The sequence below is a fragment of the Camellia sinensis genome, chromosome 15, assembly GCF_055761805.1.
Source record: "Camellia sinensis isolate YWXY chromosome 15, ASM5576180v1, whole genome shotgun sequence".
NCBI lineage: Eukaryota > Viridiplantae > Streptophyta > Magnoliopsida > Ericales > Theaceae > Camellia > Camellia sinensis.
In genome coordinates this window covers 91,605,387-91,677,475 of record NC_138975.1, presented here as the reverse complement: position 1 = coordinate 91,677,475, position 72,089 = coordinate 91,605,387, and the positions used below count along the sequence as shown (strand labels likewise).

At 40.6% G+C, this 72,089-nt stretch overlaps 1 protein-coding gene and 1 pseudogene across 2 annotated transcripts; both read left to right on the top strand.

Moving 5' to 3' along the window:
• Positions 1–28,604: 28,604 nt before the first annotated feature.
• LOC114316512 (glyoxylase I 4-like) lies at positions 28,605–30,589 on the top strand (annotated as a pseudogene). The gene is made up of 3 exons (XR_014356142.1): positions 28,605–28,895; positions 29,007–29,111; positions 30,152–30,589. The product of XR_014356142.1 is annotated as a glyoxylase I 4-like (transcript).
• Positions 30,590–36,973: 6,384 nt separating this feature from the next.
• LOC145813126 (uncharacterized) lies at positions 36,974–38,582 on the top strand. Its single transcript, XM_082908398.1, has 2 exons — positions 36,974–37,151; positions 38,176–38,582. The coding sequence occupies exons 1-2, from the start codon at positions 36,974–36,976 to the stop codon at positions 38,580–38,582; spliced, it is 585 nt and encodes a 194-aa protein (XP_082764524.1).
• The last annotated feature ends 33,507 nt before the right edge of the window (positions 38,583–72,089 follow it).

Here is a 72,089-nt window from a genome sequence, read left to right as displayed (position 1 = left end):
ATATAGCTTTATTTTGGTCCCTTGAAAATCTATGACCCCTCCAAAATTTATATAAGTTTACCTTGCATCCTAAACCAAACCAAACCAAACCAAGCCTTAAGTCCCATCAAATGGGGTCAGCTACATGAATCATTCTTCTCCACGCGGCCCTATCAAAAGCCATTTCATTAGTCAAATTAAGTAGATTCATATCTCTATTTAAAACGCTAGTCAACGTTAATCTAGGCCTATCCCGTCCCCTAACACTTCCATCTACCGTTACAGCATCGCATCTCTTCACTATTGCCTCTGTTGGTCTCCGTTGAATATGACCAAACCATCTCAAACGATTCTCTCTCAACTTATCTTCTATCAGTGCTACTCCTACCCATTCCCGAATACACTCATTCCTAATCCTGTCTTGTCTAGTCTTACCACACATCCACCTTAGCATCATCATCTTAGCCACACTCATCTTATCTACATGTTGTTTCTTGGTTGCCCAACACTCCGTCCCATACAACATAGCTGGTCTAATAGCCGTTCTATAAAACTTACCTTTTAGTCTAGTGGGTATTCGTTTATCGCACAATACCCCAGACTCACTTCTCCACTTGCACCATCCCGCCTTAATCCTAGGGCCACATCTGCATCAATCTCTCCCGCTGTTGTGATAATCGATCCTAAATAACGAAAATGTTCACTCTTAGGCAATTCTTGGTTCTCAATCTTCACTTCTCCTATGCTTTCATTGTTACTGTTACTAAATTTACACTTCATGTATTCTGTCTTAGTTCTGCTTATCCGGAATCCTTTAGATTCAAGAGCTTTTCTCCAAATCTCTAACTTTGTGTTAACTCCTTCTCTAGTCTCATCCACTAGCACAATATCCTGTGCAAAAAGTATGCACCTTGGCACGTCATCTTGAATATTTATCGTCAACTCGTCCATAACTAAAGCAAAAAGATAAGAACTTAAGATAGATCCTTGGTGTAACCCTACAGTGATAGAAAATTCATTTGTTTCTCCAGCTGGCGATCTAATAGTGGTCACCACCCCTTCATACATGTCCCTAATCACGTTAATGTAACCTTTGGTCACCCCTTTCTTCTCTAACACCCACCATATTATATCCCGGGGCACTTTGTCATATGCTTTCTCAAGGTCGATAAACACCATATGAATGTCTCTTTTTTTTTTCTTTATACTTTTTTATTACTCTCCTCAAAAGATAGATCGCTTCCATTGTTGACCTACCAGGCATAAACACAAATTGATTCTCTGACACCTCTGTTATATCTCGCAATCGGCGTTCCATCACCCTCTCCCACACTTTCATTATATGACACATTAGCTTGATTCCTCTATAGTTGTTACAATTCTGGACATCACCTTTATTCTTATAGATTGGCACTAAAATACTCTTCCTCCACTCATCTGGCATGTTCCTAGTTAACAAAATTTTGCTAAACAACCTAGTCAACCAACCAACTCCCTTTTTACCCAAACACTTCCAAGCTTCAATAGGGATATCATTGGGTCCTAAAGCCTTATTTGATTCATCTTCTTAAGTGCAATTTCCACTTCAAAGTTCCTAATCCTGCGATAGAACCTATAGTCTTGGTTTATCGTATTACTGGCTATTTCTTACCTTATTGTCGTACTTCCATGTTTCTCATTCAATAGTTTCTCAAAATAATTCTTCCATCTTTCCTTAATCTCATCATCCTTCACCAATACCTTAGAATCCTCACTCTTGATGCACTTTACTTGATTAAAATCTCTTGTTTTCCTCTCCCGTATCTTAGCAAGTTTGTATACCCTCTTCTCCCCCTCATTACTATCTAGTCTAGTGTATAGGTCATCATATACTTTCAACTTGGTCTCTCTCACTACTTTCTTGACCTCTTTATTAGCCAATCTATAACTCTTAAGGTTTTCCTCAGTTCTATCCTTCTGCCACTTTTTAAAGCACTCTTTTTTTTCCTTAACTACTGCTTGAACCTCTTCCCTCCACCACCAAGTTTCCCTAGAGCTGGGTCCCGTTCCTTTCGACTCTCCAAGCACTTCCCTTGAGATTCTCCTCATACAATTGGCCATCGAGTTCCACATAGTGTTAGCATCACCTTCTAAGTCCTAAGTACCTTCGTTATCCATTCGATTCTTAAATATTTCTAGTTTATCCCCTTTTAGGTCCCACCATCTCGTCCTACGACGCCCACCATCCTTCTTAGCTTGGTATTGCCCTCTAAAACATAAATCTAGTACCAAAATCCAATGTTGAGAGACCAGACTCTCTCTAGGAATCACCTTACAATCATTGCATTTTAGGCGGTCCACTTTTCTCACTAAGAAGTAATCTATTTGACTCTTAACTAATCCATTCTTAAAGGTTATCAAATGCTCCTCCCTCTTCTTATACATAGTATTGGCCACCACCAGGTCAGAAGCCAACGCAAAATCTAAGATACTCTCTCCAGCCTTATTTCTGTCACCAAAACCGTATTCACCATGCACCCTTTCATAACCTAGTTTATCTATGCCCACATGGCCATTAAAATCTCCACCTATAACCAGGTTCTCTCCTACGGGTATCTCCTGTAAGATCTCATCCATTTGCTCCCAAAAATCCCTCTTAGTCTGATCATCTAACCCTGCTTGAGGGGCGTATGCGCTAATAATGTTCACTATATTCCCTCCAATAACTAGTTTAACTAGCATAATCCTATCTCCTTTCCTAGTGACCGCCACTACACTTTCCACAAGACCTTTGGCAATTATGATTCCTAGCCTCTTCCTGCGTCTATCCTTACCACTATAATATAGTTTAAAACCGGTATCCTCAATTTCCCTAGCTTTCTCTCCTGTCCACTTAGTTTCTTGTATGCAAGCTATACTAACTCTCCTCCTAATCATAACATCTACCAATTCCATTGTCTTACTAGTTAAGGTTCCTATGTTCCAAGTGGCTATCCTAAACCTATAGTCTTGGACTAGCTTCTTTACCTGCGCTCGTCTAGAAAAGCGAGGAAACCTTTGCCCATTTTACACCACACCCAAGCGTCGATGCGGCGCTTCTTGCTCACTTTTCGAAACACCCGGAGGCAGGCGCAACGCGTCACTTGAGGGGAACGACCTAGCATTTAAACGATTCAAAGTAGGATTCATTTTCATAAGGGATCCGAGCGGCTTTTTTACGTGTTGGCTGTCGACTACCTAACATACAACCCTCCTCCTTAACCCGGGCTTGGGACTGGAGGAGTTGTTAACAACCCCGGCGGAGTTATAAGTTTACCTTGCATCCTAAACTTCAAAAAATCTCATTTTGCCTATGATATATTTTGACTATTTATAATAGAAATTAATATTTTTGCCCCCTGAAAATCTTTATAATTTTATTTTAATCCCTAAAATTCAAAATGATTTTTTCCTAGAGCACAACTATATGGGATTAAACCCTACCTGTACTTAAGGAATTAATTAATATTAATTAATTGGGGTGGAAACCACCTCATCACTATTTTAAGGTTACATATTGTTTTGACTTGATAATTAATTAGTGTATATAATGTAAGGCCCTGAAATTTTCCCACAAGAATATGCCCAAACAAATACAACAATATACCCAAAAAGTCCACTTTCCCACTGAACTAAGAGACAAGAGGTTACAATTTACTATACACATTCCCATAATGTTCAGAATTCGTGTTCCAGTTCAATGAACTAGGTGGTCTTACAAAATATAAGCCTCTAGGGCGTACAATTACAACAAAATAAGTTAATAGTCTTGTCACAAAAATCTTAATTCGAAATGACAAAATACACATGGATCAACTTTTCCAAAAGGGCTATTGTTAGACCAATCCTTCAAGGAGGTGGAACTCCATCATTTCTTGAAAAAAAAAAAAAAAAAAGATAGGGTTGAGCTATATACCCAATAGGAACGCATTTAACCAAGTATTTAATCCTTTGAGTAAGATTATAGTATCTTTGCGACCAAACATTACATGGAAATTTATCTTTACATGTAATCCTTAACAAACATACATATCCATGACAATCAAATAATAACAGCGACTATTCAGGTCATTTAGCACAACAATCAAACATGCACAACAATAGAACGCAAACCATGTGTCCACCTGTAAGAGTCCAATTAAAAACACCCTTTACTTTTGTTTTTAAAACCACCCCCACATTTGCCGGCTATTATACGACAGGGAGTGGGCACCCGAAAGAAAACCATCCGTTTTTCCACTTTTGCCGACTATCATACGGCAGGACTGTGTGGACACCCAAAAACATTTTTCCCACATTTGTCTAGCGATAAGCCTAGACAGGGTATTTGGGCACCTTTTTAAACTCCCCGCGTGGGTACCAACACAACACCACTCTTGGAAAACCGACTCTTACCCAGACTCATGCACGATTAACAATTCATTCATATTTTATTCCATCAACAACCATCTAACATTACCCAAGAGTTGAATACAACACAAGATTTAAGGAAAACAAATAACATCCAAACCACAATTCTTTTAGTATATCAACATCCACATCCTTCATCTATTTATTTTTCACAATATTTTATGAACCAAGGAAATTCCCCATTCAATGTGGTGTTTTTAACTCAAATAGAGAATCTAGGGTTTTTACCAATTTGGGGGTTTTTCTCCTCTATTATAGATATGGCTTGTAATAACATTTATATACATGTTTTGAAAAGAGGGAGTAAAGAAATCTCAAGCAAGAGTCAAGTAAAATGGTTTATTTATGTAAAACATGAGATTGATCCAACAATACTCTCCAATTAACTCATAAATCCCAATCATACCATGAAATCCCTTCATAACAAAGAAATATTAAGGTAAAAGTGTCCCTACCTCAAGTCGTGAGGAAGAAAACCCGAAATACTCAAGGTTGACGAAGCCACGAACTTCTCGGACCAATAGAAAGCCCTTGACAAGATCTTCAAGTTATCTCAAAGGATCAAGGTGAGAAAACACCTCTAAGAGTGTAGATCTAAGGATTGAAGTGGAAAAAGTGAGTTTTTGAGAGAAAGAGAGAGAGACTCTCGGTTTTGAGAGGAAAAAGAGGAGAAAAATTATGGGAAAGGTGGGGCTTGGGTCTATTTATAGTATTAGATGATAGCCCTAGGGTCAATGAAAATGATAAGTCCAAAAACCCCCCAAAAATAGGGCCCATTCGAAGTCCAAAATTATGAAAAAAACTCGCAGGGGTTAACCCTTCGGGCAAGGAGGTCGACCCTTTAGGTAGAAAGACAATCTGGAAACAAGCAAGGGGGTCAACCCTTAGATTGGAGAGGGTCGACCCTATTTTCCAGCAACCATCACATAAATTCTGCAACATAAGAGGGTCGACCCTCCATAGACTGGTGTCTACCCTATTTTTCAACAACACCTCCAGAAACTTCACCAACAGGTAAGGGTCGACCTTTAGGAAGGCTGGCGTCTACCCTATTTTCCAACAACACTTCTTGAAACATTACAACATGCAAGGGTCGACCCTTAGGAAGGCTTGTATCGACCCCAAGGCAAAATTTCTAAGTTTCCAAGGAACTTTTGACAAGAACAAACGCGAACTAACAAACCCAACGAGTTTAAATCAGATTGTACTCCTTCAAAACCAATAGAAAACAACTCCAAAGACTTCCAAGATAAAAATAAGGATATTAAACACACCTTCCAATATATTAAAACACCCAAGTGTTACAACTTCTCCACCTTGGGAAATTTCGCCCTCGAAATAATATCCATCCTCACCATGATAACATGGTTTGGCTACAACATCATATTTGTTCAATCTTTAACCAACTCATAACCAAGCAAAACATGTATATCAATTTGACTCCAAGACAAGGAAATAATAGAAGGTTTTGGCTCATGCCCAATTCATCATGTACAAAAAAGAACAACAAAACAAATACATCACAGTTTAGAAAACAAGTCGGGGTATTTCTCGCGAATCTTCGCTTTACGTTCCCATGTAGCTTCCTCCACACCGTGATAGCGCCCCTAACACTTTAACTAAGGGAATTGTTTTACCCCTCAAAACTTGTTCTCTAGTATCTAAGATTTGGGGTGGTTTTTCTTCATAAGACACATCTTCGTCTATCTAAATCTCCGTCCAATCTAACACATGAGAGGGATCGGGTTCGTACTTGCGAAGCATAGATACGTGAAACACATTGTGGACTCAGGAGAGTTGTGGCGGCAATGCAAGGCGATATGTAACTTCTCCAATCCACTCAATGATATCAAAGGGGTCGATGAATCTAGGTGATAGCTTTCTGCTTTGGCCAAATCTCATCAACCCTTTTCTAGGAGATATCTTCACGAAGACATGGTCACCAACTTCAAAGGATAAGGGTCGTCTTCTTCTATCTGCGTAGCACTTTTGACGGCTTTGAGCGGTAACTAACCTTTTCCAAATGAGGGCCATTTTCTCGGTAGTTCCACGAACTAGATCTGAGCCTAGCAAGGGTGAATCTCCCACTTCAGTCTAACATACCGGTGATCTACACGGACACCCATACAATGCCTCGAAAGGTGCCATCTCGATGCTTTCTTGGTAGCTATTGTTATAAGCAAATTCAACTAAGGGTAGGTGTTTCTCCCAAGAACCTTTAAAATCTAGTACACATGCCCTCAACATGTCTTCCAAAATCTGAATAGTACGTTCAGATTGCCCGTCGGTTTGGGGGTGGTAAGCAATACTAAAATTCAGTTGAGTACCTAAGGCACTTTGAAGGCTCTGCCATAGCCTGGCTGTAAAGAGAGGGTCTCTATCAGACACTATACTCACTGGCACCCCAAGGAGGCGAACAATCTCACGGATGTAAAGTTCAGTTAGAAACTCTATGGAATCTCCCATGCTCATGGCGAGGAAGTGATAGGACTTTGTAAGTCTACCCACAATCACCCATATTGCATCATTACTTCTTTGAGTTCTGGGAAGGCCAAAAACAAAGTCTATGTTGATGTGTTCCCACTTCCATTCAGCAATCGGAAGAGGTTGTAGCAATCCTGCCGGTCTTTGGTGTTCAGCCTTAACTTGTTGACATGTCAAACACTTGGACACAAACGAGGCTACATCCTTTTTCATACCCCTCCACCAAAATTGACGACTCAGGTTATGGTACATTTTAGTGCCTCCGGGATGCAGAGCTAGGCGGGAATGATAAAAGTCCCTCAAAACTTCATTTCTCATAGATTCAGGTACAAACAATCGGTCGAGGTAACGAACACTAGAATCTACATGAATATTTGAACCTCTCTCTTCATTCCCTTGAAGAATTCTCCCTTTAATTGCATCCACTTCTGGATCACCTAGTTGTGCTTCAACTACTCTTGCAACAAGGGTAGGTTGGGCGATGGTGGTGAAGAGGATAGCCTTTTCTGGAGATTCACTGAGCTGTTATGAAAATTCATTGGCATCCTCTATCATCTTCCATTCCCTTATCGCTAGACTAGCCATCGTACTTACCGATTTTCTACTCAAAGCATCCGCTACTACATTGGCTTTACCGGGGTGGTAGTGTATTTCAAAATCATAGTCCTCTAGAAACTCCGTCTATCTCCGTTGGCGAAGATTCAAGTCTTTCTGGGAGAATAGGTATTTGAGGCTTTTATGGTCGGAGAAGACTTCAAACTTTTCACCATACAACTAGTGTCTCCACAACTTCAAGGAAAAAACAACAGCGGCTAGTTCTAAGTCATGTGTCGGGTAGTTCCTTTCATGCGTCTTCAGTTGACGCGAGCCATATGCTACCACTTTACCCTCATGCATTAGAACACATCCCAACCCCTCTCTTGAAGCATCACAATAGACCGTATAACTTAAGCCTTATTCCGGAATGATGAGAATTGGAGCGGTGGTCAATCTAAGCTTTAGTTCTCGGAAAGCATTCTCGCAAGTTTCGCTCCAAACAAACCTTACTCCCTTACGGGTCAATCTTGTTAATGGTGATGCTTTGGAAGAGAGATTCTTTACAAATCGACGGTAGTAACCGGCTAAGCCCAGAAAGCTACAAACTTCTGAGGCGTTCTTAGGCTGTTCCCACTTCTGCACAGCTTCTATTTTTGAAAAATCCACCATAACTCTATCTCCCAAAACTAAGTGACCCAAGAACTTCATTTCGGAAAGCTAGAATTGAAACTTCTCATGTTTTCGTACAAACGATGCTCCCTAAGAAGTTGCAAGATAGTACGAAGATGCCCTTCATGCTCCTATTCGGAAGGTGAATAGATAAGAATATCATCTACAAAGAAGACCACAAATTTATCAAGAAACTCCCGAAAGACCCTATTCATTAAATTCATGAATGTGGCTGGAGCGTTAGTCAACCCAAAGGGCATAACCAAGAGCTCATAATGACCATATCGGGTACGAAAGGCAGTTTTGGGAATGTCCTTCTCTCTAACTCAAATTTGGTGATAACCCGACCTTAAATCTATCTTGGAGAAACAACGAGAGCCTTTAAGTTGATCGAAGAGATCATCTATCCTGGGCAATGGGTATTTATTCTTGACTGTGGCTTGATTCAATTTATGATAATCTATACACAATCTTAGGGATCCATCCTTCTTCTCTGCAAACAACGCCGAGGCTCCCCAAGGTGAGGTGCTAGGGCGTATAAAGCCCTTACTAAGTAACTCTTGCAACTGTTCCTTCAGAACCACCAATTCAACTGGGGCAAATCTGTATGGTGACAAGGAGATAGGTTCCGTACCCAGAAGCAAGTCTATAGTGAACTATACTTCCTTATGAGGAGGTAATTCTATAAGATCGTCAGGAAAGACATCGACGTATTCACATACTACCTTTGGAAATTCGCCCCGAACTACACCACTTCCATCATCCAAAAAGGCAGTTAAAAGAGAATTAAACTGGCCCGGCCACGTGGATAGTATGAGGAGGGTAAGGATCTACCGTACTTGTCTTTTAGAAACGTAGAATGATCACTACTTGTAGTGCACACCGTAACTCTCTCTCGATAACAATCTATGGTCGCCTGGTACGTAAATAACCAGTCCATACCGAGGATAACGTCAAAACTTGACATTTCTAGTAGGACAAAATTAAACGGACGTTGTTGACCCGCCACCTCAATTACACACCCCTGACATCCCTAGGTTAGAAGGACCTTACCCCCAACCAGTGACTCCACTGTAAGTGAAGATTACAGTTGCCCATTCTTTAACCCCAACAATGATACAAAAGATGTGGCAATAAATGAATGTGATGCTCCAGTGTCAATCAACACATTAGCCCAAGTATTGAAAATGAAAAATGTACCTCACACAATTGATGGCCCCGACATTTATTCAGAAGCGGTGACAGCATACACTCTTCCCTGTGACCTCTGCTTCCCTACATCACCTTTTTGAACATAAGCTTGTTGTGCAGATTGAGCAGATGTGGCTCCCTGAACTGTCCTGGATGCTTGTCCTGATTGAGCCAGCTGATAAGATTGACTCTGTCCCTGACCCATCTGTAAACCTCCTGACTGTCTAGACCCTGCTACACTAGGAGTCCCCACTTTCTGCGGGCAGAACTTCTTCAAATGTCTCGGCTGACCACATAGATAACAAGATTGGGGCTGGCTTTTATTCTGAGATTGACCCTGTGGACGCATAGGTTGGGACCATGCTTCACTTTTCTGTCCGCACTCTACAACCTTGTGACCCATTTGGCCACATCTATAACAGGCACCAACAACTCGGGTCATGCTTCCCGAACTTCCATTCATCACAGAACTAGAGGATTTAGCTTGTGGTGGAGGCGATTGAAAGGATGATGATAAACCCCTCGACCTCTTTGAAGAACTCGTGTCACCCCTAGCATCAGAATGTCCTACTCTCTTCAATCTCTGCCTTGCCTCTTTGGCCTCTACAATAATCTCCACATGAGCTACCGCTTCAACTAAACGGTCATAATCACATATCATATTGCCAACCACCTTCATCAGGATTTTCGGTCTCAACCTTTTCTCAAATTCAAGGTGCCTTCGTTCTTCCGTTGCCACTAATTTAACTGCAAAACGTGAGAGGCTAGTAAATTTGGCTTCAAACTCTGCCACTAGTGCATCTAATTGTGATAACTCCTCAAACTGCTTCCTCGACCGCTCCCTAGCTGTGGGAGGGAGGAATTTATCTTGGAAGGCTTGCACAAATGCTTCTCAAGTATGTTCAACCCTATTCTTTATGGATTTCCACCGTTGCCTGGCCTCCCCCTTCAACTGGTAGCCGCTAATGCCACCCGCAATTCATTTTCTCGAATGTCTAAGATCTCAAAGGACTTGACCAATTGCTCCAACCACTCATCAGCTTTCATTGGATCAGGCTTGCCGTTATACTCGACGGGATTGGATTGAAAGAACTCCTTTTTCAAAAAGGAAGCTCTTGTTTCTCCCTCCATTGTTCTAGCCCCTTGCTCGGCTCTTAATATCTCCATGGACTCCCGTAGAGCCCCTGTCATTTCCCTAGCCAAGGTCCCCATTGCTTCTTGGGTTGGTGGAACGGGTATATTATTTTGACCCACTCCTTCTTCTTGCGGAGGGATCTTAGGTTCGGTTGGAATATTCCTGCCTCCTCGACGAGGTCTACCGCGAGCTCTAACACATTCAGACATCTATAAGAAGTAGAGACAATATTAAATTCAAGACCAACTTGCCGCACTCATGTGCTCCATTCTTAATCCGTACACTTATACACCCAGTAAACACACAAACTTCCACATAGAATAATCCAAACAATCACACATACAATCAAATAAAAGCACGCGTGAGTTGTTATCCTAAGATATTAGCTAGTTCCATGGCAATCAAGGACCTCCAAGTGGAAAGAACAGTGATCAAGTGCCTTTCCAAAAGGATTTTGATGAATGTAACGGACAAAAGCCATATCATAGGATTCTCACCCGATATCCACATCATCACATGAAAAAAAATAACACACAAGACATCCAAAGCATTTTGTCCTAGCCTAGGGACCATATTGTGACTCACGTCACTTCCTACGAGCCCGAGATATTCTAACCTATGGTTCTGATACCAGTTGTAAGGCCCTGAAATTTTCCCACAAGAATATGCCCAAACAAATACAACAATATACCCAAAAAGTCCACCTTCCCATTGAACTAAAGGATAAGAGGTTACAGTTTACTATATACATTCCCATAATGTTCAGAATTCATGTTCCAGTTCAATGAACTAGGTGGTCTTACAAAATATAAGTCTCTAGGGCGTACAATTACAACAAAATAAGTTAATAGTCTTGTCACAAAAATATCAATTCGAAATAACAAAATACACATGGATCAACTTTTCCAAAAGGGCTATTGTTAGACCAATCCTTCAGGGAGGTGGAACTCCATCATTTCCTGAAAAAAAAAAAAAAAAGATAGGGTTGAGCTATATACCCAATAGGAACGCATTTAACCAAGTATTTAATCCTTTGAATAAGATTATAGTATCTTTGCGACCAAACATTACATGGAAATTTATCTTTACATGTAATCCTTAACAAACATACATATCCATGACAACCAAACAATAACAGTGACTATTCATGTCATCTAGCACAACAATCAAACATGCACAACCATAGAACGCAAACCATGTGTCCATCTGTAAGAATCCAATTAAAAACACCCTTTACTTTTGTTTTTAAAACCACCCCCACATTTGCCGGCTATTATACGACAGGGAGTGGGCACCCTAAAGAAAACCATCCATTTTTCCACTTTTGCCGGCTATCATACGGCAGGACTGTGTGGACACCCAAAAACATTTTTCCCACATTTGTCCAGCGATAAACCTAGACAGGGCAGTTGGGCACCTTTTTAAACTCCCCGCGTGGGTACCAACACAACACCACACTTGGAAAACCGACTCTTACCCAGACTCATGCACGATTAACAATTCATTCATATTTTATTCCATCAACAACCATCTAACATTACCCAAGAGTTGAATACAACACAAGATTTAAGGAAAACAAATAACATCCAAGCCACAATTCTTTTAGTATATCAATATCCACGTCCTTCACCTATTTATTTTTCACAATATTTTATGAACCAAGGAAATTCCCCATTTAATGTGGTGTTTTTAACTTAAATAGAGAATCTAGGGTTTTTACCAATTTGGGGGTTTTTCTCCTCTACTATAGATATGGCTTGTAATAACATTTACATACATGTTTTGAAAAGAGGGAGTAAAGAAATCTCAAGCAAGAGTCAAGTAAAATGGTTTATTTATGTAAAACATGAGATTGATCCAACAATACCTCCAATTAACTCATAAATCATAATCATACCATGAAATCCCTTCAAAACAAAGAAATACTAAGGTAAAAGCGTCCCTACCTCAAGCCGTGAGGAAGAAAACCCGAAATACTCAAGGTTGACGAAGCCACGAACTTCTCGGACCAATAGAAAGCCCTTGACAAGATCTTCAAGTTATCTCAAAGGATCAAGGTGAGAAAACACCTCTAAGAGTGTCGATCTAAGGATTGAAGTGGAAAAAGTGAGTTTTGAGAGAAAGAGAGAGAGAGAGGCTCTCGGTTTTGAGAGGAAAAAGAGGAGAAAAATTATGAGAAAGGTGGGGTTTGGGTCTATTTATAGTATGCGATGATAGCACTATGGTCAATGAAACATATAAGTCCAAAAACCCCCAAAAATAGGGCCCATTCGAAGCCCAAAATTCTGAAAAAAAACTCGCAGGGGTCGACCCTTCGGGCAAGGGGTTCGACCCTTTAGGTAGAAAGACAATCTGGCAACAAGCAAGGGGGTTGACCCTTAGACAAGAGGGGTCGACCTTATTTTCCAGCAACTAACATCGAAATTCTGCAACGTAAGAGGGTCGACCCTCCCCAGACTGGTGTTTACCCTATTTTCCAGCAACACCTCCAGAAACTTCACCAACAAGTAAGGGTCAACCCTTAGGAAGGCTGGTGTCTACCTTATTTTCCAGCAACACTTCTTGAAACACTACAACATGAAAGGGTCGACCCTTAGGAAGGCTAGTGTTGACCCCAAGGCAAAATTTCTAACTTTCCAAGGAACTTTTGACGAGAATAAACGCGAATGAACAAACCCAACGAGTTTAAATCAGATTGTACTCCATCAAAACCAATAGACAACAACTCCAAAGACTCCCAAGATAAAAATAAGGATATTAAATACACCCTCCAATATATTAAAACACCCAAGTGTTACATATAAAACCGAGAAATTATATATAATCGAAAAATTAGTCGGGGTGGAGTGCCAAACGCCCACTGGCAAAAACAAAAATCCACTACAAATGCTTAAAACAAATTTCATTCCTAAAGAATGTTAATCCACTATCCCAATTTTATATTAGGTTTTAAAAGGGACATTTAGACTACAATTTTAAATTTTGTAGCTAAAAGAACATCAATTTGTCCAAATGATACATATATGTCTAAATTTTGTTTATTTATTTATTTATACATGTCTTTTTTTTGTCCACATTATTACCATCAGCTGCCACCGCCAATCACCACGAACAATTTTCCAACAATTTTTTTGACACCGATGACTTTTTCTAATGTGTCCTTATCACCAAAATTGTTCTTTAAAAAAGTAAATATTTATTTTCTCCTTAAAAATGTATTTATTAGGAACATTTTAAAAATATTATCATTAAAAGGTCTATTTTTTTACTTTGATCCGCCATTTTATTAACTCATTGTCTGATAATATAAGAATTGATCTACTGAAATTTATTTCTTAGAACTATTATATGTTGTAGTGTAAAGAAGTTAATGCTGGTTAATGTCACTCACATTTAGTAACTATCACATCCAATAATAACATAACAAAATTTTTGACCAAAAATATTAAATGATTTTTGTTTATTCATTAAACTGCCTTTAATCATCAAATCAGGTAAAAGGTTAAATCTAAAATTACAAACCTACGACATTTACACTCACCGCTTTAGAAGTTCGCTCTAATCAACATTTCATGAGGAGTCAACATTGGGTGTTGCTTAGCACCATGGTTTTTGGGTTGTCTCATGCAAAAGATGCTTCTTCGTATAATCCAATTAATCTAAAAAATATTTGGAGATTGGTTCTTACAATAATGAAAAATGATTTGTAGCTCGAAATTAAGAGCTTGAATGGCCCGAATAAAAAGCAAAGGTGTTTTCTCTCTCCTCAGACTCCGAAACCATCTGTTTGTCCTCACTCTCTCCTCAGACTCCAAAATACTCTCTCTATTCACTCCAAAAGCATTCAAGCCCTTAACTTAATTTCTCTTTGAAATCCTCTCATCCGATCCTCTCATCCTTCATCCCTCTGTGAAACATCCGACTCTGTGAATGCATAGAGACAGATCTTGAGCTACGGGTGTCGAATCACAGATGGAAAGTCGTTTACCTAGCAGAACAAAAGGTAAACTCGAAATCGCAAAAAACATAGGGTTTATGTGTTCGCTTCAATTTTCAAACAACTTCATTGCACCAGACTGTTTGTGATATGATTCTACTTGCAATTTGTGCTAGGGTTTTGGTTTTGAGTTGAATTTTTAGAACATGTTTTTCGGCCTTATGAATGAATGATTGTTAAGGTTCATAAAAACCCGGGTTTAGGCATTATGGGTTTTGCCTTAATTTTTTTTTTTGGTTATGTTGATTTTGATTGTAAACCAATATTCTAACTTCTGAATGTGGTTAACTTAATTTTTCTAACTTAATGTTCAAATGTAAATGAACATCTCTGACTCAATTTTTGTAACTTAATTTGCTTCACAAGGTTCAATTAGAAAAAGCATGGACAACACAATGCTTAAAACTGTGCATTTGAAAGTTTATTATCTGTTGATGAAATCTGTTATTTACCCAAAATAAGGATTACTCTTGGATATCTGTCTATGGAATATGGATTACTCTTTGGATATCTGTGTAAGAAGGGTATGAAATCTGTCTATGGAATATGGATTACTTTTGGATATCTGTGTAAGAGGGGTATGAAATCTGTCGATGGAATATGGATTACTCTTGGATATCTGTCTAAGAAGGGTATGAAATCTGTCTATGGAATGTGGATTACTCTTGGATATCTGTCTAAGAAGGGTATGAAATCTGTCTATGGAATACGGATTACTCTTAGGTATCTGTTTTTCCAAAATAAGGATTACTACTTGCACCTATCATATCAGGTCTCCCACATGTGATCACTATGCAATCCTACCATAGCAAGAAAACTACACATGTTCATACCCTTCTTAGCAATTATGCACTGAAAAACATTAATCCTGAACCTGTATGGAATTTTCTCCTTGAAAGGTTTCCAAGTTCCTATGTTAAGCTACTGGCCTTATTAATTTGCCACTGCTTGCCCTATGTATCATGTATGTTTTGTATATTGTATGCAGATTAAAAAATGGCTTGTTCCTCTACTAACAACAGCAACATAAGATTAAAACCAAGAATGTGTTATTGTATTTTGTATTGTTTTCTATTCTATAATGTAAATTTTTCAGTTGTTAGCTTTTTGGAATTTGATGGATGTACTTATGGATTGAATGGACTTGATGGATTGTGGGTATGTGTTGTGATGACTTGAATGTGGGAATGAAAACTGTTCTATTTTCTATTGTTGTTGATTTACATGTTCTTGAACGTGAGCAACAAATTAATAAGGCCAAAATACATGTTCTAAATCTGATCTGCTGTTGATTTACATGTTCTTTTTAATTAATTATTTTTTTTTATTCAAACATGTTCTTGAATGTGAGCAACAAATTAATAAGGCCAAAACACACGTTCTAAAGTTGATCTGCTTGTCGATTTACATGTTCTTATTTATTTATTTATTTATTTTTTGATTCAAACATGTTCTTGAATGTAAGCAACAAATTAATAAGGCCAAAATACATGTTCTAAACCTTATTTGCTTGTGGATTTACATGTTCTTTTTTTTTTTCTTTTTTTTTTTTTGTGAGCAACAAATTAACAAGGCCAAAATACATGTTCTAAACCCGATCTGTTCTGTTTATGAACCAAAACCTAATCTGTTCATGAACAAAAACCTGATATGTCCATGCTTTTACCTGATCTGTCCATGAACCAAAACCAAATCTTTCCATGCTTTTACCCAATCTGTCTATGAACTAAAACCTAATCTGTCCATCAACCAAAACCTGGTCTGTCCATGCTTTTACCTGATCTGTCCATGAACCAAAACTTGATCTGTGCATCAACCAAAACCTGATCTGTCTATGCTTTTACCTAATTTGTCCATGCTTTTACCTGTTTTGTCCATCAACCAAAACCTACTCTATTTGTGTTTAATATGTTGTTACAAAACCTGTTTTGTTTTCACCCACAACAAAAACCTATTCTGTTTTCACCCAAAAATTAATCAAAACTCTGTTTTCAGTAAAAACTGCTGTGTCCATGAAAACCTGCTTTGTCCATGAAAAAACTATTGTATTTGGATTGAACAGAATATAACAAAAAAATGGAATTAAAAGAAAGCGTAATAATTAAAAGAAAAGAGAACAAAATAAAGAAAAATTATAGGTGAAACAAGATAACACACTGATATAGAGCTTAGCATGTAACAAAAGCTCATTCATGATAACACCAATAGAAAAACTCTTATTTCTCAAAATTTTCCATAGAAGACAAACCAACACGACTTCAAAAGTATGTCAAGTGGAGGCTCCCAGTTTCATACAATTTCATACACATCCCACCAATTCAACTTTCAGTCATAATTAACCAAAACTTGCTTCATTTACAAATGAAGCAAAACAGAATCTACAAATTGTAGCCAACATAAATGAAACCAAACTATCCAAATTGTCATTTGGTTACAAATAATTGTCATCAAATCACTGATTCGACACTAAAAATGAAATGGGGCATTTGGATCCACATCTATATTGAAGTCAATAAATTTTGAAGCTAGTGTCGAACTTTGACTGCTTATATTCATTCCTGCTTGACTATGAGATGTGCTTCAAATATTGTCCACCATTTGCATTGGGGTAACCCATACCTATAAAAACAAAGTACGTGTTACAAATATTGTCCAGAAACATATTGACTAAAATGAAATTTAATGGATATAAAAAAGATTTGTACTCATATCTTCAACACATACTGGTACATACATACTCTCTTGCGTGCCATCCAGGCAAGGATAGTTGTAAGATTGAGATTGTAGCACCTTATGATGAAATAGTACCAACATGTGATTAATAATTTGACAGATTAAAATAAAAACAATCAAAATCAATATAATTATGAGAATACATACTGGATGGTACATAGTGTGTTGCATGCCTTCTGTAGAATCAAGGTTTAAGTTACGAGGTTCACCTTTGCGCACCTTATGGCCCTATAGTAACAGACATTGGTTAATAATTTAGGTTAAAAAAATTAGAAATTCACATATCAAACGAAATTTACATATCAAACTTTACGTGTGCATTCGTAGCCTTCTTATCCTTTCCCTTCAACTGATTCACGATTTCATCGACTTTGCTAACCTTCCCTTCTCAAGGCATTGTCATTGTAATAACCCGAAAATTTAAGTTATTCCTTGAATTTTATATTTGTATTATTTAATTATAAATGATTTCAAAAAAATAATTTTAACTTTATATTGTTATTCGATAGTATTTTCTAAGTATTATGGTATTTTTATTATATTTTTCCTAGATTATAATATATTGAAATATAACATTTTCTGTACAACAAACTTACGTGCCTCCTAAGTCTCTTGTTGCTCAAGACTCTTGTCGTCCATTCCACGATTCACTATATATATATATATATATGTCAATCACCTATGCATCTCCCAAGCTCTCTAATCCTCTCTCTGGTTTCTAGTTTTTTATATATAAAAAACTATAAGTTTAGTTTGGAGTGTTTAGTGGGTGGCAATGAACGAAAGGTAAAAATTGGAATTAACATTTAGGTGAGTTATATTATACCTTGAGTCACCATCATATATTTTACGTATGTTTTGAGTTACCATAATTTATTTTACGCAATTTGTGTTTTATAAATTATATTAGCATTTTTAATTTATAAACCTTATTTTATATAATAAGGAAAACCCGTTGATATAATTGTTTATTAAAATGTGTTTTGAGTAATTATTTTATAAGTACCACCATGGAGGTTCGATGCCTTGGGAGACTTAAATAACCATTGGCCCTCTGATTAGTCACTTTGTGACCCTCTTTCTGTCATGGGTCCACCGACACTTTGATTTTTGGTGTGGAGCAAAGTGCTGTACGGAGCTAAGTGCTACATTACCGTGAAAACCACCTCTAGAGTTCGTATGAGCCACCTCTTGAGTCCATACATCTGTTTCGTTTTGTACCGTGGTTATGATTTCCGGTGTGGAGCAAAGTGTTGTACGGAGCTAAGTGCTACACTATGGTGGGAGCCACCTCTTGAGTCCATACATCTATTCTGTTCTGTTATGTACCATGGTTATGATTATTTTGTTTATATGATTTATGTATTATATGTCAAATGATCTCTATATTATATACTCTGTATTTTAATATCAAGCTTTGTTTAGCCAATAATTATCCATGTGAATTTTATGCCCTTATGCTCTTAGTATAATATTTCTTACTTTGCCATGTGCTTATAGTTGTTTACCAATTTTCAGGAAACGATGCAATTCAGAACTAGCTTTTGGAAAGTCCTAGGAGCAGTGATGTGAAATAGACACACAGAGTACTTTTATAGTGTTTATAATTCTATTCTTTATATGTAAATATCGGCCTTTTGGTCAATAAGTTTTTGTTATAAAAGTAAAAGCTCCAATGATTATTTTAGTACCCCCACTTAAATATTTTTCCGCTCGCGTTTAGTAATAGTTTAAGAATTGGCCAGTGGTAACTTCAGTTACTGACCATCACGATGCTTAACCTTTAGATACAGGAAGCGGGTCGTGACAGTCATACTGCTCAATAAATTTCTTTAAAGTAGTCTTCAAGTTCACATATCCATCAAAAAAATGCATTCATGCTTTCACTTCGCTGTGTAGTTGACATGCTAGCCCAAAAAATGTCTTTCATATAGGCAGGAATCCACCTATGTCGCTGATCATATAATACCCCTAACCATTCATTATCATAAAGACTGAACTCTGCAAGCATTGCTTGCCGTTCTTCATCAAATTTAGTTCTTGTGAAACTATCATAAATTGCATTTTGCAAAGCGAACTTGATAGATTCATATTGGGAATATCTTCTAAATTTCTTCGGAATTTTCTTCACTATATGCCATAAACACCATCGATGTCGAGACTGTGGGAATATAATTAATATGGCATTTTGCATTGCTTTGCACTGGCCAGTTATTATGGCTTTTGGGTGAGCATCTGACATGCAACCTAACCATTATCTAAATAACCAAACAAATGTCTCCGTGTTTTCATTACATAACATCCCACAACCAAATAAAATTGATTGTCCATGGTGATTAACTCCTACAAACGGAGCAAACAACATATCATATTTGTTTATCAGATAGGTGTAGACACCCCATTTTGGACCGCCCTTAAGACTAAGAAGTCATCGTCTATGCACTCGATGATTGCGCATGTTTGTGCTAGTTTTGAGTGGCCGAAGGTCTTGGCCAAGTGCCTTGTCTTTGAGCCTTTAAACCCTCTGTGTTTTGGCCTTGTTGTTAGACCAAACCTTGGTGCCTCTTAGCTAAAGGAGAGTGGGGCCCTGCCGGCTAGTTTTGGTGTTTGCCAGCCACTTTTTATCCTTGCCAGCCAGTTGGGGTGGTAGGTCAGCTAGTTTAAGTGGTCGGTCGGCCACTTAACTGGCTGGCAGCCTTTTTTTCTCATTTTTCTATTTTTTTCAGATATTTTGAGCCAGCTGTTGGGCATTGAAGCCATCCTCCATACACGTGTATGAAGGGATTGAAACAAGCTTTAAGCTTGTCAAGCAAGCTTTTGCTTGCATTGCCTATATAAGGGGAGGTCCCTCCCCCTTGTTAGAGGTTCTGAAATTTTAGCGTTGAAAATTCCTTCTCTCTCTAGAATTCCCTCTCTCTCTCTCTCTCTCTCTCTCTCTCTTTCTCTCTCTCTCTCTCTCTATATATATATTGTGCTTGACGTTGATTTTTCTTCACATTTTTGCACACAACCCTTAGCTAAAAACCTTAACCTTAGGCTTGAGGTTCTTGGAGACCTTGTTTGGAGCTCCTTGGAGTGATTTTGGCTCAGAAGTTGGCTGTTTGCTTGCTATTTTAGAGTTGTGCTTCAAATGTGAGAATCTACCTCTTTAAGCTTTGTTTTTGTACATTAGTTTAACCACCTTTGCATGCCATTTTAGGCTTGGTTGTTAACTACAAAAAGCTCTATTTTTAAGTGTTAAAAATGGTGGTTTGAGGTCTCCTTAGAGTTGGGGGTGATCCACTCTTGTTTGTTGCTTATTTGCTAAGCTTCTTGCCATCTTTTAAAGCCTTTAAAGAAATATTTTCTTGGCCTTTAAACCACTGAATTCCAGAGGAATTTTAGTGGTGGAAAGGTGGTTTTGAGGTCCCAAATAGGAGGGGGTGGTCCCCTCTCCTCTTGTCTTGTTTGCATGTGTTGATGGCCCACCAAATGAGCATGTGTTTCTACTTCTTTGTGGCTTTGTTCAAGCATGTTTTTGTGACTTTTTAGACCTGCCATAACTCTATTTTTGGCTTGTTTGATCATTGGTTGCTTGCTCTTTGCACTTGTAGTGTAATCTTGCTCACTAGCCTTGCATGCCTAATGAGTTAGTTTGTTATTCTAGCATGTGTTGGCTTAATCTCAGTCCATTTTTGGTCTTATTTCAGCATGTTGTAACTCTGTTTTGGCTTGGTTGAGTCACCTGTTGCATGCTTCTGACACTTGTAGTGTAACCTTGCTCACTAGCTTTGCATGCTTGCCACTTTAGCCCATCATTCTAGCTTATTTTGGCTATACTCCAGCATGTTTTTAATCATGTTTTAGCATGCTTGAACTCTATTTTGAGTGGTTTTGGCTCTATGAGGCTTGTTTTGTATGGCTATAGCATGATAGGCTTTAATAGCTTTGTGTTTTGAGTTCTCTAGCATGCTTTGTTTGGGCTGTTTGCATGATTTAGCATCATTTAATATGTGATTTCAGAGCATGTACCGCTGTCACACTTCCACATGTATCACTCTTTCAATGCTTTTGAGAAGTTGAGCCTCATGCCTTATTTGTGAGCCAATACATGAGCTTATCTTTCTTGCCATCTATGCTGCAAGTCTAGCATGTTTTTGCTACTGTTTCAACCTACCTTAGGTCTATTTTGAATGGTCAAGGTCATTTGAGCATTGCTTAGTATGGTTGTAGTGTAACGGGCCTTGATTAGCTTTGAGTTTTGAGGCCTTTAACATGTTGTGCATGTGATGTTTGCATGGTATGGCACCATTTAGCATGTAATTTCAGTGAATATAATGTAGTCACACTTTCATATGCATCACTTCTTCATAGCTTTTGAGGGTGGTGTATTATGTCTTGCTTATATGCCAACATGTGTGCATGTTCTTCTAGCATTTTGAGCTCTCATTTCAACATGTTTAGACCATTATTTTGGCATGTTTGAGGTCTGTCTAGGGCTGGTTTGGTCTTTTGTGATTGATTTTTCATAGTCCTAGTGTAAAGCTCTTCACTAGTTTTAATGCTTAAGCCTTCTAACATGTCGTACATGAAGTGCTTGCATGTTAGAGTCTTGTTTTTCATGCCACTTTAGCACTGAAAAATCTGCCATCTCCCTCATTTCTTCACTTTTGATTTGTTTTGGGGATTGGTTAATCTTGAGTTTGAGTTTAATGCATGGGATTGAGGCTAGTGCTTAAATGGCTTTAACCCTCTTTTGAGAGTTCCTCCTAGTCAAAGGCATGGTTTCTCCTATGCCTTAGAACCATTCTCTTGGTTGACCTCCTCCGCTTAGAGGACTTGCACATTGGACTTAACCAATTAAAGAATGGATTGGTAATGTAAAATGTGTAAACAAGAATTGAGTCAACTAAAACATGCCAAGATAACATATATGTGTTGCATTGCATGTGTTTGGATCAGACGTTAATCCAAACACAAGAAATATGGGACGTTTCATACTTGAAGTGATGAAACGTGTCATGTTTCTTGGTCGCTAACACCCTTGATCAAGCATGATAGGGTGGAAGCTCTTTGTGTGTTGTTTGTGTATTCATAAACATGGTATAAACTTGGTTCTCAGCCACCATGCATCAAGGTGCTTGGTTGGTGGCTTGAGGGTCGAGTGCCACACTCCTTTGAGCTTGAGACATGATTGGGAGAGTGGCAGTGCCTACATTGTCTTGCAAATACATTGTTGTGCTTCTATTGTTCTCTGTTGCAGCAAAACTAGAAGCTTGGAGGAGCAACTAGCCGACCGGCCAGTAGCACTAGCCGACTGGCTAGTTTTAGTGGCTGGCAGCCACTTTTTCTCGCTGGCAGCCCACCAGCAGATCCCTGTGTTAAAGTAAAGGCATTCTGGAGGTTGACACAATTTTCAGAGATCAAGGCAAGTGCAAACAGAGACAATTGACAGCACGATAATGGATTTCCGAGCGAACGCCAACCGAGCATACATCTTCAACCTCTTAGAATAGAGCTGAGGTAGTGTACTTTGTAATTAGCTTTACTTGTTAGTTAGCTTAATTTGTAGTTTAATTAATTAGTTTGTTAATTAATTAAGTGTTGTAATAATTAGTAAGTAGTTTACTAGTTATTCGTTTTGTTGTGTAATAATTAGTCTAAATAGCTTAATTAGATTAGTTAGTTAGATTAGCTTAGTTAATTCATTCGGACCCTCCGTCGAGAGGGAAAATGTTGTAATAAGTGTGCGTGTGTGTGTGAATGTCTTCCAACCTCATGTCTTTCTCTTTTTTACTTAACCGCTTTCGATGGTTAGTTTAGGGTCATTTTCAATTAGCATACCTTATGCCTAGCATGTTTGCATTCATTCATCTGTATTGCATGCACCTAGCTCGGCGCATCATTCAAACTGCATTGTATTTCAATACACTTATTTGAATACGTGTTTCAAAGCATGTTATCAAATTGTTGCATTTCATATACCATCTTAGATAGCCGAGCCTATTTAGTTGCATTTTTTCATGTGTTGCATTAGTCATCTTGAGCATAGTTAGGATCATGCATTGATTTCTAACTAGTTCTCTATTTTGGCTTGGAGTACACTGTGAGTATTTATGCTTTAGCATACTTGTATGAGTGTGAGTGTTGCCATGTTTCGCATGCTTGCCATGAGGCTATTTGCTTAAGTGATTTAACTGCATGAATGCCTGTGGATGAAGGCTTCATTATTTGAATTGGAACAATTCATCAAAATGTGAGTTTTAAGCCCACTTAGAGTGGCAAATCATCATATTTTAAGCCCACCTTGTTTGGTGGCAAATCCGCATTTCTAAGTCCACTTGAGAGTGGCAAATTCAAACCATTTTTGAAAATAAACATGAGATGTTTTGTTCCAAATTGAGTGATTCAGTCTATACTTGTATGCTGTGCGCATCATGTAGTAAGTTAGATAATAACCGGAATAAGAACACATGTGTTTATAAAACAACATATCATGCTTAGTAGAGGCCGATCCTTTGATCGGTCGAGCGGAGGTGCTCATTTCATGACCTTCCCCTCTCATACCCGAGTTCCCGAGCCGAGGCAACTTTGGTGATGACAGACACGTGGCCTTTGGCACGAGTCAGGGCTTCCTAAATTTTCCCAAAATAAAATATTTAGGTGGTGACTCTATAATCTGGCAAAGCAGTTCATGTTTGGCGCTTTTTGATTAAAATCAGTTTTCCAAAACGATTTGCCGAATTTGAACTCTTTGGTGATTTATCAGTCGTACATTGCACTTTGTGAGATTAGATTCAGAACCGTGATAAGAGTCTGAACTGTAGTAGCTAAGAACCCAAGTGATTCGCGCCCTCCCCGAAAGGGGGGCGTGCGGAGGAAGTTCGGGCGATCTACAATAGGTTGTGTCAAATGAGACAACATCTCCAAATGCTTTCCAAGCCGCCCTACTCCTTGCATCCATCCAAAACAAGTTTCGCATGCAACCATCATCATCTAAGTCAATTGTAGAATAGAAGTTCGAATTTTGTTGTTGCATGTTATGAAAATAAAGTGTAAGAGAATCAGTATCTTCTACCCCAAGTCTCAATTTCTTATCATTCTGAATGTGATTCCTTGCATCTTGTTCGTCAAATATTAATGCCTCATATCCCCGAGCTTCAACAACTATAGAATGGAAATTCCTAGCCACCCATATCTCTGCTGCATCATTTATTTCTAGCCTCCTTTTCACAGGAGTTATTCATTGCAAAATGCCATGAGTCACTAGTAGGAATGGCAACGGGGCGGGGCGGGGCGGGGCCGGGGATCACTCCCCGTCCCTGATCCCCGATGGGGAAGCTATCACCGCCCCCGCCCTCTAACGGGGATCGGGTTTCGCCGGTCCCGAACATTCCCCGGCCAAAAAAAAAAAACCTTTAGAAAATACAACAATTCATCATCAAGAACAACAACATCATCATCATCATCAAGAATAACAAATGTGTAAATCATATATGAAATTTGTATATAATGAGACAAATCTAAAACAAATCTGAAATTTGTGAAACAAATCTGAACCAGATCTGAAAAAAAAAAAAAATCTGTTTCAGGTGGACGGCGGTGGTGGTCGATGACGTCAAGAAGAGAGGGAGTGGATGAGAGACGCGGTGGTGGTAGTGGTGGTGGTGCGAGGTGGACGGCGGTGGTGGTCGGTGACGTCGAGAAGAGAGAGAGTAGATGAGAGACGCGGTGGTGGTAGTGCTGGTGCGAGCTGGACGGCGGTGGTGGTCAACGACGTCGAGAAGAGAGGGAGTGGATGAGAGACGCAGCGGTGGTGGTGGTGGTGGTGGTGGTGGTGGCGGGAGCTGGACGGCGGCGGTGGATCTGAGAGAGAGAGATAAGGTAGTGAGTGAGGTAGAGAGACATGGTTGTGAGAGAGAGAAGTGAGTGAGACCTGCTTAGTTTGGAAATGGTTTTTATGCTTTGATTATATATATATAGGGATAAAATAGTAATTTCACATCGGGGATAAACTGGGCCGAGGAACAGGGACGGGGACGGGCCGGGTACGGGACTGGGACACTTATCCCCGTCCCCGACCCGAATATGTTTGGGGATTGATTTTTGAATACCATTCCCGTCCCGTCGGGTGTATTTTTCAGGGAAATCCCGCTCAATTCGGGGTCGAGGGGTCGGGTCCCCTTCAAGCCGGGTTCAAATTGCCATCCCTAGTCACTAGGAATCAAGTCATGAGTATGCTCAAGCATAACTGTGGTTAACTTATATATTCCATCCTTTTATAGACTAGCTCTTACCCTTGCTTTACATTCAATCTTTGATGACAAAGATGGTTCCAAAGGATTTACTTCTTGTCTTTTTGTTCTCGTCCGCCCCCGAGCATATTCAATTTCAAAGTATTTTACCTCCCCATCATCTCCAATATTCGGTGTTCTATAAGCTATAGCAAATTCTAGGTGTTTTGCATATTTCGCATAAAACGTGTACACTTCTTGCTTTGAGCTAAAATGCATACCCTTCTTTGGTTTTTCAACTTCACCACTCTCATTTAATGAAAGATTGTTGTCCGGTTCTTCAACTTCCTCAATCCCATTGAATGAAGTATTATTTGAATCTATGTCCATTGTAGCTTAAAACTGAAATATAGATTCACAATGAGAAAGAGTATACAATCCTAAATAATTCCAAAGCTTTACATACTCAAGTAGTAGCTTAAAACTTAAAATAACATTCCTTGTCCAAAAGCCCAATAAAGAACAAAATTTTCTTGTCTACACATAATGATTTAAAAATTTAAAAAGCAAAAAGAAAAACTCTCTTTTTCCAAAAACTTGTAATAGTATCCAAAAACTTGTAATAGTAAAGGCTATGAATAGCCCCAAATTTAATTATCAAAATAAAAGAAAACACGTATTATTTAACCCCAAAATTATCAGAATAAAACATTGCTATTAATAGCCCCAAAATAATCAGAATAAAACATGTAGTATTTAATTAGAATAAAATATTGCTATAAAACATGTGTTATTAAATTATCAAAATAAATGGTCAAGAAGGCCTCTTATTAAGATTTTTCCTTAAGCCCCATTGAGGGTTGGGCCATCCTTACATGCATTTTACTTGTATATGCAACCTTACATGCATTCTACTTATATCTACTGAATAGTTTTTCACAACTATTATTAGGAAAATTTTCTAAAAACAAACTATCTTATAGGAAAACACAAACAAACAAAGCAAAATATGTTCAAGAAGGCCTCAAATATTTTCCAACATTTAATATGAGGTTCTGATATTAAACTCCACATGATTTGTTTCAAACACTAAATTTGTTTCAAGATTTCTGCCACAAATTTCAGATCATTAATCAATATGTTTGTAAACCTTAACTATCCCAGATCATTACTCCACCATTTCAACACAAGCAAATCATCGAACACCTTGACAGCAGAAAATCCAGGTACCCGTGAGTTGCAGATTACACAAGCAAATTATTCCAACATTTCATAGGCATATATATATATATATATATATATACAGATTACACAAGAGGGAGTGAAGGAGTTGAAGTTGAAGACACAAATACCCGTGAGTTGCCTTTACTAACAGTCGAAATGCGATTCACGAACAGGTCGATGGTGTTGGCGGCAAAAGGATAATTTTGGTGGTTGTCGATGGTCACCCAGGTTGATCATGAGCAGCACCAACTAGGCCGGTGATCAGTAGTGGCACACAACTCGGTCAGTAGGTCACGAGCTACGTTTTCGTCCTCCTCTCTCTCTACTCCCGCTTCGTCTTTGTTTTCCTCTCTATTCTCACTTTATCTCTGTTTTTGGAAATCAAACACGTGCTTGCATGAAGGTGTACGATTGGGCGAAGGAGAAGACAACCCCTTGCCAACTCATTCGGACCATTCAAGCCGAGTGAAATTCGGGCTACGTAGCTGCACTGTACAATAATTATCATGTAGTTTATTAATAACGAAAATGACTGGTAGCTCGAAATTTGTGGCTCGACAGCCCAAAACGACACTTTTTTTTTCCGTCATGCTGGTCTGAAACAGAGGAAGAGGAGAGGGAGAGAGAGAAAGAGAGAGAAGGCAGGTCATCCGTCGCAACCCTCCGCCCGCCGTCGCAGCCCTCCGCCGTCACCTCTGCCCGATCGTCGCAGCCCCGCATCCGCCGATCGTCGTCGCAGCCTCTGCCTCGCAGCCCCCACCCCTCACCCCCGCCCCTCCTCCCCCTTCGCCCCCCGCCTCCGCCTCCACCCCAATATGTTGGCCCCCTCTAGTCCCTCCTCCGCCTCTTCCTCCTCCGCCCCTCCTCCAACCTCTCCCTCCTCCTCCTCCTCCTCCTTCTCTCTCACTTTTTCGAGCCAATTTCGAGCCAAAAATCTCGAGCTACCAATCGCGATCGTATTAATAAAGCAAATTTAACTTACATTTGAATTTATAAAGAAACACCATTGACACCTCATAATAGATTATAATATATATATCAATTTTTTTTTGTTTGTTTTGAATATAATATTATTTATTTTTATTAATTCTATATTAATTATTTTTAAAATTCTTAATGATAAAAAACTGAGGACGTGTAATAATTTTTATTAAAAAAAATTATATGTACAAAATTCAATCTTAAAATTGGACATAACCGCCTCAAATGAAATGGTTCCTACCAAATGTGTAAACCCAACCTCATAAGAGAAAGTTGTGATTGAATTTTGTGAACGGAGAAGAAGAACAGCTTACGTGTCAAGCATGGAAGTGGTAAATAAGCACACACAAAAAAAATGTTTTTACCTCAATTTTGACTACTAATCCAAGTGATATGCCATAAGATCTTATCATGTTATTAGAGGTTGGTTTTAGAATTTTAAATTAGTGAGATATAATATTACTATAAGCAAAAATTATTATACAAATCAAGAAGATCACGTAATTATATTTGTTTATATAACAATATCATTTTATTTTATTTTATTTTATTTTATCATTTTTTAGTTTGTAGATGATATAATTCTTTGGATTCTTTAGAGCCACGGCACGTTAAGACTAGTCAAGTCACACATAAATTAATACAAGCCCCTCATCATAAAAAAAGAAAAACAATTATTATTAATGACTGCCCAAACTAACATGAAAGAGTTATTTTAAGAATTTCAAATAATTTATCAAATTTTTACTAAATTATATGAATATAAGACCCACACATATAAATTTATATAAGTCACGTGCCCATCTAAAAGGTTTGTTAAATTATTCAAGATCATAATATTTTCCAATATGAAATTCGCACCCATGACAATTACTCAGTCGGGGGTAAGTCTCATGATCTGAGTCAGCAACATGTCAAATGTCTGACACGTGTACATGAAAGCATGCATACGTGGTGGACACGAAGGCCTTTCACGTCGTCTATAAACCAGGCTCTTCCCTTTCAATTTCATAGAATTCTGTGGCTATCTTAGCAACTTTTCTCAGTCTCTCTGTTCTCTCTGTGTTTTTTAGTCTCTGCTTCTCTCTTCTTCTCTGTTCCGGCAATCTTTATTTTCTGAATTTTGAACTTTCTTGAGAGAATCTTGAATTTTGAACTTTCTTGAGAAAATGAAGGAAAATCTGGAAAACCCTTTGCGGCTCACCTCTCTGAATCACGTCTCATTTGTTTGTAGATCACTCGATAAATCCATCGATTTCTACACGAATGTTCTTGGGTTCGTCCCAGTGAGAAGACCCAACTCGTTTAATTTTGATGGAGCTTGGTAAGAAAACACCCACTTAGAATAATGGCGTTCCTACTTTCTTTTTAATTTTCTCGGGAAAATATTTTTGTTGCTGATTTGATTGATTTGGGTTTCTGGGTTTTAATGTAGGTTGTTCAGTTATAAAATGGATTACATCTTTTGCAATTAGAAGACCCAGAACATATGACGAAGAAAAGCAAAATCAATCCCAAGGACAATCATATTTCATTCCAGGTACTTTCAAGTTTCAATCTGATCAATTGTAATATGTTTTTATTATTTTCATTATGTTTATATGTAATTTGTCACTTTCTTGAACTAACTTGGGATGATGACAATAATCAGTATCTGAATAGTTACAGAAGGAACCCAACATGAAGACAAGGATGATTCTCTCCAACTTTTTTTGGCTCTATTAGTTTGCATGCCAAAAACACAGAAAAAAATTTGATTTCCAATTTTGTTTTGGTTTTTGTTTTTGTTTTTTTATTTTTATTTTTAAATTTAACTTGTGAATCAACATAACAAGACGTGTACATTATGCTGTTCTGATAGGTTTAAAAATAATCATTTTGTTTGACTTTGTGATTAAAGTAGATGTTTAAATTTTTTATTTTTCATATTAGTTTGGTATTTTTTTAATATTTTAATTAATTTTTTTACTTTCAAGATTCAATAGGTACCCAAAAAATAACCTATTTAATGATTTTTTTACTTTCTGGTTTATTTTCGGAGTTTTAAATTTTTTTTAATTAAAACAGGTTGAAATAAGAATTTGATTAAAAATTTGGAAAACAAAAAATTTATAAGCAGTTTTTAAAAACTAAATCAAACAGAATGAATGGAATTTTGATGCATGACAATTTCCTATTTTGATTTGAGAATTACAACTTGTACAGAATTTGAAGGAGTATAGGCTGTCCATGGGTTGACATCTGGGTATGAAAAATGGTTGAGACATCTAATTTATTACCCATAAAATCTATCCTATTATTAGGTCGAACAATGCCACATCGTTATTTAGAGATGATAAATTAGAGGAGGTAGAATTGTTGATCTTGGTATACCGAATGGTGTTACATCCTTCTAATTTTGTATCCTTAAATTCCATGTTTGTGGTGCAATTGGGGATGATGAATTAGGGGATGGAGTATTTCTCTTTGATTAGTTATGTTGTATACAGTATATGAGATTAAGCAACTTAGTGATCAGAATGTGGAACTGGCTGTCAGATTAGTTAAACGATACGCGGTTTGTTTTCTGTGTCATTGCAGTGTGAGATCATGGTAATGGTGGAGAAGAAGCTGAAGGAAATGGGAATCGAATGCATGAGGCAGATGGTGGAGGAAGGTGGGATTCACATCGATCAACTGTTCTTCCATGACCCGGATGGCTTCATAATCGAGATATGCAACTACGATAACATCCCCATTGTCCCACTATCTGGAGAAGTGGTTCGATCATGTTCCCAGGTGAATCTGAAGAAGAAAATGCAGCAACAAATACAAGTAGTCCAACCATAGGAGAGCTATAGCTAGCATGCCTCAGCTCTCTCCTTTTGTTTTTCTTGTTTAATTCTTTTATTAATTTGGGGTTTATGTATTAAGAACTTGGTGATCTCATGATTACATTCCATCAACAAAATGATAATGGTCATTTATGCCCATCTTGGAATCTTATTATGAGCTTGTATGCAAATTGTGATTCTCTCCTCCATGGCTTTAACTGGGGTTTGGTTGTAAATATTTTGGAGTGCTTGGCCATGTTATAGCCTGAACTTTTTACTCTTTTGGTTTGGCAATTATTTCAAAAGTGGGGCGTAAGGCTACACTTGAATATGATAAGAGTAATTTTTTGGATATTTTGGTGGGTGTTTATGTTATAGGATAAAAATACAGAAGTGACTTTCTGCTTACATTGTGATTAGAAGTGAAAAATCTAAAATCTCAGAGATATTAATTTATAATTATGTATCAATTTTAAGCAACAAATAACAATCTCAATCAAACAATTAAGACAAATCAACGTAACGATTTTAACGTGGAAAAATTACAATTAGAGCATCTCCAATTGTGATAAAAAAATTACGGACAAAAATCACAAAACAATCCACTAAGAAGACATAAAGGAATTACACAAATGTACTCAATTACCTAGCGAATCCACTCCCAAATCGAACCGACCCGTATGTATCTATTCCAGCTTCGTCTTTACCTTGGAATTGTCTTGCCCAAAGTTGAATCCACAACGTTGATGTCAAATGCACAACGATGAGCCACTCCGGAATCCACCAAAGCTTCACGCCCGAATTCCCCAGAATCCACCAAAGAACAACTCTCTCTCTTGTATTGAATGAAACAAACAATCCTTTGATGTATACTTCTCAAACCATGAGTTAAACTCAAACAAATATAAAAAAAACTAACAAAAAAGCTCCAGAAGAAAACCGTAATATCCAAGAAGAAGATCTGGAAGCCGTACCTTAAAACCTAACTGAACTGCACCTTTTATAGCAAACAGATCTGCGATCTCCACTCGAGCACAGGAATTGCAGCTCGAGTGGACTGACTAAAACGCATGGACTAAACAGGGTCTACGCTCCAGTGCAAGAATGGCCGCTTGAGCGGAAAAAAACAACTCCCAGTACTTTTGCAGGCGAGTGAAACTTCTAAAAGGTCGCGATCTCCACTCGAGCGCAGGAATGGCAGCTCGTACGGAAAAACAACTTCGACTGCAATTTTGCTTTTCCCCGACATAGTCAGTGAAGTGGCAAACATGAAAGAATTAACTCTTGAAACATCTCTGCAAGGCACAATTCGAGTTGGATTCGCATCAAAAAACTCATAGCCTCACTGTTGAACAAAATTACAACTGAAAGGAGTTTTGTCAAACGGGATTGCTAATAACAAAAACCTAACAAGAAGGATTGTATTGAATGACTATGATAAAAGTAATTTTCTAGATATTTTTGTGGGTGTTTATGTTATTGGATAAAAATACAAAATTGACTTTCTTCTTACATTGTGATTAGAAGGAATGTTACAAGTCTCTTAGTTACTAAGGATGAGTTTTACTCGTGGTGTATGTATTATTGTGTGGTATCAAAGTCAATTACTACGTTGAGTATGGAATCAGATGCACTTGCATTGAGTATGAGATCTGATGCATATATGTAAGTTTGGGAGTATGGAATCATGTGCACTTGCATTGAGTATGAGATCGGATGCATTTATGTAAGTTTGGGTTCAAATGAGTGCGGCTTTGCAGTTCAAGTCTTGAAGGGAGCGACTTATAAGTTGGTTACACCCAAAAAAATATCGACCCTTCGGCCTATAAGTGCGTTACACCTAAAAAATATTAAACATTGATAGTTGAGTAAAGAAAAGAAAGACCATGACTTGAATAAGATTGGTGTACTCCCTTATAAAATATTGGATGCAAGAATGTAAGACTTTTTTTTATCAACTTGATCAAATATAGGGATGGAATCGGTCCTTTAAGTTTAAAATAGAATATTTTTTCATAACTCATGGTAGACCGTATAGTTAAAAAAATGTTGAACACTGATAGTTGAAAAAAGCCGTTAAAAGAGAAAGGGCTGTCGTTGTGATGACCAATTACGTTGTGCGTCTCTTCCCTCCTTGTTTACATTGGGTTTGCCCTTATTAGAGTGTCGGGTCTTACTTGGAGCCTTGTTAATTGTTTGGGTTTGTTGTGTCCGGAAGTTTTTCTCAAAATTCTTGCTCTTGTTTATTCCGGTGTTGATTTTCACTTGTTCCGGAGAGTGTGAGGTTAGATCCGAAGTGTCTAGAGTTGAGTTGGAAATTTTCTGGGTTGGAGAGCAAGGGCCGCATGTGCGGAGAGGTGCCGTACGTGTGGGAGGTGAGGCCGCACGTACGGGGAACAATGGAAATTTCTGGGTTGCATTCTGCATAAAAGGCACGTGAAGAGGAAGGTACGGAAGAAGGAGCAGGAAAGGCACCGCACGTGCGGGGGTGAAGGCCGCACGTGCGGTGGTAGGTGGAGTCCGAAAATCTCTAATTTTCTTCCCTTTTGGCTGCTTGTATCTCACTTTGGATATCTCTCTCTCTCTCTAAAAAACTCTTTTCTCTCCCTTCTCTCTACATTTCTCACCGAAAACATCACAAGATCTTTGATTTCTCCAAATCCATACACATTTTGACCCAAGTTCCTTCATCAAAGTTGGAGAGCCAAGCAAGAGCTACATTGTGTGCAGTGGAGATTGGGTTTTGGCACCGTCGATTTTTGGGGTTTCATCTCTTTTTCTTCTCCAAACTTGAGGTAGGGACTTCTTTGAGTTATATATACATGTTTTTGCAAGGTTGATGTTGATTTTAAGGTTTTCTTGAAGATATTATGAAAGTTTTGACTTTTGCTCAAGAATGTAGGGATTTTCAAAAGTGGGTTTAAATTTCAAATCTTTCTAAGTTAATCCTTGAGGGTTTCACCTTCATTGTGTGAGAAAGGATGTTTTGTGCGTGTGTGTGTGTCCTTTAAATAGGTGAAGAGATACCTAATCTTAGCTAAAGACCCAAATTTATGGATTTTTGAAATGGGTTGAGTGTCTATAAAATTAATCAATTTGTTGTTATGCCACAATGGAAGAATGAAATGGAAAATATCTTTTTCCATTGTAGAAATGATAAATTTCATGGAATGTGGGAAATATGGAGATGGGAATTTGTAGTTGAAATTGTAGATACGGTTATGAAGTAACAAATTGTTGGTCTAATGTGAAATGTGAAAAATATCCATTTGTTGATGAATTTAAACGAAATTATGGGTATCATGCTAGATAATGTTGAAAGAGGAGTGGAAAGTTTGATTATGATGAATCATCGTTGAGAAATTTGATGATGTAGAAATGTTATGTACTGATGACGATTATTACAATGCATATTCATTCAGTTGATTATTACAAGGTTATTATTTAGCTTTGACATATGTTGTGTTGGCATTTCTAACATTGCATTGTCGCAAGTGTCAAATTGAGATTTGAAAACATTTACATTGAGAAAGAAATGTTATGAAATGAATTTATTGAAATGTTTTGGGGTAAATACGTTGGTAAGTCTGGGTAAGAGGTGTAGATGAAATTGATTAAGTTAACCTGAGTGTCCGGGGTGAAAGACCGAAAAACACGCGCGGAGGAGGTACCACTTCCTTTTCGGTTAGCAACCGACAAAATAGAGTTTTGGTAGTGCTAGTTGAGCCTACTTGCAGACAACAACCTAGAGATTACCTGAGTCATATTTACTACCCCATTGAATTAAATTGTAAATTTACTTATTGTTGAGACTTCAAATTATCATTGAGCATGGTGGTTTGCATAAGATGAAAAATGTAATCTTGTTTTAAATGGCATAGCATGACAATGCATTCCACATTGGGAATCTTGCATAAATGTTTATACTTTGTTGAGAATTCTCTACTGGACTTTATGCTCACCCCTATGGGATTTTGGTACAAGAAAAGATGAGGTGAATCCACCAAATTAGGGTGTGGATGTGTGTATCAAGAGCACGAGGCTCTATTTTGTTGCGATCATATTTTTGTAAAGCCAAGGGCCATATTTGTGTGGGTTTCGAGACACCATTTTTGTGTAATCGGGCTGAAGCCTTGGAATTTGTAAGTTCTTGAGGGCATTTTATTTACTTTTGAATTTGACGTTCTACATGCTATAGATTGTTGTATGTAATATCATTGAATGTATAAATCGCATGTGGGACTATTTTGTACAAACTTCTATGATCAATGTTATGATGATTGGGGAGTTGTTATTATTCTTTAATGAATGTCAGTTGATGTACCGAGATTATGTTGGGTAAATTTTGGGGCGTTACAACTTGGTATCAGAGCTACCGGGTTTGAAACTTGGGACTCGCAGGGAGTGGTTGTTATACCACAGTGGGTTCATTGTGCATGATTAGGAGGTGTCCTGTATTTTGTGAATTATGTGATAACATGTTTATGTTACTATTTGGATATGGGATTGGACTTTTGGGATGTTGTTTGCACCTATTAAATTCTTTGAGGTCTTATTAAAAAGGTACTTGATCAATACTCATTCTACTAAGAATTCTTGGTTTTTCGTGGCACAAATTTCATCATAAAAGGATAATCCATATGTGCTTATGTGACTAAGTGCTTATGTGGAGTGGGATTGAATTGTTTGTATGGAAGAAAATGTATAGAATTGTGGTGGTCAAACGTGTGAGAGAAGTTGCGAGCACATTTGAGATTTATGTGCTAAATTGTTTACCTTGTTCCTTAATTAGGATGTCAGGAAGGGGTCAAGCCCATGGTGGTAGAGGTGGATGGTGTGGTAGGGTTCGCCGGAGTGTGCATGAAGTACCGGTCCATGAGGTTTTGGTGCAAGCGGAGGGGTTGGGCCAAGCTAATGTGGCCGAGCAGGTGGGCCAAGCAAAAATTTCGAGGCAAGCGGGTCAAGCCGCAGTGGGGGCCTTAGCCTGAGAAATGACGGGGGCCTTGAGGGAGTTGATGAATATACTAAGGGCAGAGAACCAAGCTAGAGAGAATGCCTTAGAGACGAGGGTGAGCTTTCTCACTAGGGAATTTTTTCGGGCTAAGCCGGATGAGTTCCATGGTGGCCCCGAGCATGCGGGCCACTGGTGGAAATACGCCAATGGTCGAATAAAACCAACATAAGAAGTATTTGTGGTGGCCTTCCAAGACAAATACCTACCTCCCACTGCTAGGGAGAGGTTGAGGCAAGAATTTCAGGACCTCAAGCAACTCAATATGTCTGTGGCCGAGTTTGAGGCGGCCTTCTCTAGTTTGTCCCGGTATGCACCGGAGTTGGTGGCAACGGAAGAGTGCCATTGCATTGAGTTCGAGAAGAAGTTGAGAACTAAGATCTTGTTCAAGGTTGCTGGGAGCATGATTCGGAACTATGACCGTCTGGTGGAGGCGGCAGCACACGTAGAGATTACCGTGGAGGAGAGAATCCGGGGTTCAAGGTCGAGGGGTCAAGGGTCTCAGGAGTACCTTTTCATCACAGTCTCAACCGCAGCAGTCCAGATCCACCTTCCTTTTGCCTAGTACGGGCCTGGGAAAAAGTGCACCGAGTGGTTTTTCTTGTTTTAAGCGTGGTCAACTGGGTCACAATGCCTTTGTATGTCCACAAAAGGGAGGAGGAGAACAAATGTTGCCACCACCACCACCTAACCGATCTTAGAGTCAATCTCAGAGTATGGGGCCGGGGTCTACTTGCTATCAGTGCGGTCAGTCAGGGCACATGAAGAGAGCATGCCCGCAGTTGGGAGGCGCATTTGGCGCATCAAGGTCAAGGCAGACTTAGAGCCACCAGCAGGCTCACTCAGTTCAAACTCCGCAAGCTAATCAGAGAGCCGTTTCAGCTCAGTCAGTACAACAGGCCTATACTCCGAGAGATGAGTAGGTTAATCAGAGGCCACTGGGGCGCGTGTATGCTGTTACTGCGCTAAAGCAGTTGCCGGGATCCTCAGTTGTGAGAGGTATTTTTGTTGTCTATAATTCTTTGGCTAATGTATTGATAGATACGGGTGCGTCTCATTTATTCATATCTACTGCATTCGCATCTGCATTAGGGTTAGAGGTGGCACAGTTAGCGTCTCTGCTCAGAGTAGAGTCACCGATTGGGGGTACAATTGATTTAGACCGGGGGTGTCGTGGTTGTGAGATAGAAGTTGCCGGGAGTCAGCTCCCGTTTACTTTTGTGTTGCTAGATATATTGAGTTTTGATGTCATTTTAGGCATGGATTGGTTGTCTTCGTACCAAGTAGTGATCGATTGTTTTTGTCAGAGAGTTACAGTGTGCACCTTGAGTGGTGATTGTTTTTACTTTCTAGGAGACCAGGTCGACAGGGTCTTGTCGCTAGTTTTTGACCCTCGTAGTATAAACAAGCTTAGCGGGCTTCTTGCTACTCTCTTGGATAGAGAGAGAGAGAGAGAGTGACGGGACTCATGTTGAGCTGCCAATAGTAGTTTGTGAATACCCGAACATATTTGCCGAGGATCTTACTAGTTTGCCACCCCACCGGGAGAATGAGTTCACCATTGACTTAGTGCCTGGAATGGCACCAATTTCCATGGCGCCGTATAGATTTACACTCGCGGAGTTGCATGAGTTGAAGATTCAACTCCAAGAGCTTTTAGACAAGGGTTTCATTCGCCCTAGCACATTGTCTTGGGAAGCACCGGCTCTCTTTGCGAAGAAGAATAATGGGTCATTGCGGTTCTATATTGATTACCGTAAGTTGAATCAGGTTACCGTCAAGAACAAGTATCCTTTACCTAGAATAAATGACTGGTTTGACCAACTTAGAGGGTCTTGTTGCTTTTCGAAAATATATTTGAGGTCAAGATACCACCAGTTGAGAGTCCAGGAGGAGGACATCCAGAAAACGGCCTTTCGTACGTGTTATGGCCACTATGAATTCCTTGTGATGCTTTTGGGTTGACTAATGCACAGGCTTCCTTTATGGATTTAATGAACCAAATTTTTAGAGAATACTTGGATCATTTTGTGATCCTTTTTGTGGATGACATCTTAATTTATTCAACCTCCAAGGAAGAACACGAGGCTCACTTGAGGTAGTGCTTGACTTGCTTAGGGAGTACCAGTTTTATGCCAAATTTGAGAAATGCGAGTTTTGGCTCATCGAGGTGAAGTTTTTGGGTCATGTAGTGTCAAGAGAGGAGGTAACTGTAGATTCTTCGAAGATAGAAGCCGTGTAGGATTGGGAATAACCCAAAAATATTTTTGAGATCTGGAGTTTCTTGAGATTGGCAGGGTATTATCGGCGTTTTGTAAGGGACTTTTCTAGACTAGCCGCGCCTTTGACTAAATTGACTAGAAAAGGGGTTAAGTTTGTGTGGAGTGAGGCTTGTGAAAAGTCATTCCAAGAGCTTAAGACTAGACTGACTACCGCACCAGTGTTGATAATTCCGAAAAGAGGTTTGGGTTGCACCGTTTATTGTGATGCATCTCGGGATGGGCTTGGTTGTGTCTTGATGCAATGGGGAAAGGTTGTAGCTTATGGTTCACGGCAATTGAAAACTCATAGGAAGAATTACCCCACCCACGACTTGGAGTTAGCAGCAATAGTGTTTGCCTTAAAAATTTGGAGGCATTATTTATATGGCGAGAAGTTTGAGGTTTTCTCCGATTATTAGAGTCTAAAGTATTTGTTTTCCCAAAAAGACTTGAATCTACGCCAACGAAGGTGGATGAAATTTTTGGAGGACTATGATTTCGAGTTACGCTATCATCCAGGAAAGGCCAATGTAGTGGCCGACGCCTTAAGTCGGAAATCCGTAAGTCGTTTGGCGAGTGTGGCCATTCGAGAAAGGGTTATGTTGGGTGACATCGACAAGTTTGAATTGCACTTGGGTGAGTCCGATGAGGGTGCAACTTTGTTTACTTTGAGTGCTCAACTTACCATGATTAGTAAAGTTATAGAGGCACAACAAGGAGACTGTGAAGTAGAGTCAATTCGTGATAAAATCTCCAACGAGAAGGAAGAGAAGGGTTTGAACATCCACTTGGATCTGAGTGTACGATTCCTAGACCGTTTGTTTGTACCAGAATCTTGTAGAGAGGAAATGCTTCAGGAGTTCCATCACTCACGCTTTGCGATACATCTGGGAGGCACCAAAATGTATCGTGATCTTAGCCGTTAGTTTTGGTGGAGGGCTATGAAGTGGGATATCGTTTCCTTTGTGTCGAAGTGCCTTACCTACCAACAAGTGAAGGCTGAACACCAAAAACCAGCGGGTTTGTTACAACCCTTACCGATAGCCGAGTGGATATGGAAGCATGTTACCATGGATTTTGTAGTTGGACTTCCTAGAACACAGCGGGGCAATGCCGTTTGGGTGATTGCTGATAGGTTGATTAAGTCTACACATTTCATCCCAATGCATACCAGCGACTCAGTTGAGCACTTGGCAGAGTTGTACATTAAAGAGATAGTTCGACTTCACGGAATTCCTATAACCATTGTATCAGATAGAGATCCTCATTTTACTGCCCGGTTGTGGCAAAGCCTTCAAGAGGCATTGGGAACTAAGTTGACCTTTAGCACCTCTTACCACCCTTAAATCAACGGACAGTCGGAGCGTACCATCCAGATTTTGGGGGACATGCTTAGAGCTTGCGTTGTCAATTTCAAAAGGTTTTAGGAGAGACACTTACCGTTGATTGAGTTTGCCTATAATAATAGTTACCAAGCTAACATCGAGATGGCGCTGTTTGAGGCCTTGTATGGCCGATCTTATAGATCACCAGTTTGTTGGGCTGAGGTGGGCGATGCACCGTTGGGTTTGAAGATAGTTAGGGAGACAACCGAGAAAGTTGCTCTCATTCGGAAGTGGTTAGCTACGACCCAAAGCCGACAGAAAAGTTTTGTCGATAAGAGGAGACGACCTTTGTCTTTCAAAGTGGGTGACCTTGTATTCCTTAAGATCTAACTAGACGGGGTTTGATGAGATTCGGTAAGTGTGATAAGTTGTCTCCGAGGTTTATTGGGTATTTCGAGATATTAGAGAGAATTGGGGAAGTGGGGTATCAGTTGGCCTTACCGACACAACTATCGGGGGTTCACAATGTGTTTCATGTGTCTATGCTTAGGAAGTATGAGCCTGATCCTTCTTGTGTGCTTGATTGGGTCAATTTGGAGGTAGATGAATATAGCGACCCCGGTCTTTTCCCATTTGATTATTGTATCCGGACTTAGGTTCCGTAGATTCTGTCATTGTATAATTGTTGTTGTTGTCCTTTATTTTCTCTTTTGGAATTATAGGATGTGTTGGGCAGGTTTGTTTCAGGTTGGTTGGGTTTAGAAACCAAGTGTTGCTGTCCAGGTTTTTGGTGTTTCGCTCGAGCGAGGTGTTGGTCGCTCGAGCGAGATGTCGTTTTTGTTCTTCGCTCGAGCTGGGGTTTGGTCGCTCGAGCGAGAGTTGGCATCCTGTATGGACCTGTAGCTTTGCATTCTTGGCTCGAGCGAGCTTTTCTTCGCTCGAGCGAGTTAGTTCATCCTTCGCTCGAGCTATAGTTCCTTCGCTCGAGCGTGTGTCTAGGTTCAGACCTGAGGGTTTGAGTTCTTCGCTCGATCGAGTTTTCTTTCGCTCGAGCGAGCGTTTGGGTTGCTGGCTCGAGCAAGGCTTCCTTGGCTCGAGCGTAGTTTCTTGTGTCTGGTCGCTCGAGCGACCAAGTCTTCGCTCGAGCGAGCCTGTCCAGTTTATATACACAGCAGCGGGTTTTGATCAGTCTTTTACATCTTCTTTTGATTCCAAACCCTAGGTCCGACTTCTCCTTCTCCCTACTCACCTTTTTTTTTAGATTTGATCTATTTAGAGGGTGTTTCTACCCTAGTTGCTTTATTAAATATATAGAGGGAGTCGAGGGCTTTCATTTAATCTGAGCATTTGGCGATTTGGAGCACATTGGTATTTGGGCACTCATCTCTGTCTTCACCATTTGAGTTATTTTCTTCAAGGTAGGGATTTCCTACTCCATTTTATAGGTTTTGTTCTAAGTTTTGGGATTTTAACATGTTGGGGTTACGTTGGTAAATTTTGGGAAAAACCCTAGTTTTATTAATAAATTAAATTGTATAGTTAATTCATGAAATTGGGGAAATCATTGATTAAATGGCGTAGTTGGATCATTAGAATTATTTGTCTTTTGAATTGTTGACATGGTTATTTTCAGTTTAGAAATAACTGTTTTGGGCTATCGGTGGAGGATAGTCGTGATTGTTGTAGACATTGCATGTGGATTAGGAATAACTGAAACTAATCACATTGGTTAAGTCATTAATTTTGACTATTGCATTGATACAGAATATACGTGTATTGATTGAGCATTGCATATGCATACATTGTTTTGTGTGGGAGGAGATAGGGGATATACTCCACGGATTAGGGGAAGATAGGGGATGGACCTCTAAACCGGATTTTGTTTGGGAGGAGATAGGGGATGGACTCCATTAGCATCACTTTTATGTGTGCTTATTTATATAGAAGTGTTTTATTGATACAGCACCAAAATGTGTATCAATCTGGAAGTATGAAGTGTTTTGAATTGAGCTTGAGTCTCATTTGTTATTGATATTGGGAGAATGTGAAATTGATATATATAATTCACTGTTGTAAGTTTGGCCAGGTTCTGAGCCATGTTGATAAAATTGGAAAGTAAACATGTGTTAGACAATAGTGTCATGAGACTGTAAAATGAAGTAATTGATTATCTTGATTAACCATCTGTTGAATGCTATTGCTTTATTCATTGCTTATATGTGGTTTAGTATTTTTCTACTGGGCTGTGGCTCACCCTATATGGGAACATCATTTTCAGGTTCAGGTGATAAGCTACCTCCAAGGACTTAGCTTGGAAGGGACTTGCATTTCGAAGACTATCTTTAGTTCATTGTCTTTATTTATTAGTACATGTAAACATTCAAGCCCAGGGCTTTTCTTGTGTTGAGATTAGAACTCATATTTTTGAATCCAAGTGTTGGCTTGGAAAGATGTAAGCCTGTTGGGCATTTTATTCGATGTTACATGTAATGCTTTATTTAGTAATACTCTGATGAGTGAATTAATAAATTGTCTTCTTTAAATAATGCATGTCAATGATATATTATGGGTTAATTTTGAGGGCGTTACAACTTGGTATCAGAGCGTACCGGGTTTGAATACTTTGGGTACGTGGGAAGTGATTAGTATCACATTGGGTTCGTCTCGTTTCATAGAGACTTAGTGTAATGTTATATGCTTATGTGATAACATGTTTATGTGATTATGTGGGTGTGGAATGTAGTTTCTAGGATGTTGATTGGACCCTTGAGTTTCTAGTAGTCTTGTTGGAAAGGCACTTGATCACTGCTGCTTCCAACCGAAACTATAGTAACGCATTGGGACTATCATTATCCGGGAATGAAATTCGTAGGTGCTTATGTGAATATGTGCTTACGTGGAATGAATTATTATTGTCCATTGCATTAGGACGCGAGTGTTTAGCTTCGGCACATTTATTAATGTGCTACTGTCTTTGTTTCCTTTATTAGGATGTCAGGACGAGGACGAGGACGCGGTAGGCGTGGTAGGCCGGGTAGGCAGGAGGTGCCTGTGCCAGAAGAGATTCCGGTAGTTCAAGAGGGAATTGGCCAGGCCAATGTGGCCGAGCCAGTAGGCCAGCAGGCTATGGGCGCTCTAGCCCGAGAGATAGCAGGGGCATTCAGGGAGTCAGTAGGCATTCTCAGAGCTGAGAATCAAGCTCAGGCTGTTATTGCAGATGCATGACCTTCCTTTCTGAAGAGGGAGTTCTTCCGGTCTAATCCGGATGAATTTGTGGGTGATCCTAAAGAGCCGCTTAAGGCAGATGAATGGCTCGAACAGACAACGAAGACGTTTGAGATGCTTGGCATCGAAGACGAGGGGTTGAAAGTGACCTTGGCATCTTTCCAGTTGAAGGGGGATGCGGGTCAGTGGTGGAAGTTTACTAAGGGGCGTATAGGAGGTACGTGGGAGGCTTTTGTGAATGCTTTCCAGGAGAAGTTTTTATCTCCGGCAGTCAGGGAGAAGCTGCGAGACCAGTTTTGTCAGCTTAAGCAGGCGAGTTCTTCAGTGGCCGAGTTTGAGGCTGCATTTACTAGTTTGTCCAGGTTTGCACCTGAGTTGGTGGCGTCTGAGGAGCGCCGTTGCATTGAATTTGAGAAGAAGTTGAGGCGTGGCCTCAAGCTGAGAGTTGGGGGAACTATAATTCGGGATTATGGGCGTATGGTTGATGCTGCAGCCCACATGGAAATCATGATGCAGGAGGAGAAGGAAGGACAGAAGGGCTCCAAGAGGAGTCAGGATGGTCAGAATGATGGTAGGAGACAGAAGGGTTTTAATCCCCAGCAGTCTCAGGGTAGCTTTTCTAGATCGACTTTTCCTATACCGAGTGCTAGTTCGGGGAAAGGCAGTCAGGGAGACATTACTTGTTTCAAGTGTGGCCAGCTGGGCCACAAGTCTCCAGTTTGTCCTCAGAGGGGAGGAGTTCAGAGAGCAGCATCTTCTTCGGCTCGATCTCAGAGTCAGAGTCAGGGTAGAGGTCAGCCACTCTCGTGTTATCAGTGTGGTCAGCCAGGGCATATGAAGAGGTATTGCCCGCAGTTGGGTGGCACATCTGGTGCATCTGGTTTGAGGCCGATTCAGGGTCAGCAGCCAGCTCAGTCGGGTCAGGCCTCGAGGGCCAATCAAGGGGCTTCATCGTCTCAGTCAGTGCAACAATCTTATGCTCCTAGGGTTGAGCAAGTTGATCAGAGGTCGTCTGGGCGCGTGTATGCTGTTACCGCGCAGGATCTTGTGCTAGCACCATCAGTTGTGAGAGGTACCTTCTTGTTTTGCAACTCGGTTGCTAATGTTTTGATTGATACGGGTGCATCTCATTCCTTTGTGTCTGCTGCATTTGCATCTGTTTTGGAGTTGGAGTTAGCACAGCTAGCATCTCCTATTTGTGTAGTGTCACCTCTTGGGGGTGAATTGATTTTGAAACAGGGTGTTAGGGGTTGTGATATAGAGGTTGATTATCATAGAATCCCATTTTCCTTTGTAGTCATGCCTATGAGGGGTTTCGATGTTATTTTGGGTATGGACTGGTTATCGTCATACCGGGCAGTTATTGATTGCTACCGCCAGAGGGTCACTTGTTGTACCGTGAGCGGAGAGTATTTTCATTTTCTAGGGGACCGGGTTGGTGGTGTGTTGCCACCGGGGTATGTTCCGCGAGGACGGAGTGAGCTTAGTGGTCTACTTGCTAACCTTTCGATTAGTGAGGATGTTGAGACTCAGATTGTGTTGCCAAGGGTGGTTTGTGAGTACTCGAACGTCTTTCCTGAGGATCTTGTTGGTTTGCCACCGCATCGAGAGATTGAGTTCTCTATTGACCTGGTGCCCGGCACGGCGCCGATTTCTATGGCACCTTATCGTTTTGCCCCAGCCGAGTTAGTTGAGTTGAAGATTCAGCTCCAGGAGTTGCTAGACAAGGGTTTTATACGTCCTAGTGTTTCGCCGTGGGGAGCACCAGCCCTCTTTGTTAAAAAGAAAGGTGGTGCTTTGAGACTGTGTATAGATTACCGAAAATTGAATCGGACTACGGTTAAGAATAAGTACCCTATGCCTCGTATAGACGATCTGTTTGACCAGTTGAAGGGTTCCCGTTGTTTCTCTAAGATAGACTTGAGATCAGGTTACCACCAGTTGAGGGTCAGGGAAGAGGATATTTCGAAGACGACATTCCGTACGCGGTATGGCCATTATGAGTTTCTGGTGATGCCATTCGGACTCACCAATGCACCGGCAGTCTTTATGGACTTGATGAACCGGATCTTCCGAGAATTCTTGGATCGGTTTGTAGTCGTTTTTGTGGACGACATTCTTATTTATTCGCCTTCTGAGGAGGAGCACGAGGCACACTTGAGGGTGGTGCTTGAGTTACTTAGAGCCCATAAGCTGTATGCCAAGTTTGGGAAGTGTGAGTTCTGGCTGAGAGAAGTCAAATTCTTAGGCCACGTGATATCTGGGGAAGGAGTGTCTGTTGATACATCTAAGGTGGAGGCAGTGCAGGATTGGGCACAGCCTAAGAGTGTATTTGAGATCCGCAGTTTTCTGGGATTAGCTGGGTATTACCGTCAGTTTGTGAAAGATTTCTCCAGGTTAGCATCACCGTTGACTAGACTGACTCGGAAGGGAGTCAAATTTGTATGGAGTGAGACTTGTGAAAAGTCGTTTCAGGAGTTGAAAGTTAGACTGACCACCGCTCCAGTATTGATTATTCCAGAGAGAGGGTTGGGTTATACAGTCTATTGTGACGCCTCACGAGAGGGTCTGGGTTGTGTATTAATGCAAGAGGGGAAATTAGTTGCCTATGGCTCACGTCAGTTGAAAATTCACGAGCAGAATTACCCTACGCATGATCTAGAGTTAGCAGCTGTGATATTTGCCTTGAAGATTTGGAGGCATTATCTTTATGGTGAGAAATTTGAGGTATTCTCGGATCATAAGAGTCTGAAATATTTGTTTACACAGAAAGATTTGAACTTGAGGCAGAGGAGGTGGATGGAGTTCATAGAGGATTATGACTTTGAATTGCATTATCATCCGGGAAAGGCCAATGTGGTGGCCGATGCCCTTAGTAGAAAACCTGTTGGTGTTATAGCTAGTATAGCCATTCGAGAATGGGAGATGTTAGGTGCACTTGGGGAGTTTGATTTACTTCTGGGCGAATCCGTTGAGGTTGCGGCCTTGTTTTCTGTTATTGCACAGCCTACACTTGTGACTCGAGTGTTAGAGGCTCAGAGAGGTGACTTTGAGGTAGAATCTCTCCGTGAGAAGATTTCCGGTGGGAAGGTTGAGAAGGGTTTGACAATATATTCTGACCTGAGTGTGAGATACCGAGACCGTCTATTTGTGCCGGAGTCTTGCCGAGAGGAGGTACTCCGAGAGTTTCATCATTCACGTCTTGCAGTGCATCCGGGGGGCACTAAGATGTATCGGGATTTGGGTCGCCAGTTTTGGTGGCGGGGTATGAAGAGAGATGTGGCAGCTTTCGTATCTAAGTGCCTTACTTGCCAGCAAGTGAAGGCCGAGCATCAGAGGCCAGCGGGTTTGTTGCAACCCTTGCCTATTGCCGAGTGGAAGTGGGAGCATGTCACTATGGACTTCGTTGTAGGTCTTCCGAGGACTCAGCGGGGTAGTGATGCTATATGGGTGGTTGTAGATCGGTTGACCAAGTCGGCGCACTTTATTCCTATGCGCGTAAGAGATTCGGTAGATCATCTCGCCGACTTGTATATTCGGGACATAGTGAGATTGCATGGGGTCCCAGTGACGATCGTCTCAGATAGAGATCCTCGTTTTACTGCCAGGTTGTGGCAGAGTTTGCAGAGTGCCTTAGGCACTAAGTTGACCTTTAGCACGGCTTATCATCCTCAGACTGACGGACAGTCCGAGCGTACTATTCAGATACTTGAGGATATGCTTCGGGGTTGTGTTCTAGACTTTAGTGGGTCGTGGGAGAGGCACTTGCCGTTGGTAGAGTTTGCCTACAACAACAGTTTCCAGTCTAGTATCGGTATGGCACCATTTGAGGCCTTGTATGGCCGACCGTGTAGATCTCCTGTTTGTTGGGCTGAGGTGGGTGATGCACCTCTGTTGGGTCCAGAGTTGGTGAGGGAAACGACGGAGAAAGTTGAGCTTATCCGTAAGAGGCTTGTTACAGCACAGAGTCGTCAGAAATCTTATGCCGACCGTAGAAGGAGACCCTTGGTGTTTGCGGTGGGTGATCATGTCTTTCTGAAGATATCACCTAGACGGGGTTTGATGAGGTTTGGGAAGAGTGGGAAGTTGTCCCCTCGGTTTATTGGTCCGTTTGAGATCCTTGAGAGGATTGGCGAGGCTGCTTATCGTTTAGCTTTGCCGCCGCAGTTGTCCGGAGTACATGACGTGTTTCATGTGAGTATGCTTCGGAAGTATGAGCCGGATCCATCACATGTGTTGGATTGGACCGATTTAGTGGTTGATGAGGATGTCTCGTATGAGGAGAGACCGGTTCGGGTATTGGATAGGCGGGATCAAGTTTTGCGAGGCAAGACCATCCCTTTGGTAAAAGTTTTGTGGAAACATCATGGAGTGGAGGAAGCCACTTGGGAGCGTGAATTGGAAGTCCGCGAAAAATACCCGGACATGTTTATTCATTTGTAATCTTGTATTTAGATTTTGTAATATTGTTGAACTTAAGAGCTCTACATATGTCTTAAGTTGTAAAACGTTGAGTATGTTTTGGTAAGTGGATGTATCTTGAAACTTGCTTCATTATAGAAGTTTAGTATAGCATTGCATATGTTGATTACATTGCTGAGTGTGTTATATATATCATGCAATTGAATATGATATGGGGACTGTTAACATTGGAAGGAGTAATGCATTATATTGATGCAGATTGAAATATATGTTGTTTTATATATGTTGTGAGATGCCTCTTGATAAAGAGATGAAGTGACCAGTATTGGGTCAAGCTGTTTATTATTGTTTTATAATATCATTGGGAATTGAGAAAAATCTGTTTTCAAAAAACTTAAGCTTAATTTCGGGGACGAAATTCTTTGAAGGAGGGGAGGTTATAGCGACCCCGGTCTTTTCCCATTTGATTATTGTATCCGGACTTAGGTTCCGTAGATTCTGTCATTGTATAATTGTTGTTGTTGTCCTTTATTTTCTCTTTTGGAATTATAGGATGTGTTGGGCAGGTTTGTTTCAGGTTGGTTGGGTTTAGAAACCAAGTGTTGCTGTCCAGGTTTTTGGTGTTTCGCTCGAGCGAGATGTCGTTTTGGTTCTTCGCTCGAGCTGGGGTTTGGTCGCTCGAGCGAGAGTTGGCGTCCTGTATGGACCTGTAGCTTTGCATTCTTGGCTCGAGCGAGCTTTTCTTCGCTCGAGCGAGTTAGTTCATCCTTCGCTCGAGCTATAGTTCCTTCGCTCGAGCGCGTGTCTAGGTTCAAACCTGAGGGTTTGAGTTCTTCGCTCGATCGAGTTTTCTTTCGCTCGAGCGAGCGTTTGGGTTGCTGGCCCGAGCAAGGCTTCCTTGGCTCGAGCGTAGTTTCTTGTGTCTGGTCGCTCGAGCGACCAAGTCTTCGCTCGAGCGAGCCTGTCCAGTTTATATACACAGCAGCGGGTTTTGATCAGTCTTTTACATCTTCTTTTGATTCCAAACCCTAGGTCCGACTTCTCCTTCTCCCTACTCACCTTTTTTTTTAGATTTGATCTATTTAGAGGGTGTTTCTACCCTAGTTGCTTTATTAAATATATAGAGGGAGTCGAGGGCTTTCATTTAATCTGAGCATTTGGCGATTTGGAGCACATTGGTATTTGGGCACTCATCTCCGTCTTCACCATTTGAGTTATTTTCTTCAAGGTAGGGATTTCCTACTCCATTTTATAGGTTTTGTTCTAAGTTTTGGGATTTTAACATGTTGGGGTTACGTTGGTAAATTTTGGGAAAAACCCTAGTTTTATTAATAAATTAAATTGTATAGTTAATTCATGAAATTGGGGAAATCATTGATTAAATGGCGTAGTTGGATCATTAGAATTATTTGTCTTTTGAATTGTTGACATGGTTATTTTCAGTTTAGAAATAACTGTTTTGGGCTATCGGTGGAGGATAGTCGTGATTGTTGTAGACATTGCATGTGGATTAGGAATAACTGAAACTAATCACATTGGTTAAGTCATTAATTTTGACTATTGCATTGATACAGAATATACGTGTATTGATTGAGCATTGCATATGCATACATTGTTTTATGTGGGAGGAGATAGGGGATGTACTCCACGGATTAGGGGAAGATAGGGGATGGACCTCTAAACCGGATTTTGTTTGGGAGGAGATAGGGGATGGACTCCATTAGCATCACTTTTATGTGTGCTTATTTATATAGAAGTGTTTTATTGATACAGCACTAAAATGTGTATCAATCTGGAAGTATGAAGTGTTTTGAATTGAGCTTGAGTCTCATTTGTTATTGATATTGGGAGAATGTGAAATTGATATATATAATTCACTGTTGTAAGTTTGGCCAGGTTCTGAGCCATGTTGATAAAATTGGAAAGTAAACATGTGTTAGACAATAGTGTCATGAGACTGTAAAATGAAGTAATTGATTATCTTGATTAACCATCTGTTGAATGCTATTGCTTTATTCATTACTTATATGTGGTTTAGTATTTTTCTACTGGGCTGTGGCTCACCCTATATGGGAACATCATTTTCAGGTTCAGGTGATAAGCTACCTCCAAGGACTTATCTTGGAAGGGACTTGCATTTCGAAGACTATCTTTAGTTCATTGTCTTTATTTATTAGTACATGTAAACATTCAAGCCCAGGGCTTTTCTTGTGTTGAGATTAGAACTCATATTTTTGAATCCAAGTGTTGGCTTGGAAAGATGTAAGCCTGTTGGGCATTTTATTCGATGTTACATGTAATGCTTTATTTAGTAATACTCTGATGAGTGAATTAATAAATTGTCTTCTTTAAATAATGCATGTCAATGATATATTATGGGTTAATTTTGAGGGCGTTACAATGAAGATGCCTCTTACGAAGAGCGACCGATTCAAATACTAGATACCTGGGAGCAAGTACTACGGGGGAAAACTATACCATTAGTAAAGGTGTTATGGAGACACCATGGGATCGAGGAAGCAACGTGGGAACGAGAGGCGGAAGTCCACTTCAAGTATCCGGATTTATTTGAGAATGCTTAAGTTGTTTTAATTTGTAATATTCCCTAGTGTTGAAGGAAATGCATTAAGATTATTAACCATGTATCGTTATAAGTATTGTTGTTTTGAGTATGAGATTGATATGTGTGGCCATTACTATTGATTGAAATATTGCATGCTTATATAATATCATGAACCGTTGTTGTTAGCATTGTAACTAAGATACTACAGAACCATGATGATAATAGTAAGTGTTTTTTGAGAACCTATTTTGTGATTTGAAATTTAATAATGTGATTGAAATTGCGAGAAACTCTTTTGTTTGAATAGTTGGTTTAAATTTCGGGGATGAAATTTCCTATGGTGAGGAGGTTGTGATGACCGGTTACGTTGTGCATCTCTTCCCTCCTTGTTTACATTGGGTTTGCCCTTGTTAGAGTGACGGGTCTAACTTGGAGCCGTGTTAATTGTTTGGGTTTGTGGTGTCTGGAAGTTTTTCTCAAAATTCTTGTTCTTGTTTATTCCGGTGTTGATTTTCACTTGTTCCGGAGAGTGTGAGGTTAGATCCGAAGTGTTTGGAGTTGAGTTGGAAATTTTCTGGGTTGGAGAGCAAGGGCCGCACGTGCGGAGAGGTGTCGTACGTGTGGGAAGTGAGGCCGCACGTATGGGGAACAATGGAAATTTCTGGGTTGCATTCTGCATAAAAGGCACGTGAAGAGGAAGGTGCGGAAGGAGGTGTGGGGAAGGCGTCGCATGTGCGGGGGTGAAGGCCGCACGTGCGGAAGGCTCGCTTTGCATGTGAGGGCATGGGTGCCGCACGTGCGATGGTAGGTGGAGTATAAAAATCACTCTTTTTATCCTCTTTTGGCTGATTTTATCTCACTTTGGATATATATATCTCTCTCTCTCTAAAAAACTCTTTTCTCTCACTTATCTCTACATTTCTCACCAAAAACATCACAAGATCTTTGATTTCTCCAAATCCATACACATTTTGACCCAAGTTCCTCATCAAAGTTGGAGAGCTAAGCAAGAGCTACATTGTGTGCAATGGAGATTGGGTTTTGGCACCGTTGATTTTGGGGGTTTCATCTGTTTTTCTTCTCCAAACTTGAGGTAGGGACTTCTTTGAGTAATATATACATGTTTTTGCAAGGTTGATGTTGATTTTGAGGTTTTCTTGAAGATATTATGAAATTTTTTACTTTTGGCTCAAGAATGTAGGGATTTTCAAAAGTGGGTTTAGATTTCAAATCTTTCTAAGTTAATCCTTGCGGGTTTCACCTTCATTGTGTGAGAAAGGATGTTTTGTGTGTGTGTGTCCTTTTAAATAGGTGAAGAGATACCTAATCTTAGCTAAAGACCCAAATTTATGGATTTTTGAAATGGGTTGAGGGTCTATAAAATTAATCAATTTGTTGTTATGCCACAATGGAAGAATGAAATGGAAAATATCTTTTTCCATTATAGAAATGATAATTTTCATGGAATGTGGGAAATATGGAGATGAGAATTTGTAGTTGAAATTGTAGATACGGTTATGAAGTAACAAATTGTTGGTCTAACATGAAATGTGAAAAATATCCATTTGTTGATGAATTTAAACGGAATAATGGGTATCATGCTAGATGATGTTGAAAGATGAGTGGAAGGTTTGATTATGATGAATCATCATTGAGAAATTTGATGATGGAGAAATGTTATGTAGTGATGACGATTATTGCATTGCATATTCATTCAACGGATTATTACAAGATTATTATTTAGCTTTGACATATGTTGTGTTGGCATTTCTAACATTGCATTGTCGCAAGTGTTAAATTGAGATTTGAAAACATTTACATTCAGAAAGAAATGTTATGAAATGAATCTATTGAAATGTTTTGGGGTAAATACATTGGTAAGTCTGGATAGGAGGTGTAGATGCAATTGATTAAGTTTGCCTGAGTGTCTAGGGTGAAAGACCGAAAAACACGTGCGGAGGAGGTACCACTTCCTTTCCAGTTAGCAACTGATAAAATAGAGTTTTGGTAGCGCTAGTTGAGCCTACTTGCAGACAACAACCTAGAGATTACCTGAGTCATATTTACCGCCCCATTGAATTAAATTGTAAATTTACTTATTGTTGAGACTTCAAATTATCATTGAGCGTGCTGGTTGGCATAAGATGAAAAATGTAATCTTGTTTGAAATGGCATAGCATGACAATGCATTCCATATTGGGAATCTTGCATAAATGTATATACTTTGTTGAGAATTCTCTACTAGGCTTTATGCTCACCTCTCTGGGATTTTGGTGCAGGAAAAGATGTGGTGAATCAATCTAATTAGGGCGTGGATGTGTGTATCAAGAACACAAGGCTCTATTTTGTTGTGATCATATTTTTGTAAAGCCAAGGGCGGGTGGGTGACGGTGGCGGGTGGTAGGTGGTAGCGAGTGGGTGGTGGTGGTGGTAGTGGTGGTGGTGGGTGACGGTGGTAGGTGGGTGGTGGGTGGTGGTGGCAGATGAGTGGCGGGTGGTGGTGGTGGTGGTGGTGGGTGGGTGGGTGACGGTGGCGAGTGGTAAGTGGTAGCGAGTGGGTGGTGGTGGTGGTGGTGGTGGTGGTGGTGGCGAGTGGTGGGTAGTGGTGGCAGGTGGGTGGCGGGTAGTGGTGGCAGGTGGGTGGCGGGTGGGTGGTGGTGGCGGATGGGTGGCAAGTAGCTAGTGGTGGTAGGTGGCTGGTGGTGGCAGGTGGTGAATGGTGGTAGCAGGTGGGTAGTGAGTGGTGGTGGCAAGTAAGTGGCGGGTGGTGGTGGCGGACGGTGAATGATAGTGGCAGGTGGTGGGTGGTGGCGGGTGGATAACAGGTGGCTGGTGGTGGTGGTGGCGGCGAGGGGTGGGCAGTGGTGGCGAGTGGGTGGCTGGTGGGTGGTGGTGGTGGTGGCGGGTGGTGGCTGGTGGTAGCAGGTGGGTGGTGAGTGGTGGTGGTGGCAGGTGGTGGTGGAGGGTGGGTGGTGGCCGAAGACGGTGATGGAAAATGATGGCGGGTGGTGGCCAATGTTGGGTGATAAAAAAAAAAAAATTGAAAACTCAAAATGGAAACACATTTTTTGTGTTTTCATTTTTTGGCCAAATTTATAAACTGAGACCACTGATTTATAAATCAAAAATTTTACCAAACAAGTTTTTATTTGTGTTTTTTAAATTTTTGTAAATATAAACAGAAAACTAAAAACGTAAGTGTTACCAAATGGCACCTTAACATTTCATACTGGCAAAAAAATCCAACACAAACGAACAACAACATATATATGCTTGATTTGAAACATACAAAATGGACTATCTTGAATGCCCAATGGGGATTGATCAAAACAAACACATAATAGTAAAATGTCAAAATTGGAATTCATTGAACTTTAAGCATACTGGTAAAACCAGAGGTAAGTAATGAGACGATTTTAGGTTGAGTGTAGTCGGGATAATTACTAAGATAACTATTAGTTACCATAGACATGTGATTTAACTTTTGAAGAATTTGATTTTCACTAAGACCATCAATATTCCATTCATACAATTTTTTGGCAGAAACATAAAATTGATTGCTAATATTAGTTTCTTCAAATTGAAGATCAGGTGGAGTTGGTTTATTATACCAATTTTTTGTAAGAGTAGTAGGATTAACTTTCGAATGTACAATTCGATTAAGATGAGTAATTTGAAATTGTTGTGCTAATTGACTAATTTCATTAGTAGATGTGTCAGAGTCACAAGTAAATTCTAAAGGTGGTTGTTGTGTTAAGACAGTAATTCCTTTGTCGTTAGAAGGGGTAGATAACTTGGTAAATAAATCTTCAATAGCTTCAACAGTTTTAGTATCTTGAGTAACTAGACTTAACCTTTTTCTAGTGCTAGGAAGATTAATAAGAGATTTGTCTAAAGGTTTACTAGTCGATGTATGGCTAGTTGAGTAATCATCAAAATGAGTTTCAATTTTATCTAATTGTTTACCAATAGTTTTTAAACATTGATTTGTATAATTATTTTGTTCAATCACTTTTTAATTTCAAATTCATCACCAGGAAGTTTAAAAGGAGAAGCATGTACAAGCGATCATTTATGTTCAATGAGGATGGTTTCTAAAGGAGGATGATTAGAAGAAACAGTAGTATTAGGGGAAGTTTTCCATTTAGTTTTTGTAATAGTATTTAATTTTTGATAATAATTTTCAAAATAATCAAAGAAATTGACTTCAGTACTGATTTCATTCATAAATTTATACCATGTCTTAATTATTTTGGATTATTGTTGTTCACTATAAGTATGCCTATAAATCTATCGTTTTAATTTATTATCTTTATATTTAAATTCAAAATGAAGTTTATTAAGATCTGGAATAAGAGGTTTACTAAGAGTTAATAATTGTGGATTAACTAGAGGAATAAATTCAAAGTCTGTTTGAGTGGGTGAATCTTGAGATGTGGTATCTTCTTCATGAAGATGTGTGTGTGTTGAATCAACAAGTTTACTAATTTGAGATGTAGAGGAATTATCAATTCCTTTTAATTTACTATTAGCAGTATGTGGGGGGTTGACCAATAAAATTTTTTCGATCTTTGCGAGTAAATAAAGAGGTACTAAAAAATTCATTGTCTTCAGTAAGGATACCAGACGTACTATGACGAGAGGAGTGACTAGTTAGGTGATTAAATCGTATGTGAACTGAACCATCATTGAATTGTTGGATTTGTTGGACATCATTTTGATCAGATTGGTGTGGTTGAGAATAATTTTCATTGACTGTAACCCATTCATCTGAAAGAGTTATATCATTTCAACATATGGTTTTACGAACTTCTATTCTTGTTTGACTAGTACTACCTTGAACAAGTAAGGTTTTGTCTTTTGGACTTTTTACTAAAGCATGTAAATTAAGATTTGTTTTAATACATTTATAATAAATACAGTATATTAAAGCAATAGAATGGGCACCACCACGTATTCTAGTAAATGTGCCAGAAAACTGTATGTTTAATGTAAGAGCTTTGAAGATGTGAGAGTCACGAAGACTTAAAGTAAAATTAGGAAAACAATCAAAATGGACAAGTCCTTGATCAAGTCCTGATTCCATCATACTGATTAAACTTTCATAGTAATTAATAAATCGGGCATCGCGTACACATAATAAACAGAGGAATTAAGACCTTGTTGTGTTAAAGGTTTGACCGCTATTTGGATTAATCCTATATGGATAAAATTATGACCAATGGATATATATATTTTAATTGATTCTTTACTTAGCAGATGACATGTTTCTTGAATTTTGGTTAAAGCATAGACTTGTTTGACAGTTTTTACATGCAAATCAATATTAAAGGATGCCTTTAAAAAACTGGTTTTATAAATTTCTTTAATAGGTACTTTAGGGATATTCCAACTTAAATCTATTTTAACATCTTGGAATTCATGTTCTTCTTCATTTATGACTGTATCATTAGGTATAGGAGCTAATGTTGTAGATCTAGAGCTAACTAAAAAGTTGCTTCTGAATAATCGACTCATTGTGGTTCTGTAAAGTAATTCAAAGTTCTAAATTCTCTGATAACTTATCATGTTTTCACATACTATGTGTTCGCTCATACCCTTTCCAAGAACCCCTATATTTGTCAATTGCCTATCTTGAGGGCTTACACAAGATATGGGACGAAAGTTGTGTAGTTATGTAGACACCCCATTTTTAACCGACCTTAAGACTCGGACGTCATCGTTTGAGCGCTCAGTGATGGCACATGTTGTGCTCGTTCTGAGGTTACGGAGTCTCGGCTGAGAGCCTTGCCTCTGGATTTCGGGACTCTTTTGTGCTTTGCCTCGGTTTGCGAACCAAGTTCTATTTTCTCTTCCCGAAGGGAGGGAGAGGTCTCGTAGACCATCTCTCAGTGGCCGTAGGCTACTTTTCGTGGTCGTAGACCACTGTTCCCGTTTGGAGACCAGTTTTCGATTTTCAGAGCCGTCGGCCGTGCGCCTCGGTTCGGGGCCGCTTAACTTTCTCCGTTTGCTCTGGTTTTTGGCACAAACCTTTTTTCCTCTCTCTAGAGGGACACTGTGGCCCGAGAGACTACCTTCGTGGTTGCACGCCACTTTTGATGCTTAACAGCTAGTTTTCGGGGCACCCGGCTGCGCGTTTTGGCCCTCGAACTCTCGTTTTGCATCCGTCTTGGTTCATTTTTGACATGGGCCTTGTTTTCATTGTTTAGAAGGTGGTACAAGGGTGGGAGACCACATTTTCTCCATGGAGACCACTTTTCTCCTGCCGGCCGATTCTCTTGTCAAGTAACTGGTCTCCCTCATTTTTGGGCCACAATTGCTGGTCTCCCACCACACCACTAGCTTGCATTCAGTTGGGAGACCACCAAATGGGGCTACCGACCACCTTTCATGGAGTTGGACTTTTTGAACTGGCTGGCCGACCACCTAAAGTGGCTGCCCGACCACGTGAACTGGTCGGCCCCTTTCCTCCTATTTTGTCTCAGTGAGTTGATTCCAGTTGTGCCAATTGGGAGGCACAGACTGCATCCTCCATACACGTGTACGGAGGATCTTTGCCCTTGTTTTTTAGCTTCTTGGAGAAGCTTTGGTCTCTTTTGGCTATAAGAGAGGCCCTCATTTCCCTTTGTTAGGGTTCAGAAATTGGTTGAAGGAAAAATATATCTCTCTCTCTATATCTCTACACTTAGGCTTAGAAAGTGCTTGGTTCTTGCACCTTTGCACACCACCTCTTAGCGTAACACCTCCAACACCAACCTAAGCTTATTGGAGGGTCTTGAGAGGTCCTAAGGAGCTGCATTTTTGGTCCATAAGCTGCTGGAGTTGCTGAGCTACAAGGGTAACACCCTATTCCCTCTTTTGAGCTTTATTTTGGTCCATCTTTTAGCCATACTTGCAAGCATTTTTGAGCTTTGGTGTAAACTAAAAAAAGTCTTTTTTTGAGGTCCTTAACATGTTTGTTTAAGATCATTTTCCTGTTGGGAGTCATCAACCCCCTCGCATGCTTCATTTCACCTTGTTTTGAGCCATGCATTAAGGCCTTTGTTTTGAGCTTTGTTTGCCCTTTTGACCATTGAAATCCAACGGATTTTCAGTGGTTATTATGTGTTTTTGAGAGCCAAAATCAGAGAGGGGTGACCCTCTCTCTCTCCTTGTTTTGATTTCTAGCATATTTGGCCTAACAAAGGAGCCCTCATTTCCCATCTCTAAGCCTTATTTCAGGCCCTTTTCAGTGACTTTTAGGGCCTGCATAGGCTCTGTCCAGAGTTGGTTTTGTCACCTTGGGTGTGTCTCTTGCATGTGTAGAACAACCCCTCTTATAGCCTATCAAAGGAGCATATCATTCTTGCATGCATTGATCATGTTTCAGTGGATTTTTGGGCTTTATTTGGCATGTCATACCTCTAAATTTTTCTGGTTTAGTGACCTCTTGAATGCTTCATATACTTGTAGTGTAAACCCTCTTCACTAGCTTGTATTGCATACTATTTTGGTCTTTGATTCTAGCACTTTTTGGCCATGCCTTAAACTGATTTTGTGCATGTTTTAGACTACCTTAGCTCTATTTTTATGCCTCATGATTGAATGATGCTTACTATGTATGGTTGTAGTGTAATACCCTTACCTAGCCTTGAGTTTTGAAGCCTATTGCATGCTTATACTGAGGTGTTTTCATGCTTTGGGGCCATTGAGTATGTCATTTCAGAGCCTATACTTGTGCTATATTCCCATGTTTTCCATTCTTTAAACGTGTTTGAGGGTTGTGCATGAATACCTCATTTATGGACCATTGCATGAGCTTCATTTCTATGCATTTTGAGCCATCATTTTAGACCATTTTCCCACTGTCTTGGACCTGCACAGAGACTGCTGTTTTGGTCATTTGAGCATTGCTTTGTGTACCTCTAGTGCAATGCACTTCACTAGTTTCGGTATCCGGGCCATCTAGCATGCATTGTGTGAGGTGTTTACATGATTTGGGACCATCTTGCATGTCATTTCAGAGCTGGGAAATGTGTGATTGTGTGCCATCTTTCACCCCTTGCCATGCATTGGTAGAGTTGCATTTGGTGCCTTAGGTTTGGTCCCTTGCATTTGTGCATGTTTGCATGTATGTTGTTGCTTCATTTTCATCATGTTTGGCCACTGATTTGGGTGTGGCCGAGGCCCATCCATCTTGGTTTAAGTCCATCTTGCATTTTGTATGCCATATAATCCATGTTGTTGCATGTTCGAGCATTACATTGAGTATGCCTTGTTCATAACATCGCGTATGTTAGTGCATTGTATATTCATGCCATATAATCCATGTGCATTGAGCATGCCATTGATTAGTTCATAGCATTATGTATGCCATTTGCGTGCTTGCATGTCATCTTTTGCATGTTAACATCACTTAGTTGCATTACATTAAGGATTGCATACTAGAGTTGCATTTTGTACATGCCATGCCATTCTATTTGTTGCATTGTGTTTGGAGTAGGGTTTAGTCCAAACACGGGAAATGAGGAATGTTTCATACTCCAAGTGATCAAACATGACTCGATTCCCGATCACCGACACTCTTGACCATCCATGATGGAGTTATTGGTTTTAGTTGTTTATATGTGCATTCATGTCCCATTGAGTCGTGTAATCCGACTCCTCGGCCATCATGCATCGAGATGCGTGATTGGTGGCACGAGGATCGAGGACTACACTCCCTAGAGCTTGTGCAATGATAGGGAGAGTGGTCATGCACACATATGTTGAAAATACTTTGCCATGCCCCTTTCTTGCTCTCTATTGCAGCAAATCGGAAACCAGTAGCAAAAACTGGTCAGTAGTATCCCTACAGCATGGTGGAGTTTCTGCCTTCTGGAGTTTTGTTTAGTGTTCTGGGACCAGTTGCAAACAGAGGCAAATTGGGGCATCGCGATGGATTTTCCAAGGCGACTCGAGCATGCATGCATTCCTTGTCATTCAAGATCGAGCTGAGGCAGTCCATTTCATATGTTTTGCATGCTAGCTTATTTATTTTAGTTAATTTGTTAATTAATTAGGGTTGTGTAATAATTAGCTGTAATTCGTTATTCATTCGGTTGTGTATTATTTATTCGGACCCTCCGAGAAGGGCATTGTTGTAATAAGTGTATGTGTGTGTGTGATGCAAGTTTTCCAGCCCCATGTCTTTCTCCCTTTTATTTACCAGCTTATGATGGTCAGTTTTAGGGCATGTTTCAATTAGCATCCTTATGCTCGCATGATTGCATCCATTTATTTGTCTTCCATGCACCGGGCTCGGCACATCATACTGACTGCATTGTATTTCAATTCCTAATTGAATACGTGTATCAGTTGTTGCATTTCATATGCCATTTTAGAATAGCCGAACTTATCTTAGTTGCATTTTTGCATGTGTTGCATTAGGCATTTCAGCATAGTTAGAATTCATGCATGATTTCTAATTAGCTTCTTTCTTTGGCTTGGAGTACTCGGTAAGTATATATGTTTTAGCATCCTTGCATGCGTGTGAGTGACTGCCATGATAGCATGCATACCATGAGGCTATTTGCTTATATGATATAACTGCCTGAATGCCTGTGGGTGAAGGTTGGGTTATTTGAATTGGAACAATTCACCAATTGAGAGTTTTAAGCCCACTTGAGACTGGCAAAATCATATTTTCTTAAGCCCACTTGAGGGTGGCAAATCCACGTCTTAGCCTACTTGCGAGTAGCACCATCAAACCATCTTTCAAATAAACAAACATGAAATGTTTTGTTCCAACTCAAATGTCCAGTCTATACTCTTATGTTGTGTGCATCACATAATAATTCTAGGCTAATAACCGGAATAAGAGCACATAATGTTTTCAAAACTTGATATCATGGTTAGTAGAGACCGATCTTTGATCGGGCGAGCGGGGGTGCTCACGAAGTGACCTTCCCCAATCTTACCCAAGTTCCCGAGCCGAGGCAACTTTGGTGATGACGGACACATGGCCTTAGGCACGAGTCAGGGTTTCCTAAATTCTCCCAAAATAAAATATTTAGGTGGTGACTTTGTATCTGGCAAAGCAGTCCATGTTTGGTACTTCTTTCTAAAAATCAGTTTTTCAAAACAATTTGCTGGATTTGGACTCTTCGATGATTCATCGGTCTTGCATTGCACTATGCGAGATTAGATATAGGACCGTGACATTGAGTCCGAACTGTAGTAAGCCCAAATGAACAAAACGTGATTCCCTTCCGGGACGTTTGGGGACGTTTACAGTTTCTGGCGACTCTGCTGGGGAGTTAGAGGACTTGACTCGAACTCATAATATCTTGTTTTGATTACACTTACGTGTTTCTTTGCATTGCATTTGCATTGGTGCGCCTAGGACACCGTGTTTGCCATCTGCTATTCCTGAACGGTTTGCCGGAGGTTGCGTGCCATATGGCCGACTGGTTACAGGCTCTGCCACGATGGGAACACAAACCCCGGTTTTTACTGAGGCACTCTTTTTAACCATTCGACCTAGTGCATATTTGGAATCCATAGTGACCATTCCAAGCTAAGACAGGTTGCTTACCCGATTATAGGTTGTTTGAAACCACTGTGTGCGTAGTAAAATTCTAGCTCCTGACAAAATTGGACAGGGAAACCCTATCCCAACATAGGGGTGTTTTGGCTCTCACTTGCTTGCTATGTGCTTTTAGAGTGCGTCTCTACAGGAATGCATATATCAGTTTGCAAGTCTGGGTATTAGGCATGTGGGCAACGGTATCAGTGTTTTGAGAATCAGTTATATCTGCGGGTATCAGATTCAATTTTGGGGCAGAATTCAGTGAAGAGCACAGTCATTCAGCTTTACTCATATCTGTTCTAGCGAAATTGGGCTGAGATGCTGTTTGTTTTCTCTTTTGTTAGGGTAGTCTTGGGAACCATAGCTTCAGAAGGCTTTGATATCTCCCGGGTACATTGGACTTGTGTTGATAGACTTTGTCAGGTCAGAGATTCAGTTCAAGGGCAATTAGTTTTACTTTGCGAGAGGCAGGGTAAAAAGGCCAGTCAGGCACAGATCATCAGTTCAACAGTCTTCGAATCAGTGATCATTATCCACCTCACTTGTGCGCAGTTGGGCTGAGATTTCTGTTTCCACCTCAGAAAGGGGATACACACTTATTCAGTTAGATCCGCAGTTTTCAGTTAGCATGGAAGAGATGATGCGTCAGCTCCAGGAAAGTATGAAAACCATGCAGCAGGACGTTGTTTGTCAAGCAGAATTTGCCAAACAACAGGCTGAGGTCATGGCTCAATAGGCAGAGTTAATTGCCAGGCTATAACAGCAAACCGGAGCATCCGCTTCACACCAAGCTCCTCCCCCACCAAGAGTGCCAATACTCGGGGAGACAGCTAATGTCCAGGAAGATACGGACATTCCAACAGGGCCGGCTCCGCCTCCAATCCTACCCCAGCTATCCAAAGCACAGACCAACCTGCCAGATTCTCCTTTTGAGTTTGAGGTGGACCCCACGACACTAAAAGTAAGCAAGCTTGAAAAGTTATTCAAGAAATCTCAGGGTGTGAAGTCCATTCTGAACATAGAGGATGGATACACCGATTCGGCGGTGACATTATCGGACCGGTTCAAGATGCTACATATTGATCGTTTCGATGGTTCTAGAGACCCAATGGTGCACCTCCACCTATTTTCTGATATCCTGAGGCCAATGGGTTTGACCACAGCCCAAAAGCTGTCACTATTCGGTCGAACCATGTCTGAGATAGCCGCAATCTGGTATGCGAAATTGGAGGACTCTGTGAAACAGAACTGGGAAGAGCTGGCTGAGGCCTTTGTTGCTCAATACTCCTACAATACACAGATTGAGGTAACAACTCGTGATCTCGAAGTCACCCGCCAAGAGCCAAAGGAGAGTTTCTCAGAGTTCGTGACGAGATGGAGAGCAAAGGCCTCAATAATGACTACAAGGCCTTCCGACAAAGATCAGATCAGGATGATTGTTCAGAATTTGCATGGCAAGTTGCTGCAAAAGATGGTCGTTCTACCTCTATTTACTTTTCTAGCCCTTCATGAAATGAGGTTTCAAATCGAGGATGCCATCAGACAAGGGATCTTTGTGCAAGATGATGAGCCTTTGCAGAAGAATGTTGTTCGCAGTTCCAATGCTACTACTGATGGTAGCACAGCTGCGAAACGCTCAGAAGTAGACACTATCACCACTTCCCTCAATGGCCAAAAACCAACCACTTCAAATCGGCCCCAGGCCCGAAAGTTCAATCGTCTTTACATGAGTCTCTCCCAAGCTTTGAAAAAGCTGCAAGAAGAAGGGCACCTAGAACTCCTAGAACCCCAACCCCTTCTAAATCCTCTTCCACCAAGATATGACCCAGCTAAATACTGTGCCTATCACCAACAACACGGTCATGATATAAACCATTGCATCCGTCTCCGTCATAAGATTCGGGATCTTATTGACGAAGAGACCTTAGCTGTACCCAAAGGACCTCAGGTTAGTACTGACTCATCACCTCCCCACCTCAACCTCATCCATACACTACCATCCACCTTTGACCCCATCATATACATCACCCCGGTCCATCTACCCAAACCCGAGGTGTTCATTCCAGACAGCATGGACTTATGCATGATGGGTGCACCTGAACCCCAATCATCTCAAACCCGTGAACCCACTACTTCTGAGTGGATGAGAATGATTGAAGATCTTCAAAGAACTGTGACAAATCTGGCCTCCGGGACATTGCCTCCCTCATCGACCACATCGCATGCTAGGAGTCTCACGACAAAAGGCTCCCCAATCTTGGGACAGGTTGTATTGAAAGAAGGCCAATCCCTTGGCAAAGTGGAGGCCAGTGGTAAGAACAAGGTAGGGGTAGGCATTGATCCCCATGAACACCTTCTGTGGGCTGTGGAGGCTTTGAAAGCGGAAGGGCTAAACAAACAGCAAGTGCTTGCAGTTGTTGCAAAGATTGTGGAGGATACTTTCGTCACTTAGAATGAGAGCAGTTCGAAGCAACGGGAAAACCGGGAGAAGGGTCGTCGAACTAGAAATGATCTTCTGAGCTCTAATCCTGCACTCGGAAGAGATCGGCAAACCAGGCCAGCAACTGCCAATCCCTTTGCTGGTGCGTCCAGCAAAAATCCAGAAACTTTGAAGTACCAACCCCGAGGTCAGAGGGTCTTCCATTCCCTCTATATGCCTTTGTCCAAAGCTCTCCAAATCCTTGTTGGACAAGGCCATCTCAAACCCCTTGAGCCTTGACCTCTCCCGAATCCTCTTTCGACTACGTATGATGCTGCCCAGTACTGTGCCTTCCATCAACAAACCGGTCATGGCACCGGCAATTGCTTTCATCTTCGCCACGAAGTGCAAGATTTGATTGACAACAGGGTCATTGTCGCACCAAGCTCGGCAAAGTCTATGGGCACTAGATCGGTGAACTTGGGGGATAATGTGACCATGCGATCGGGGATAAACTAGCTGCGGGTGGCGCTCAATTTACTCCAGACGTGGGAATGGCACACACTGTTTTGAGCAATATGCAAATACTAGTTTTTGTACTTTCTAACTTGGGTATTGGGTCAGTTTTGTTATTTTGTATATAGTCAGTCCTTTTGTACTGAGTTAGTCAGGTCTGTCTTGTTGTATCAAGTCAGTCCTGTTGCGTTGGAGTCGGGTGATTTCGGGGGTGTTACCTCGGACATCACTATCTTGTTTTGTGTTTGTCTTTTTACTTTCTTTTGAGTCTGTTTCTGCCTGGGAGCCAGTTATGCCAACAGATCTGCATGAAACAACAGTGATTTTCACACTCTTGTGTTTGCTTCTGCCTTGCGCCAGTTGTGCCAAAAGTTTGAATGAAATGGCAGTGCATTTTACCTGCTCTTTTGTACCCTTAAGTCATTGTATTGACCTAAGTTTTTCAAAACTTTTCGAACAATTTGTTGAAAACAAAGAGGAAGAAATTTCTCGGGATTTGCAAAAATTTGATCAAGTGAGAAAAAGAGAGGCATGCTAAGCCCTTAAAGAATGAAATCATGTTTGTTAATGTGAGTACTGAGAAGGATCCTAGCTTGATCCAGATTGGTTCTACATTGTTTTCAGCGCGAGCGACTAGTCACTTTCTTAAAAGATTTCAAAAAAATATTTTGCGTGGTTCTACAAAAACATGTGTGGAATCACTCTTGAGATTGTGCAGCTTAGGATCGCTCTCAGCCTCGAGACTCAACCCCTTTGTTTCCAAACCTTGAACCTTAATTCAGAATGCTCAACAGTCAAACCACAACGTAAGGCCCATGTGGCCGGATCAGAAGCAGCCCATGAACTAGGGGCGAGAATATCATATGTGATCAAAGGAAGCTTGCGAAGCTAGATCAAAAGCTGCCCTTGAACTAGGGCAAAAAATGTCAGCTGTGCTCGAAGAGTCAAAAATGGGGTCATTGCTCAAGCTAATGAAGATCGACAAGAATGCCAAATCCCAGAAGGGAAGAAAGAAGAAAGTATTGCTAAAAGATAATCGAGTTCCTATCCACAACACTAGGGGCAAATTCAGCCCCCCATTGGATGGACTCCTGCATCGTCAGCGAACAACAACCATTCTCCTGGATTTAGATGGCTTCAAGATCTCAAAACCATTTGACATGGGCAAGGCTACACTTTTACCCTTGAGAGGCTCACTGAACCGAAAACCCGGAAGGGCGACCCAGGCAAAAGTTAGAACAAGAAAAAGAACAAAAAAACAAAAAAAATAAAAATGCAAAGAATGAAAAAAAGAAAAGAAGAAAAATGAAGAAAATGAAAAGAAAAGATGAAAAAGAAAAAAGAAGAAAAGAAATGAAAAGAATTGAAAAGAAAAGAAGAACAAAGCTCGCAAGGTTGAAAACCCAGAAAGGGCAGCCTCGGCAAAAGTTAGAGCGCAAAAGGAGATGTTAATACTCGAGTGTACCTTATCCCCCGAACTACGTAAGGCTTGATTCCCATCTTTGGGATACGTAGGCAACTTCATTCTAAAGTCCGTAAAACATTTCAAATTCGACTGTGTCCATGCGATGGTTCTAGTCATCTTTGTCTTCTCTATATCTGAGAATTTGGTTGTAGTTGTCACTATGAGGACTGGTTGCCATGTGCTGCGACGCTATTCAGACTAGGGGCAACTCTCCGTTGCCGTGCAGTGCTGCGGTGCTATTCAGACTAGGGACAACTTTCAGTTGCCATACAGTGCCGTTCAGACAAGGGGCAATTTTCCATTATTTTGGATCTAAGGTTGTGCATCTCAAGAGTAAATCCTGCGTTGGTCGAACAGTGGCCATTTGCAAAAATAGTTTTTGAGAACTTTTAATGAGGTTGACTAATTCTCTCTAAAATTATTCCATTTTTCTAAAACTGGACCATTTCTTGGACCCAAAAAAAAAAAGAAGAGGGAAAATTTTCAGTGCTCATAACCTGACTTGCATGATTTCAAATCAGAAAATCGAACAAGCATGTTAATCTAACTCTCATGTTGGTCAAAATTATTTTAGCAGAACGTCAAAAAATAAAAAATGGTCAAAATGATGAACTAGGGGCACAGTTGAGTTAGGTTTTCTGTCTTTTCCCCTTTATCAAACGTACTTGCCAGAAAGGGCATCATACCTGCCGGAAAAGGGTACCACTGAAGCTAATCGCAAAAGGGCAGAAAGCTCTCACATCCTCTAAGCAGCGAGGTATTGAGCCAAGTGTGAAGCACGAATTGGAATGGATCAAGATATTCCACTCCCTCATTTGGATAGATCTGATCACGTCCAAACTCCCCAGCAGAGCATCGTCAACCGATGTCAGCTGCAGATTTGCTACACACCTAGTTGTAGCGCAACCCCTCTGTGGGAGAAATTCACTATTGTGAACAAGAACAAGAATATGGTAGAATACCAGGGGCAAGAGCCCACAACTTCCTACTTATCCATCAACCATCCATGGGAGGGATAAAAACTGAGAGATTGAAGAATAGAGAGATGTACGTTGAGAGAAAAAGTAAGAAAAAGGGCTTTTTCAGAAAAACAGAGCTTGAGGGCCGAGTGATGTGAGAATCACAAGTGAGAAAGGATGGGAAACAATACCCAGAGAAACTGGCTCCTCATGCACCGAGAGGTCTCTTGCCTTTATAACATAGCTGAGTGTTGTGTTTGTGTGTTTTTGTTTGTTTCGATTCTTGTTTTGAGTCGTTTGAGTGTCAATAGATGTGTTTAGGTTGTTTTACCTTGTTTTTCCTTTGATGAGTTGTGTTTAGGTTGTTCTACCTTTTGTTTTCCGTTGTTGAGTCATTTTGGCTGTGGTCAGTTGTAGGCTCAATACCCAATTGAGAACTTATTCTCACTCTCAATTTCAAAAAAATCGTTTTGTGCTCAGAGCGCCGTGCCGTTCTCCACATTTGTGCAAAACAGGATTTGTTCTTTCATAAAACTGCAGAGTTCGACCCAGGTCACATGAGAACAATAGAGCAATGACCTATCTGAAGCTATATAGATTCCAGACTGCAAAGCAAAAGAAAAGAGGGAAACTTCGGAGCGTCTGAGTGTGTTTCAACTTCTGCAAGTTCCGTCATTGCACCCCGTCCGTCCAGAATGAGCTGTGTGTTCAGAATGAGCAGTGTGCTGTTATGGGCTGTGTGTTCAGAATAAACCGAGTACTGTGTTACGAGCTGCGTGTTCAGAATGAGCAGTGTGCGGTACGAGCTGTATGCCAAATAAACTAGAATGCTATGTTTTGAGCTATGTGTGTTAAATGAGCAGTGTGTTGTATGAGCTGTGTGTTCAGAGTAAACAGAATACTGTGTTGATTGTTTCAATACCAGAGTGGCAATCAGAAGTGCTCTCCTTGAGGACCATTCTCCGTCAGAGTTACCTTGGCTTTGCAATGAGGGAAAGTTGTGAGTATGATCAAGAAGAAAATGGCGTTTGTGGTCTCTGCATGCAGAAGCTACCCCTTGTCAGCATTTCAGGACCTTTGTACTATGAGTTGAAGGTAAGTGTTCGAACAACACAATGGAGGAGAGATCCCCGTTAGAGTAAAGCGGTTTGCCGCCACTCACTCCGTGAGGTGCTTTCTAAAGTGCCGCTTTGTTTGTTTATTGCATTCCCTAACATCATGCTCTACATTGCTTCTAACATGTACTGTATCATCGCACTTATTGCGTTTATTTGCATCTTGTGTTGTCTTGTACCATTTATCCTTTTACACCGAGCTGCGTTTAGGATCGTTGTCCTCTGGGACTTTCTCAGATTGCGCCGAGCACGCGCCTGATAGTTTGTTTTCGGACCTCCTCTCACGATTTCAGCGTGTTTGGAATTCATCTCAGGTTGTGTCGTGTACGCACCTGGGAGTTTTGTTTTCGGACCTCCTCTCACAATTTCAGCGAGGTTTGAGTGTCCTTTTCCTCACACGATTTCAACGCGTTTGAAATTCATCTCAGGTTGTGTCATGTACGCACCTGGGAGTTTTGTTTTCAGACCTCCTCTCACCATTTCAGCGTGGTTTGAGTGTCATTTTCCTTACATGATTTCAGCATGTTTGGAATTCATCTCAGGTTGTGTTGTGTACGCACATGGGCGGTTGTTTTCAAACCTCCTCTCATGATTTCAGCGTGGTTTGAGTGTGTCTTTCCTCACACGATTTCAATGTGTTTGGAATTCATCTCAGGTTGTGTCGTGTACACACCTGGAAGTTTTGTTTTCGGACCTCCTCTCACGATTTCAGCGTGGTTTGAGTGTCATTTTCCTCACACGATCTCAGTGTGTTTGGAATTTATCTCAGGTTGCGTCGTGTACGCACCTGGGTGGTTATTTTCGGACCTCCTCTCACGATTTCAGCATGGTTTGAGTGTCCCTTTCCTCACTCGATTTCAACGTGTTTGGAATTCATTTCAGGTTGTGTCGTGTACGCACCTGTGAGTTTTGTTTTTGGACCTCCTCTCACGATTTCAGTGTGGTTTGAGTGTCCCTTTCCTCACACGATTTCAGCGTGTTTGGAATTCATCTCAGGTTGTGTCGTGTACGCTCCTGGGAGTTTTGTTTTCGGACCTCCTCTCACGATTTCAGCGTGGTTTGAGTGTCCTTTTCCTCACACGATTTCAGCGTGTTTAGAATTTATCTCAGGTTACGTCGTGTACGCACCTGGGCGGTTGTTTTCGGATGTCCTCTCACGATTTTAGCGTGGTTTGAGTGTCCCTTTCCTCACACGATTTTCAGCGTGTTTAGAATTCATCTCAGGTTGTATTGTGTACGCACCTAGGCGGTTGTTTTCGGACCTCCTCTCATGATTTCGGCATGGTTTGAGTGTTCCTTTCCTCACACGATTCCAACGTGTTTGGAATTCATTTTAGGTTGCATTGTTTGCATCCCTTCCTCATTGTTATGCACCCTTTCAATTGCATTGTTTTACACGCTCCTTCTTTTTGAAACACCGGGATACGTCCCTATATTTCTCTCTTTTTGGTTTAGAGCATTTGGAATACGTTCCAATGCTTATGCCATTTCAAAACACTGGGACATGTCCCTATGTTTCTCCCCTCCACTTGTCTTGTTACACACTTTTTACTTGCATTGCTATGCATATTTCTAATGATATTATACATGCTGAGTTTCTTTCTTTTTCAGGCACGATATTGTGTGTACAGTTTATTCGAAGCTGGCGCAACTAGACGAACCGGACGGTATTGTATTCTCTGTGTGAGACGTAGCGAGAATTTTAATTTTCTTACATCCTTACTGCATGAAATGTAGTTTTGCTTGGTATTCTTACTTAAAACTGTTGCATTTATTATGAATATTCGCTTCATTACAGTTTGCTGCTTTGCATAATCGTGAGTTACGTTCGGCTTTGTGCATGTCATTTTGCATTTTGCCCCTGCCTATGGGCACGCCTGCGGGCCCATCTCTTGTTTATCTCGCTTGTTTGTCTAAGTCTTCGGCCTTGTCAAAAATAGGTCGTCTCGGGGTTTTGACATTTACTCCCGTCACTTATGACTTTCGAGTTCTGTCAAAGAGGGGCAACTGTAGACACCCCATTTTTGACCGACCTTAAGACTCAGACGTCATCAATTGAGCGCTCGGTGATGGTGCATGTTGTGCTCATTCTGAGGTTACGAAGTCTAGGCTGAGAGCCTTGCCTCTGGATTTCGAGACTCTTTTGTGCTTTGTCTCGGTTTGCGAACCAGGTTCTGTTTTCTCTTCCCGAAGGGAGGGAGAGGTCTCGTAGACCATCTCTCAGTGGCCGTAGGCTACTTTTCGTGGTTGTAGACCACTGTTCCCGTTTGGAGACCAATTTTTGATTTCCGGAGCCGCCATTTGTGCGCCTCAATTCGGGACCGCTTCACTTTCTCCGTTTGCTCTGGTTTTTGGCACACACCTTGCTTCCTCTCTCTAGAGGGACATTGTGGCCCGAGAGACCACCTTCGTGGTCGCACGCCACTTTCGATGCTTAACAGTCAATTTTCGGGGCACCCGGCTGCGCGTTTTGGCCCCCGAACCCTCGTTTTGCATCCGTCTTGGTTCATTTTTGACATGGACCTTGTTTTCATTGTTTGGAAGGTGGTACAAGGGTGGGAGACCACCTTTTCTCCTTGGAGACCACTTTTCTCCTGCCGGCCGGTTTTCTTGTTAGGTAACTGGTCTCCCTCATTTTTGGGCCACAATTGTTGGTCTCCCACCACACCACTAGCTTGCATTCAGTTGGGAGACCACCAAATGGGGCTGTCAACCACCTTTCATGGAGTGGGACTTTTTGAACTGGCTGGCTGACCACCTAAAGTGGCTGGCCAACCACTTGAACTGGTCGGCCGACCACCTGAACTGGTCGGCCCCTTTCCTGTTGTTTTGTCTCAGTGAGTTGATTCCAACTGTGCCAGCTGGGAGGCACAGACTGCATTCTCCATACACGTGTATGGAGGATCTTTGCCCTTGTTTTTTAGCTTCTTAGAGAAGCTTTGGTCTCTTTTGGCTATAAGAGAGGCCCTTCTCTCCCTTGGTTAGGGTTCAGAATTTGGTTGAAGGAAAAATATATCTCCCTCTCTATATCTCTACATTTAGGCTTAGAAATTGCTTGGTTCTTGCACCTTTGCACACCACCTCTTAGCGTAACACCTACAACACCAACCTAAGATTCTTGGAGGGTCTTGAGAGTTCCTAAGGAGCTGCATTTTTGGTTCATAAGCTACTGGAGTTGCTGAGCTACAAGGGTAACACCCTATTCCCTCTTTTGAGCTTTATTGTGCTCCATCTTTTAGCCATACTTGCAAGCATTTTTGAGCTTTGGTGTAAACTAAAAAGAGTCTTTTTTTTGAGGTCCTTAATATGTTTGTTTAAGATCATTTTCCTGTTGGGGGTCATCTACACCCTCGCATGCTTCATTTCACCTTGTTTTGAGCCATGCATTAAGGCCTTGGTTTTGAGCTTTGTTTTCCTTTTTGACCACTGAAATCTAGCAGATTTTCAGTGGTTATTATGTGTTTTTGAGAGCCAAAATCAGAGAGGGGTGACCCCCTCTCTCCTTGTTTTGATTTCTAGCATATTTGGCCTAACAAAGGAGCCCTCATTTGCGCACCTCTAAGCCTTATTTCAGGCCTTTTTCAGTGACTTTTAGGGCCTCCATAGGCTCTGTCCAAAGTTGGTTTTGTCACCTTGGGTGTGTCTCTTGCATGTGTAGAACAACCCCTCTTATAGCCTATCAAAGGAGCATATCATTCTTGCATGCATTGATCATGTTTCAGTGGGTTTTTGGGCTTTATTTGGCATGTCATACCTCTGAATTTTTCTGGTTTAGTGACCTCTTGAATGCTTCATATACTTGTAGTGTAAACCCTTTTCACTAGCTTGTATTGCATACTATTTTGGTCTTTGATTCTAGCACTTTTTGGCCATGCCTTACACTGATTTTGTGCATTTTTTGGACTGCCTTAGCTCTATTTTTATGCGTCATGGTTGAATGATGCTTTCTATGCATGGTTGTAGTGTAATACCTTGCCTAGCCTTGAGTTTTGAAGCCTATTGCATGCTTATACTAAGGTGTTTTCATGTTTTGGGGCCATTGAGCATGTCATTTCAGAGCCTATACTTGTGCCATATTCCCATGTTTTCCATTCTTTAAACGTGTTTGAGAGTTGTGCATGAATACCTCATTTATGGACCATTACATGAGCTTCATTTCTATGCATTTTGAGCCGTCATTTTAGACCATTTTCCCACTGTCTTGGACCTGCATAGGGACTGCTGGTTGGGTCATTTGAGCATTGCTTTGTGTACCTGTAGTGCAATGCACTTCACTAGTTTCAGTATCCGGGCCATCTAGCATGCATTGTGTGAGGTGTTTACATGATTTGGGACCATCTTGCATGTCATTTCAGAGCTGGAAAATGTGTGATTGTATGCCATATTTCATCCCTTGCCATGCTTTGGTAGAGTTGCATTGGTGCCTTAGGTTTGGTCCCTTGCATTTGTGCATGTTTGCATGTGTGTTGCTGCTTCGTTTTCATCATGTTTGGCCACTGATTTGGGTGTGGCCGAGGCCCATCCATCTTGGTTTAAGTCCATTTTGCATTTTGTATGCCATATAATCCATGTTGTTGCATGTTCGATCATCGCATTAAGTATGCCTCGTTCATAACATCGCGTATGTTAGTGCATTGTGTATGCATGCCATATAATCCATGTGCATTGAGTATGCCATTGATTAGTTCATAACATTATGTATGCCATTTGCGTGCTTGCATGTCATCCTTTTCATGTTTACATTACTTAGTTGCATTACATTAAGGATTGCATACTAGAGTTGCATTTTGTACATGCCATGCCATTTTATTTGTTGCATTGTGTTTGGAGTAGGGTTTAGTCCAAACACGGGAAATGAGGAATGTTTCATACTCCAAGTGATCAAACGTGCCTCGATTCCCGGTCATCGACACTCTTGACCATCCATGATGGAGTTATTGGTTTTAGTTGTTTATATGTGCATTCATGTCCCATTGAGTCGTGCAATTCGACTCCTCGGCCATCATGCATCGAGATACGTGATTAGTGGCATGAGGATCGAGGACTACACTCCCTAGAGCTTGTGCAATGATGGGGAGAGTGGTCATGCACACATATGTTGAAAATACTTTGCCATGCCCCTTTCTCGCTCTCTGTTGTAGCAAACCAGAAACCTGCAGCAAAAACTAGTCAGTAGTATCCCTACAGCATGGTGGAGTTTCTGCCTTCTGGAGTTTTGTTTAGTGTTCTGGGACCAGTTGCAAACAAAGGCAAATCAGGGTATCGCGATGGATTTTCCGGCAAGGCGACTCGAGCATGCATGCATTCCTTGTCATTCAAGACCAAGCTGAGGCAGTCCATTTCATATGTTTTGCATGCTAGCTTATTTATTTTAGTTAATTTGTTAATTAATTAGGGTTGTGTAATAATTAGCTGTAATTCGTTATTCATTCGGTTATGTATTATTTATTCGGACCCTTCGAGGAGGGCAATGTTGCAATAAGTGTGTGTGATGCATGTCTTCCAGCCCCATGTCTTTCTCCCTTTTATTTACCAGCTTATGATGGTTAGTTTTAGGGCATGTTTCAATTAGCATCCTTATGCTCGCATGATTACATCAATTCATTTGTCTTGCATGCACCGGGCTCGGCGTATCATACTAACTGCATTGTATTTCAATTCCAAGTTGAATGCGTGTATCAGTTGTTGCATTTCATATGCCATTTTAGAATAGCCGAGCCTATCTTAGTTGCATTTTTGCATGTGTTACATTAGGCATTTCAGCATAGTTAGGATTCATGCATGATTTCTAATTAGCTTCTTTCTTTGGCTTGGAGTACTCGGTAAGTATATATGTTTTAGCATCCTTGCATGCGTGTGAGTGACTGCCATGATA

Coding starts and splice junctions, on each gene's coding strand:
- LOC145813126 (XM_082908398.1), top strand. CDS start 36,974: ATGGCACCAATTTCCATGGCGCCGTATAGATTTACACTCGCGGAGTTG. Junction 37,152..38,175: donor GCGGTTCTATATTGATTACC/GTAAGTTGAATC, acceptor GCTATCATCCAG/GAAAGGCCAATGTAGTGGCC.